The 72,089-nt window shown below is 41.1% G+C and overlaps 1 protein-coding gene across 1 annotated transcript; it reads right to left on the bottom strand.

The window, feature by feature from the left end:
* Positions 1-28,005: 28,005 nt before the first annotated feature.
* Positions 28,006-60,786, bottom strand: LOC147421672 (uncharacterized). Its single transcript, XM_086503319.1, has 6 exons — positions 60,350-60,786; positions 59,528-59,652; positions 59,324-59,451; positions 59,079-59,182; positions 28,965-29,092; positions 28,006-28,889 (listed from the first exon to the last, which is right to left on the bottom strand). Exons 1-6 carry the CDS (start codon positions 60,588-60,590, stop codon positions 28,341-28,343), a joined length of 1,275 nt encoding a protein of 424 aa, XP_086359445.1. The 5' UTR covers positions 60,591-60,786; the 3' UTR covers positions 28,006-28,340.
* Positions 60,787-72,089: the final 11,303 nt, after the last annotated feature.

Raw genomic sequence — 72,089 nt, 5'->3', positions numbered from 1 at the left:
TGACTCCTATAGTCTCACCCATGCCCACTTACTCTTATTCTTATCCCAAGGAAAGCAATGAACGGGTCCTGCGCATATATGAAAAAGAGCTTTTAGCTGTTCTACATGCCCTAGACACATGGAAGCACTATCTATTGGGGACTTTACTTATTTTAAGAACGGACCACCAAAGTCTCAAGTACTTCATGATGCAAACCAAGCTTTTCAACAAACAAATGAGGTGGACAAATTTTCTTTCACAATTTTATTTTCATATTGCTCACATTGCTGGTAAGCATGATCAAGTTGCCAATGCACTTTCACGATGACCAAGAGTCAATGCGGTGTCTATAGCAACTCACAATGATCTATCTTCTATGATAGATGAGTATGCTACTGACCCTCAATTTAAAGACATAATGACATCCCTTGCATTGGGGAAGAAAGAAGAACCATTTACCTTGCATGATGGTTATCTTCTCCATGGCTATAGGCTATGTGTTACCCACTCCCTTCGTGAGAAAGTCATGTATGAATCCCATGCTCCTCCCTATGCAGGGCATAAAGGCATTCAACCTACTCTTCGAGGAGTAGAGACGTACTTCTATTGGCCTACCATAAAAGTAGACATACAAGAGTATGTTTCAAAATGTGTGGTATGCCAAAAGACCAAGTATGATAGAGGGAAGCAACCTGGATTACTCCAGCCATTTCCAATCCCTAATTCAATGTGGGAGAGTATATCCATGGATTTTATCTTTGGATTGCCCAAGTCTATCCATGAGAATACGAGAATATGGACAATAGTCGGCAGGTTTAGTAAGCAAGCACACTTTATTCCTCTCAAGAAGACTATTAAGGCACACCAAACGGAAATCCTCTTCATATCTTAGATTTTCAAACACCATGGATTGCCAACATCCATTGTGCTAGATAGAGATCTAGAATGACCAATAATTTTTGGAAAGATTTGTTTAAAACTCTAGGTACAAGATTGTATTTCTCTTCGGACTATCACCCACAAACGGATGGCCAAAGTGAGATAGCTAATCTTACGATTCTCGATCTACTAAAGACTTATGTTACAAAAGTAGATCAACGCTCACAATGGGAGAAGTACTTATCCCTTGTAGAGTATGCATACAATAATATTGTCCATACTACTACAAGAAAGGAACCTTCTGAGATCATATAGGGAAGACCTAAAAGTCCCTTGCTACTAAAGTACATGGGAAGATCTTCGCTGGCGATGAGTATAGCCGTGGCCTACAAGAATCTTTCCAAAATATTAAGGAGGCTATATCCATCTCTCAACAAAGGCAAAAATCTATTGTTGCTGATAAGCACAAAAGGGCCTTAATGCTCAAAGAAAATGATTGTGTCTTACTCAAGTTTCCCAAGGCTCGATTAAGACAAACGACGGGCCATAATCCGACGGGCCATCAAAAGTATTATGATAAACTAGCAAAAAGATACTATGGTCCTTTTCAAATCTTGAAGCCAATCAATGAAATGGCTTATCAACTCAAGTTGCCCAACCATTGGCTCATACACGATGCTTTTCATGTGAGCCTAATTAAGACCTACAAAGGAGATCCACCAAGAGAACCAATTATTGAAGACTCCCCATAAATTGAAGACCAAGAAGAGGTGCTACGACCCGAAGCTATCCTTCGACATGAAGACAAGGTGATATGGCATGGTAAGGTTATCCGACGATATCTTATTAAGTTAAAAAATTATCCTTTTGAAGATGCGAGATGGATGCAGAGAGTACAACTTAAGGATAGTATGAACCTTGTCAATGCTTACAATGCTACATTAGAGTAAGAAAATGTACATGTTTCATTTATATGATCAATTTTTTTGTCTTATAAGACTAATTCTCTTTTTATTATGCACAAATTTAAATATTATGCATTCTTAGAATCATGGAGGAATCATGTTTGTGTTCGTCTCTCAAACACCAAGTAGAAACTGTCACTCTACTTTAGAACTATGATATGGATTAAAGAGTAGACATGCTTGCCGCATCTGAGTCTCCCAAGCCCCAAATGGACTAGTCATCCATCTTGGAATGATTTCATAGGGTAAAAAGGGATCATCTACCCGCTAAGAAACTCCGACTACTAATGACTAAGACTTTATCTTCTCTACCTCATAGTCAAGGACGACTATGATGTCAAGAGAGAGGTAATGTCATAAAATCTAATATTTAACTACCAAATGATTTTCTCAAATTAAACTGACCATTTAATGTGGGAGAATAAATGGGAACAAGAGTTAGAATATAGACGTGTGCTTATGGATCTATCTCAGCATGAGACCAAATTCAATGGGTCAAATGGGTCATGGTCTGTCAAAGAGCATTGCTAGCTAATGGAGCTTGAAGACCTTAGGGTTAGGTTCATTAAAGACCTCAAACGGTTAGTGTTAAAATTCCTCAGACCTTAGGTTAACCTAGGCCTATGCTTGATGAGAGATACCCCTCCCCAGGGGTGTATGCACAAAATATACAATTTACACCTTTATACAATTTTCAATATACATCAGAGGTGCGGAAGCATTTGCATAGGGAAGGAGTTCTCAACGCCCTACCTAGCATGGAGTTTAGGCCATGAGCCGGACTGCATCCAGAGGCACCTATCGGCTACTATTGCCCCTGAATGGGTGTGATGGATGAAAGCATACTCAAGAAAAAAATAACATTGTGGAGGGTGAATATATGTGTACACCGCGTTGCAGGAAGAGAGAGAGAGAGAGAGAGAGAGAGAGAGAGAGAGAGAGAGAGAGAGAGAGAGAGAGAGAGAGAGAGAGAGAGAGAGAGAGAGAGAGAATATATAGAGGAGGGTGAAATAGAGTGCACAGAGACACGAGAGGATGACAACAAAGAATCTTTAAATGCCCCATCTAAATGAAACATGCAACCATGTATTAATGCAATAACAAAATCTGCATATACCGTAACATCAAAAGAAGTATAACAAAATAACTAGCAGAGCACTGGACCCTGTGTAGGGATCGATCGGTCCACCCATCCACTTTTTCTCTACTACGGACAGAGAGAAGTTCACTTCGTCGGGAGCAAGCCAGAATACTTCCAACCTACCTGAGCCAGACATAGGTTAAGGCCGCTTCGCCTCCTCCATAAACCCAAGCTCTGAAAGGATCCCAAAGACCAGCAGGTGGTAGGGTATCAACACCAACCATACCAGTTTAGGCGCTACGCTTCTTCAATGCACATCGGGTGTTTAGGCAAAGCCAAGGCAAGATCCCTGACGCATTAGCCATGTAGGTCGTTCAACCCCCGACACACTAACCGTGTAGATGAGCCTAACAAAAAAGAAGACCTAGGCAACACCCCTGATCCAGCAAAGCCCCAAGTCAACGACCCCGCAAGCCAGAGTGATGCCCAACAGAAGCTACTAGCATCCCTCTCAGCCTGGATTAGCTGCAAACTTTTGGGAAATGACTCCAGTCTTTTCTAAAAACATGGCACAACTTTTGGCAGTCAACTCTCCCACTTACCATTCAATTTTTGCAATAAAAGTTGACTAAATGGCTAGTACCCTGCAACTAATGAAAGCGTGACTAGACTATGACGCACTATGATGCCCTGACATAATTATGACTTTCTCGTACTGCCTTGACGTATTTACGGTACTGCCTTTTATAAAAATAATTTCAGTAAAAATCTCGTTTCTTCTCCAAGTGATCATTTTTAAATCTGACGGAGACTAAAATTAATATTTTTATGTTTAGGTCATCCTAAAAGGCACTTCGTCTTTCAAAAACGCCAAAAAGCACGAAAAGCTAAAAATAGCGTTAAAAAAGAGCAAAATTTTCTAAAATTGAACCACGGGTTCTCCTTGTCCACTGGAATAAGAAAGCGGACTTGCTTTTCACTAAAAAGCGCTAAAAATCATGAAAAGCTAAAAATAGCGTGAAAATTGCTCGAAAAATAGATTTTTGCAAAATTGAACCATAGCTTCTCCAGGACTCGTATGTTAAGGATCCAGCCCTGCTTTTTGCAAAAAAGAACCTAAAAGCATAAAAAAGCTAAAAATAGCAAATTTTCCCAAAATTGAACCAAACATCCGTCTGACCCACTGGAACCTGGAAACGACCTTGCTGTTTACTTTAGAACCTTACAGTACTGTCAAACAAGTATCTTAAATCAAAATATGACAAAACAGACATTCGAATCTATTTTTTCTTATTTTTAAAAGAGACCCAAAATTTAGGGATCTTACATCCTCCACACTTGAAAAATTCGAGGTGTCCTCACCTTGACATGAATAATAAGTAAGTTAAAACCTTCTATAAATGTAAGCTAATTCGACTATTCCATTATTCAATTTTTATCTTGTGTTGGAGATATTTCGGTTGCCACAATATAAAATAATGTTGAAGCATTAGCAAGTCCAAAATGCACCAAAATTTCTTCATTTTCTCCTTCATCTGCAATAGTTGCATGGACATGAGCATTTAATGGATTTCCTCCACCTGGAGCATTCTGAGTTCTATTAGATTGGGCTCCTCCTTGAGGCTGTTGTTTTCCTCCTGAAGGAACTGGTCTATTGGATTGTCCATTTCGTGTAAAGATTGGATTCCCAAGTCTGAAATTCCCTTGGTTTTGTGGTGGTCTCTGGTTTGTATTAGGTCCAAAATGTGAATGTCTAAGGTTCTTGTTAGTATCCATACTTCTAGCATCATTTTGTCTTGCAAGTTCATAATTGTCTGGATCATTAAATGGACAATCCCAAGACACACGGTCAGGCTCAAAACAATTGAAGCAAAGGTGATCTCTTATTGCCCTCCTACGTAATATGGCTTCTCGATTCTGAGAATATGAAAATTTAGACTCATCCTCTAGTTGAGGTCTTTTATTACTATTTGATATTTCAAGCTCAATTGGTTTACCCGCATCAAGAATTGCAAAATTTGTAAGGCGTAAGCTTTGAAGTCTAGTCTTCAAAGGATTAAGTAGGCCTAACACGAATTGTGCCACTTTGACTTCTTGAGTCATCCTTGCTTGAGCATATTTGACAAGGATCAATAAATGTTGATAGTATGATTCCAGATCTCTGGTTCCCTAAGTACAATCAAGAAACTCATTCATACGGTTGAATAATATAATTTGTTCTGATAATCTCTTTAATTGAGTCTTGAGATAATCCCAAGTTGTTGCATCAGGGTTGAAATTATTCTCAGTACAATGGTATTTCCACCAACGCTTGGCCGTCTTTTCAAGTTTGAACTTAGCAATGATAGCCTTGTTCTCTGCGGATGAATGAGCTAAATCAAAGTAACCATCCATGCGCTCAATCCAGTTCTCAAGAACCTTGCCTACATCTTTGCCTTATCCACTAAAGTTCCCAGGTTGTGACTTTTGAAGCATGGCATCGATGTCACGACGATCAATGATAGTCTGTTAAGGTGCAATAGGGACATTGGCATTAACAGGCACTCCATTTCCTCTAGGAGGCATGATTGATTATTGCATCATGTAAAATCCAAAACTTTATTAACAATATATTACATTAATCTTTCCGCATTATAAGTAAAAAAGGGTAGGCAGGAGGGAAAAACTTTTAACCATAATTTTCTAAGGAATGGGTAGTCATTTCTACCTAATTGAAAGACAAAATCTAGTTACGAGACATCAGAAGTCAGTTATACTATCATCAAAACCTCCTATTCTTTTTCTAACATAATTAGAAGTCACCTCAAGGGTCATTACTAACTACAAAACAAACATTCAACAAATTTCTTAATACAATTGTAGAACACTTCAACCACTTCATCATATTTCAAGACCACATAATCTCATACAAGAAGACAAGTCAAGCAGATACTACCAATCAATGGCACTCATGGATGCATCGTGAATACAGTATCCTTTACCAAACAGTATGCATGAATGCGTGCATGATGCATAACTCGCCCAACTAGTATAAAGCTTTAGGCTATCCCCATAACCTTAAGCATACCAGGTGAGAGATACCCCTCCCCAGGGGTCTATGCACAAACTATACAATTTTTAATGTACATCGGACTTGCAAAAGCATTTGCATAGGGGAGGAGTTCTCATTGCCCAACCTAGCATGGAGTTTAGGCCATGAGACGGACTACATCCAGAGGCACCTAGCGGCTAGTGTTGCCCCTAAATGGGTGTGATGGATGAAAGTATACTCAAGTAAAAATTAACATTGTGGAGGGTGAATATATGTGTACACCGGATTGCGGAGAGAGAGAGAGAGAGAGAGAGAGAGAGAGAGAGAGAGAGAGAGAGAGAATATAGTGGAGGGTGAAATAGAGTGCACAAAGACACGAGAGGATGACAAAAAAGAATCTTTAAATGCCCCATCTAAATGAAACAGGCAACCATGTATTAATGCAATAACAAAATCTAGGTATACAATAACATCAAAAGAAGTATAACAAAATAACTAGCAGAGCAATAACATCAAAAGAAGTATAACAAAATAACTAGCAGAGCACCAGACCCTGTGTAGGGATCGATCGGCCACCCATCCACTTCCGGTCTACTATGGATATAGAGAATTTCACTTAGCCGGGAGTGAGCCAGAACACCTCCAACCTACTTGAGCCAGACATAGGCTGAGACCGCTTCACCTCCCTCCATGAACTCGAGCTCTGAAAGGATCCCAAATACTAGCAGGTGGTAACCATACCAGTATAGGTGTCATGCCTCTTCGATGCGCACCATCGGGTGTTTAGACAAAACCAAGGCAAGATCCCCAATGTGTTAGCCGTGTAGGCCGTACAACCCCCGACGCACTAATCGTGTAGATGAGCCTTAAAAAAAAATACCTAGACAACACCCCCGATCCAGCAAAGCACCAAGTCAACAACCCTTTTATCTAAGGCTAAGCGATGTAGGTTATTTTAGTCTTATAGCGACAGTGCTATGAGAAACATAACACATAAGTCCGGTCACAATAGCATCTTCCGTATGCACATATAATCTTTTCCAAACAGTTAGATTGTACATGGTCTCTACCCTTACACTCCTAAATCATCCAAATAACTTCATGATCCAATTCCCAAACCATAAACCATAATCCAATCACATCACATAGGTGAGCACTCCACGCAACTCGGGTGAGGCACACCCAATCCTGCATAACCACTTAGAACATAATATGGTTGCAAAAATTTTGGCTGCATAACCATATCCAGAAAAAAAACCAAGAGCCACACCAGCTTCCACCATCAAACTAACAACCATAATCCATGAGGGAATCTCATCCCTTAACCACAAATCAATTCACATTGAACCAACTCCCACACTTGGAGTTTGACATATCCACTACGGTCAATCTGAGTCCACACACATGGCCCTTAAGAGATGAGCCTTTTATGCATAAAATAAGTCCGACCAGCAACTAAACATGATATAAAAAACCAATTTTGAATACATCCAATCATGAAAAATTGATGCATCATATTTGCACTTCACCCCTCTAGTGCATAAAGCTAGTTTTGACCTAAAAAGGTAGGAAGCAGTCATATTCATGCACATGAGGCATCCATATTCATATGTGAGGCTCCATACATCATATGACATCATTTTATCACCATAATCATGATGCAAAACAGCTCCGACACTTAGGTCGACCATAAACCATAACTTCACACATATGCAAAAACTAATTTTTGCCATTTTCGTGAGCATACATAACATGCAAATGAAAGTGTTTTGGCCTCAAACCAATGCATCAAGCTCAGATCCATAATATAGAATAAGACTCCATCATCACTTTGCCCATATAATATTCATACAACAAACGGTAACACAAAAAGAAAGCCAGTTTATTCATATTTGCCTCTGCGATTCGGGTTGACTAACCATATACCCTCACATAAGTTTATGGACATCTGATACTTGAAATCAACTCACCAAAATAAACCATAAATTACATATAAACAGCTCGGTTAACTCATGACGTCATATGGTACTCCCCCTTGGTAGCACCCCTACACGCTTAGGTAAACCCGATTATGGAATGATTAATAACTCGCATACCCAAGGTGATAACCAAGACCTAAATACATTCATCATCAATTTTAATCAATTTTTTCAATTGGCTAAGTGGGTTTGCCCATCCGGTGAATCTATATAGTGGTTCTCCAACGAGCCTGGGTTCCAAAATTTTGACTGCACGCAGTGGGCAACAAGATGTTTTTTGACCATATCTCTTAACGCGTGCGTGATTTTCACATAGCATCCAAGAGAGAAAATGTTCTAAATGATATGTTTTATCTTTGGTTTGAAGGGTTTGGGCTGATTCATAATGGTTTGTGAGTTATGACCAAAACAGTGTTCCTACCGCTTTATGACGTGAAACGAAAAACGCTTTTTATGCATGCACATGATCATAAACACATCATGTACATAAATCAGCGTGTTAAACACGATGAAATTATTATGGGATAACTTTATACGCACTCAGTAAATCCATACATACACTCGTTTATCAAAAAACAACCACCGAGAGGGTATCTACTATGAAAAACGACATAGAGAGAGAGATGATGATGGCTATGGAGTTTAGAGCTTCTCACCGTGCTTTAGAATTGATTAGGGGATGTCAAAAGGCTTCTTGCTTTGCCGCAAGAGAGCGGTGATGAGAGCTACGTAGAGGTTTTCACCACAAGAGCCTTCGGAGAGCCGTACACCGTGAAACGAAAGAGGAGATAGTAAGCAAGGAGGGAGAGAGTATTCTTCTTCTTCTTCTTCTTCTTCTTCTTCTTCTTCTTCTTCCCGTAAACGAGAGAGAAGAGCTTGCACCACTCCGTATAATAGGTACATATTGCCTTGCGGTAGTAGACGCAAGTGACGACAACGAAAATTGAGCACTCCCTGCCAATTCATATGCACTGCAGCAAGCCAAAGTGATGCCCAAGGCAAGCTATGAGCATCCCCTCTCAACCTGGATTAGCTGCAAACTTTTGGGAAAAGGCTCCACTCTTTTCTAAAAACATGGCACAACTTTTCGCAGTCAACTCTCCCACTTACCATTCAATTTTTGCACAATAAAAATTGACTAACTGGCTAGTATCCCTGCAACTATTGAAACCGTGACTAGACTATGCCGCACTGTGATGCTTTGACATAATTATGACTTTCTCGTACTGCCCCGACGTATTTACGATACTGCTTTTTTTTTTAAATCTCGTAAAAATCCCATTCTTCTCCGAGTGATCATTTCTAAATCCGACAAAGACTAAAATTAATATTTTTATGTTTAGGTCATCCTAAAAAGCACTTTGCTTTTCAAAAATGATGCAAAAGCACAAAAAGCTAAAATAGTGTTTAAAAAAACAAAATTTTCTAAAATTGAACCATGGGTTTCCATTGTCCATTGGAATAAGTAAGCGGACTTGCTTTTCACTAAAAGGCGCTAAAAGTCATGAAAAGCTAAAATAGCGTGAAAAGTGCTCAAAAAGCAGATTTTTACAAAATTGAACCATAGCTTCCGCGAAACTCGTATGTTAAGGATCCAGCCCTGATTTTTGCAAAAAAGCACCTAAGAGCATAAAAAGCTAAAAATAGTAGCTTTTTTCCAAGCTGAACCAAACGTCCGTCTGACCTACTGGAACATGGAAATGACCTTTCTTTTTACTTTAGAACCTTACAATACGGTCAAACAAGCATCTTAAAGCAAAATCTAACAAAATGGACATTGGAATCTTTTTTTTTAATTTTTAAAAGAGACCCAAAATTTGGGGATCTTACACTTGAGGTGCTTGATGGTTAAAGTGCATGAGATGCTTGATAGCTAATAAGTATGTTTAAGCTAGGCATGTGCTTGAAAGGTCAAATCCAATCCCTACAAGGAGGGGGCGAGTCCTTGAGACTAGGGGCATGAGAGAGAGAGAGAGAGAGAGAGAGAGAGAGAGAGAGAGAGAGAGAGAGAGAGGCCACACACTTGCTAATCCCATGCTTGATGACTAAGGAGCTTGAGGTGCTTAAGCATGGACGGGGCCAAGGTGCTTGGGGCCTTGAAAGTCAAAACTCATGCCTACAAAGGAGGGGGGCGAGCCATGAGAGTAGGGGGTGGGGTTGAATGACTCCTCCTTCTCCCAAAGGGCACCCCTTGCTCAAAGAGGCAAAAGGGACACATGTCAAGTCCCTAGCTAGGTTGCCCTCAAGGTGTGCCTAAAGCCTATTGGTTGACCCTTAGAGAGGCCCAATGAGGATTTAGCTAATTAAATTAATTGATTAGGCATTTATCAAGCCCTCTCTCTCAAAGGGGAAAGGAGGACACTTATCCAAAGACTACCTCTACTACTTGACTTTTTGACCCAGGCTTATGATTGGCTAGGCTTGAGAGAGCCAATGAGCTTGCATGAGCTAGAAGAGGGGATCTCCCCAAGCAAGGAGAGGGCTAGCTTGCAACATATACTCTCTCTCTCTCTCTCTCTCTCTCTCTCTCTCTCTCTCTCTCTCTCTCTCTCTCTCTCTCTCTCTCTCTCATTGTGTGAAGTGCCAAGTGCAAGAACTCCATCTCCTTCTTCAAGATTGTTGAGAAGTGAGAGCCTACACCAACACTCTTGGCTATGGAATGCAAATGCAACCAAGAGCCATGCTTCAATGCTTAAGCTTGCCAGATTCTGATTCTTCTCCATCTTCATTACTATGTTATTATGCTATGCTAAGCAAGAAGAATGTTTATAAGTGAGGAAATATTTCTTTCTCATATGAATGTTTCTTCTTCCTCTTCCATAACCTCATTCCCTGCTAGCTCGCTTCACCTTCGAAGGTGTTTGAGGTCTTGGGACTGAGGCCGTGATAAGTTAATGCTTTTATCTAGCTAAGTTATGGGAATAATTGTGGTGCATGAAGCTCTCTATCTTCATTGCACCATCAAGGTATCAAGGAACACAAAGCTTGTATTGTATCAAATCTCTCTTTATGGGAGAAATCATAATATAAAAGCCTTTTGGAGGGGGGACCGGCTCCACATAAAATCCGGTCCTCAATTGTTTTCAAGTTCTCTAATTCTCTCTCTTGCAAAAGTATTGTTCATGCCAAGTTAATTAAGTATAATGGTTATGTTGCTACCACCAATTAAGTTCACCCTCAATGTTCTCAAAATAGTCCCATAAAAATGCTCACTATAGTTCTCTTAATTCTGCTATTCTCAATGTTCTTAGGCCATTTCCATTACATGGCAGTCCAAGTGCAGGGCACTTATGCATAAAGAAGACTTATGCATCATATACATGGGCATGTTTAAGATTATGTCTTACAGTGCCAAAAATATCGTTAAGTAAAGCACCTCAAGGTAGGAGGTCTCTTTCATCTTTTGGAGAATCCTAATAGCAAATGAGAAAGTATCTCTATGAACTTTACTGGGAATCTACCAATCACCGTACGAGGTAATGATTTAGTATGGGTGATTATAGTCAAGTTGATTAAACTCTATAAGTTTATTCCAGACAAGTCCACTATTAAAGCTCTCAAATCAGCCATATTATTTGCTAACAATCTTTACAAACTATATGGATTACCTAGCAATATTGTTAGTGATCATGATCCCCAATTTAATAATTACTTTGCTTGCATCATAGTGTCCTCCATTGCTTGGGATTAAAGCAACTGATACAAAACATGCTTGATGCCATGATTGAGACTCATAACTGGTGAAAACTCCATTAGAAAAAGAAATTTCATATCCCTTGGATGTAATAATAACTAGCCGCCACACCCTTTCTTATGCTAGAAGATTTGTGAGATAACCACACACCTAGCATTGTAAGCAATTAAATGCAAATCTTTAGGCTTATTGTCTTGTGGGGTTAATCTATCACCCACATAATATATGTTCACATCATTCACTCTAGGAAGGTTTGTTAATTCTTATGTGTGACTCAAATAATATGCATAGTACACACATACATGGTGATATGTCATTGTTATGGAACACTTGTGTGAGACTTGAACAATATATACATACTTTGCACATATGTGGTAATACATTGTCCTTATGGATACTTGTGTACCGATTTCAACTCACTCTTGTTTATACTACTCATACATCAAGAAGAGAAGAAAAGAAGTTTTCATTTTCATGAAACATGGAATAGCAATTACACTCTACACCTCATGCTCGCACCAGGTCTCTCTCTCTCTCTCTCTCTCTCTCTCTCTCTCTCTCTCTCTATATATATATATATATATATATATATATATATATATATATAAATCTCTCTCTCTCTCTCTCTCTCTCTCTCTATATATATATATATATATATATATATATATATATATATATATTCATTCTCATGAAGGAAAGCCAGTATAAAGCTAAATGATTGTATTGTTGCTTTGTGGACTTCAAGAAAGCCTTTGATGTGATTCCACATAATAATTTGTGTAGAAGGATGGAAGAACTCCTCATCCCAAGTGATTTTATGCTTTCCTCTAATCTATGAGAAGGTGATATGTCAATTGTGCATAGAAGGAAGAAGTCCATAATTTTTTGCAAGAATTATTGGGGTTAAACAAGGATGTCCATTGTCACCAACTCTCTTTGATCTATGCATTGATCAATTGGAATAAATGTTAGTTGATTTTATGCAACAAGAGGCATTGAAGAGGTTCATATTTGCAATGAAATCTTCATGTTTTTGTTCTATGTGGATAATGTAGTGCTTCTAGCACAGAGAGCTTTAAGTACATTGTCATTGAGGTTGTGGCCAAGTGAAAGTGGCATGAATGTGCTATGCATCATTTAGAAGCTAAGAAGAGAGCATAGTATGCATTTGAGGACACATTAATGTGGGGGATATCAAATGTTGGGCTCTCATCAAGTAGTTTTTTGACACATTGGTGACATCAGTCTTTTTTATGGAGTTGAAGTTGGGGGAAGGAGCATCTCAAAGTCTTTTTAGAAAGAGTGAGAGAATGTTCAAAACCATTTTCTTACAAACTTTCTCCAATTTAATACACTGCCATGTATGATCCTACTTCATGAATATTGTTCGATTGCACACTCACAACTACACTCTCAGTTTCCCATACACTCACTCTTGACCCAGTACGCAGGTGAATATTGAAATTTTTGTATTCAAATGATTTAGTTTTGGCAATGTTCACTTCTCCCTAATCCCAATGCTTTCAATATGCAGTGATCTCTAAATATAATCTCTAGTAGATACTCACACTAATGCAAAATCATAAACATACATGCAAGTCTAATTTATATTTTTCTATGTTCCACATTTTCATGTTCAGCATTCAAATTTACTATTTAGTGTATAATTTATATTTGTATTTATTTATATTTCAAATTGTGTACCATCTCATTGCTTTAAGTCTTTTCTTCATGACTTGCTTTAGACCATCGTACTGATCTCACCAGTCTCTATCTTGACTTCACTTCACTTGTAATGAGTCTTTTCTTCACAATTTTCTTTGAACCATCCTACTGATCTCATTAATCTCTATCTTGACTTCACATGTACATGCAAGCTCTTGTTCACTTACATGCTCTCACTATCACTTTGCCCACTTATACATACATAAACTCTCACACTTCTCTGTCAAGTGACTCTCTTACTACTACATTCTTCCTCTTCCTTGCTCTCAACTATACACATAAGCTTTTCTCTCTCTAGAACCTACTTTCTCTCGCTTTTTCTTGCCTACATGGACATATATGCACTATCTTTTACCTCTACTTATTCTCTCTCTCTCTCTCTCTCTCTCTCTCTCTCTCTCTCTCTCTCTCTCTCTCTCTCTCGGTGATTCTTTCTCTAGCTCTCTCTCTTTCTCTTCTCTAACACTATCATTCTCTCTCACATATTTTTACATATCTTCTCATACACACATAGACGTCTCTCTCTCTCTCTCTCTCTCTCTCTCTCTCTCTCTCTCTCTCTCTTGGTTTGCTACAATCTCATCTACACACATGCTAGCATACAAGAAAAAAACCCACTCATCTTCTTGTCAATGCTATCCATCCACCCCTTCTTGCCTCTCTCTCTTAGCCACTACTCTAGGCACTTTGCTTCTCTCTCTACTTGTCAACTACACATGCGTACTCTCAAGCATGTAAGCACATGCACACAAGTATGCAAGAACACATGCACATGCTCCTCTTCAACACACTTTCTCTCTCCCTGGTTCGCACTCTCTCGGCCACCCTTCAATAGGCATTCCTCTCCTCTCTCTCTCTCTAAAGCTACACTTTCTCTGTATCTCCTTTTCTTCTCCTGTGGCATGAGGTAGTCCACTCCTCATGGATTACTATCAATAGTTGGATTATTTACTATTTAAAAATCCTTGATTTATATCCCTATATGTATGTTATCCATCTCTTTTACTACCCCAAAACACTCCCATTGAACTATATTGCACAACCCCCTCTCTTATGTTTAAGTATTGAGGGAGAAATTATTAGGGGCCTACCCCAAACTTACAAAGTTGTCTAAACTCTCAAAGAACCCCCTTCCCTTGTGCTTACATGGTATGATAAATAATTCATGGTGAATCCCCCTAGAAAATGCTTTGTATTTTAATCTAGAATATTGGTAACAATTGCTTATTTCTAAGCTAGAATAAAACTGTGCACTTTAACGAATACTCAGCTCGACACTATCACTCAGAAATTAGGTTGTAATAATATGGAGTCATGGCAAGCTAAGTCCATAAGGCACGATTTAATATTGGCAAAACCTTCAAGTTTTCGCCATTTGACTAGCTAACTTAGGTAATCTAACCAGCACTAACAAATGAACATATATTCTAGCACTCAAACAAATTGACAACAACTTACACTAATGCGTATGATAAGGCAACCGTTTACATGCAAAGGCATTTAACATGCCCATGTACATACCCAAAATATTGTCAAAGTGGTGCAAAGTTCATAAAAATCTAAAGAGTCTTCATTGCCCCCTACTGAAATTTGAAGTTCTCCTTGATGAGCCAAATAGATTTGCTTCATAAACAAGTATACTCTTTATAGAATATTGCAAACCCCCTAGCTTTGCAGCTACATCTAATTGCAAGTTTGAAAAATAACATCCTCCTCTCCTCAAATAAGAACACCAATGCTTGCGGCCTAAAAAATGCCGACAATTGATGGAGTCATACCAATGGATGAAGGAAAAGGGACGCTCTCGCAATTTTTGAATGACGCCGCAATGAAGGAAGCAACTCTGACAAGGAGTTCGACCCAAGAGATTACTAATGCTCTTTCGGAGGACAAGGCCATCCTGGTTAAACAAAAAGGAAAAGAGCTAGTCCAAAATGCTCAAGGACTCAACTTTGAGGTGAAGACCCTCAAGGCAGGTGTGCCCAAAGGCCCATCTATGCTAATGAGATCAAGGGTTCAATAGCTTCTATTGGTATCAGACCAAGTATCTCTTTCGCAAGGATTCTAAAGGGCCCAAACTCCAAGGACTGTGCTAAAGGCACAACTGTGGAAGCAACAAGTGAGGGAGGCCATGAAAAGCTAAAGAATGATAAGTGCGGCTTGAATATGAGCTTAAGGAAGTAAACAGACAGTTGGAATGTGGCCCAAACGGTAACAAAAGAACATGCTCCCAAGAAAAAGGGAGTGGGATGGTTGAAGAAAGGCTGGTGGACCGAGAAAGGTGCTTCAAGGAAAGGAACCCCCAACTGCTAGAGAGCCTCCTGACTCTCCTAGATGTAGGGATGAAGAGATGGGGTAGGGTTTGGATGTTGAGGAATTCGCATCTCTCTCTCCCAATGATGGAATTTCTAGCTATCCAATCATGGAACATGAAAGGGTTGAATACCAGAAAGAAGCATGGCCTTATTTGGGAGTAAGTTAGAAAGGATAAGGAAGTTAATTGTTGGGACATCCGAGAACATCATCTGGATGCTTGCAACAAAAGAAAACAGACATGGGGGAAGAAGATGGTGTTCTATGGAGAGGGAGAGGATGGATTTAGTGGCATCCTCTTTGTCATGGATAAGGACATGGAGCTTAAAGCGATTGTGTAGTTGTGAGTGTGCAATGCAAAAATATTCATGAAGTAGGATCATACATAGTAGTGTATTAAATTGGAGAAAGTATGCTAATAAAAATAGAATCATAGTGAAATATGTGGATTACAATTCTTTCTAGAGAGGATGTGTTGTGCTAGTTAGCGTAAACCACAATGTGACCTCTAATAATACAACCACATGTATGGAATTGCACGTACCATAGAGTCACATTGAGAACTATATTAAATAGCAATATTCCTAGCATATTCCCATAGAGTCTCTATGCTAATCGAAATAGAATCATAGTGAAATATGTGGATTATGATAGTTTATAGAGAGGTTTTGTGGTGCTAGTTAGCGGAGAGTCACAATGTGACCTTGATAATACAACCACATGTATGGAATGTCACATAGTTAGCCTAGAGTCACAAAGGATGCTATTTAATACATCAAGACATATGCAATATGCAAATTATAGAGCAGATTATGGTAGTTATTACTAATTGAGTGTGAGTTGAGTACATGAGGCTCCTCAAGACGATGAATAGGGTATGTACATAAGTCCTTTTTTCATTGTTTTTTTGGGACAAACATCTTTTTTGCTAGTTGATACATGTGTCTCGTCTCTCCAAAATGCGTAAACTTGCTCTCTCAATTCCTCTGTTATTGGACTTTGATGATGTTGCTTATGACATGCAGCTAAGGAGAACAACCAGTACTTGGATCAACACTCATTGGTGATTTTGCCTTGTGCAAGAAAAAATAGCTAACATGTAGAACTCATGATCCTTTTGCAATAGGGAGTTGCTGTTGTAAACTCATCATCATTGTCAATGCTGCATTTTTCACAAATAACTCCTCATTAGATTTTGGCTTCTTGACAATGGTCAATGTGCTGCAAACATTAGAAAGTAGACCGCATTGAAACAACAGACTTCTCATTTGTGTGGGCCTCTTGCATTGTCTACAAAGTAGGATGTTCAACAACTAGGGTCCTTTGACATTTTTATTAAACCCTACATTCCTCCTCTTGAAAATCTCCACAATTTGTGAAGCAATCTTCTTTTTCAAAGGACTATCAGGAGCATGCACTATATTCTCCTCCTTTGAGTGCTTCTACACCTGCCAAAGTTTTCTCTTCCTTTCTCTCTCGTACTTTCTAATGATGCCATCACTATGTTCCTGTGGGTATTGTGCATTTGGATTCGGCCCTATTAAGGGAGTTTGTGTATTTCCAACTGATGCTGATGACTACAAATAAAAACAAGCCCTATCAAGGGAGTTCTTCTATTGCCAAGTGGTTTTGATGACCACAAATAAAAACACAAAACAAGCTTCAATCACAAAAAAAAACATGGGCAGTAACGTTGAGATATGTTGTGAGTTCCATTCCATTACCTCCATCGACACTCCACTTGCCATGCCCAATTCGATTGCCATAGTAAGTTTGTTGTGATGGCAAGTCTTCAACCGGTAGAAAATTTTTCTCCATAGCTCAACCAAATCTTACAAGATCAAAGAGGAAAAATAGGTGGAATACAAAGCTCAATCTATAGAGAAAGATAGAGGCAAAGCTTGCCACTATAGGTGATTTTCATTATTCCCTGGCACCACATTCACACACACAGCTTTCAAAATAGAAGGCGCGACTCTCTTTTTACTTTCATTGAAATTTAATACAAAACCATCTTCAAAACATACATCCTTCCCAATATTACCACTATTAGATAGCATTGTCTCGAAAATGTTATTTTTGTGTCACGTTAATGTGCTTACACCATGATAGCCTCTAATGCAAGCTATGAGATGTGCTTGACAGTATTTGATCATGCTTAATCAGGCTTACGGACTTCATCAGAAATCAATGTATTGATGGGTTAGTTGAGGTTCTTGTTGATTTGTAGCCAAATTTGGTATTTGGGTTGTGGCCTTGAGATTGAGCCTTGATTGGGCTTTTCTTGGATGGGTCTTGGCTCTAGGAGAGTAAGTTATGGCCTTTGGAGTCTTTACTGCCACCAACATCACCTTAATGGGGATCAGAAGAGGACTCTGAGGCTTGATTGAGATTTTCTTAGATCGGTCTCGGTTTTGGGAGAGTAAGTTATGGCCTTTGGAGTCTTTGATTAGGCCATCAGCATCACCTCAACAAGCATTGAAAGAGGACTCCAAAGTCAAATGATATTATTGATATGCTTTGGTGGGAGTTCTTGGGAAAATTTTGGTCAATGTCAATGATGTTGAGTGGTGAATGGCATTGCCTATGGCTAGACGATGGCAATGTTGAATGGTCAAATAAGGGAGAATTCACATGTGGGCTCCGTCCATGTGAAAAGTGGCCAAAATTTTGTGAGAAAGTTTTGATTGAGAAGAAAACAAGGGAAAGGAAACAACGATGACATTGTTTCTTCTTCCCCCTTGCCTTGAAGCTAAAGCAAAAGAGCTATTTTTACAAAAGTAAGCATGTGATGAACTTTGGCAAAATTGGGTGATCTAAAGAATGCAATGATGGGAGGAGGTGAAGGAGAAGAAAAGAAGAAGAGAAAGAAGAAAGAAAATAAGGAAAGGAAGAAGAACAGAAAGAAAAAGAAGAAGTACGAAGGAAGCGGGGTGAGGAGGGGTGACCCTAGCTTGCTTGCTCAATCTTACTCTTCATCTCTTTATTGATGAAGAAGAACAAAGGAGGAGGTTATTTATCTCTTGCTCTTGATATCTTTATTGGCAAAGGAGAAGAAGAAGAGCAAGGTGTGTTGTGACAAAGAGAAGGGGAAAAATAAGCTAGATGGAGGAAGAACACTCTCTCTCTCTCTCTTGCTCTCTCGCGGGACTCAGTCTTGTAGGAGTGTATGAAGAAGGTAAAGGAGCTAAAGAGAGACAAGGATTGTTATTTTTGAAAAGAGCCCTAGGAAAAGGAAGGGTTGATCGAGGGTAGGCAAGGTTTTAATTCAAGGTCAGTCTATGTTCACTGAGGGGCTCGAATGTGCAACTACAAGGACTTGCACATGCATCAAGTAAAATCCAAGATTATGATTGATTGAAAATCAAGCGACATTTTTTGATTGATTTTTAGAGATGGAGTTTATGTTAAGACCTTTACCCAAAGTTTTATATTGTCTTGATTGATTGTTAGGAATTTATTTAACCATACCTTTTACAAATTTTCTCAATTTTAATAATTCTACTGTTTACTTTGGTTTTAGACATTCATCTCTTTGTTTATGCCATGTTCCCACTCTCATATCTCTCATAGCCAGCCTTGATGCTTTCATGGCTCACCTCTCAAAAAAAATTATTCCCCGACATCTTTGGTGAACTCAGCTTGAAATTAGCCAGGTGAGCGGTGCAAATGGAGAATCCAAAGTAGTTGATGGATTTGATTGAAGAGTTAACTATATAAGGTGTTGTTGGTAATTTGGTAGTTCTAGATTTTTCAAAGATGCTCTAATTGGTTCATAGATGTCTATTTAAAGTAAAATCTGTGAGGTGAAGAAGCAGATAGGTGATGTGGTGGAAATGTTACTTAATATCGTGTGTGATCAATGTGGTGTTTTCCAAGGACATGATCTAGAAGGCTTCCTTGCATGCTATGAAGCATAGGTGAAGATTCAAGGGGTTCCAAAGATCGAATGGTTACAACTTTTGAATAAATTGTAAGTTCTAAATTCGGAGAACAAGTTCAGAAGCTAGCAAGAACTTATTCCAAACAATGGGGTTGTTTTGCATATGGTTTCATGAAAGCTAAAAAATTATGGACTTAAGAAGATAGCAAAATTACTGAGAAGAAATGTAGAACTTTCACTAAAGTGATGGATTCCAGTTGCAGGTACTAAGCTATGATGAATTTTGGGAACAAATTTGTTGCAAGACGTAAAGCTAAGAATGGTGCAAAAGAAAAGGAAGATATAGCATTGGGAATAGCAAACCTAATCTCAGAAGAATATGTTTTGGGAAAACTAATACACAAAGATAATGAATCTAAAATTCAAAATGAAGTTGATAGCCGTTTTTTGAGCTATTTTAGAAAAGTTAGCATGTGATGAGCTTTGGAAAATTGGGTGGTAAAGAAGGCAACAATAGGAGGAGGTGAAGGAGAAGAAACAAGAAGAAAGAAATGAAGAAGAAGAGAAAAAAGAAAAACAAGTGGAAAGGAAGAAGGGTAAGGATGGGTTTCCCCCCCTCCTCATTGTCACTCTCAATCTCTTTATTAACGAAGAAAAACAAAGCAATAGGGCATCTACCTCTTGCTCTCAATCTCTTTATTGGCAAAGGAGAAGAAGCAGAGCAAGGTGCCGGGTGACAAAGAGAAAGGAAAAAATAAGCTAGAGGGAGGGAAAGCACTACATTTCTCTCGCACTTCGTTTTGGGGGTCCACTCTCACGGGGAGTGTATGATGAAGGTAAACAAGCTTGAGGGAGACAAAAGGGTTGTTATGTGTGGAAGGGCTTTGGGAAAGGAAGGGTTGAGCTCGATAGAAAGTGCACAATTGGTGAGGTTTGAAGCCAAGGCCAATCTATGCTCATTGAGAGGCTTGGGTGTGCAGCTACAAGGTCTTTGCATGCATCACAAAGACTCCAAAATTATGATTGCTAGAAGTCAAGCGTCAAATTTTAATTGATTACCAGTGCTAGAGTTTATGTTAATACCTTTACCCAAAGTTTCTAATTATCTTGGGTGACTGTTAGTAGAGACTCGTTTAACCATACCTTGTACAATTTATCTCAATTTCATCAACTAAAGGGTTCTTGTTTCCGTTCATCTCCCTATTTCTACTTTGCTTCTCTCTCATAACTTCCATAGCCAGCAACCCATGGCTCACCTCCCAAAGAAATTATCTCACATCAACAATGATTTAGGTTTGGAAAGACATTTACATTTTGCGTTTTCCAATTTAGGTTATGGTTTGTATTTTGCAACAAAGTTTGAGATTAACTTTATGTTTAGGGTTGTGTCCACAAGGATTATGAGTAGTGGACGACAATGTGACCATTGTCCGATCAAGATGCTTATCTCTCAATCAGGGTTTCATGCTTTTGTAATCAATGCAAATGAGCTGTGCATCAAATATCACGTGTTGCCGAGCAACATATCCATGAATATGGAGAGTTTGATTTATCAGTTATAGATTGAGTTAATGGCAATTGTAATTCATTGGTACATGTGAATGGCAGTAGGTAAAATACGTCTTTCTTAATTATTGGACTGACCTTATCTTGAGAATTGTAAGTGCTCAATTCATTAGAACTCCAATGGTGACAGCTTGGAGAACCACCTTTACCAAGAGACGTTTGAGCCAAAGATCAACGGTAAGATTGAGATAATCATGGACTCAAAGAGGCTTTCCATGACGACATGAAATGTAAGGCCGACACACCAATCTTTGAGAGAGCTAGTGTGTTTAAATTGAAAAAACTCTTAGTCCTTTTCAATATGCAAGCAAAGTTTGGACAGAGTGATAACAGCATCACAAAACATTTCAGGTGTCTATGTACACTCTGTTAACTTCAATTATGCAATGGCCATTTTTGGAAGGTACTTTAATGATTTTTTGTATGTAGAGTGCTTAATGAGCACATATTGCCAGCTAATAATATGCGATGCCAACCTCGAGAGATGATACAAGATTTTTTTTAAAAAAAATAGAGATAGATTGTAATTCCATTCATGATTGCTCTAATGATTTCATTCTATATAAAGCAGAGTATGTAGACTTGGAGAAGTGTTTGAAGTGTGAAGCAGATAGATTTCCAAGGACAAATAGTGTCTTAGAAGGCTTTAAGACATTTTTCTCTTTTACCTTGTATCAAACATGTCTTATCATGTAAATCAATGGCTACTCTAGCATCATGTCACAATGAGAATCAATCTTCAGATGGTGTGCTAAGGATTCCTACGGGCAGTGTGGTTTGGAAGCACATCGATGAAATGTGACCAAATTTTGCACAAGTTCCAAGGAATTTGCACCTCCTCTTGACTATGGATGGCATAATCCATTTGACGCCATCCATTTGAGCAGTGCTCAATGTCTTTTAATATATGGCGAGTTCCCATTGTCAAGTATAATATTCCATCATGGCTAGCAACTAAGAAAGGACACTTATTCTTAAGTCTGATTATGCTGAGTCGATATAAACTGAAGAATATAGATGCATATCTTCCTCCCCTACTTGAAAGTTACAACAACTGTGGACAAGCATAGAAGTAGTAGACATGAGCAAAAATGGAAGTCAATGCAACACCTCCATTAGAGGTATTTTAATGTGCATGATGCATGACTATCTTAGCTTTGGAGATGCTCAAATAAGGATAATGCTAAGTGATAATTTATGGTTTGTCATGTTTGTTCATGTTGTGTAAAGGAAGAAAAAGTAATTTGTGATGTGTGTAGGACCTAAACGTAGTAGCTTCAATATATGGCCCAAGGTTGATCGACAACATTGAAGAAGCAGATTTATGAGTTCATCGAGCACACCTTTGAGACAACCATGAGCTACGAGAGCATTTCTTGGGGAGATAGCCACCAAGGATGTTCCTTGAGAATGGTTAGAGCAAAAAGAGATATGAAGGGTGTCTTCCACCAGGGATGAAGAGATTCTCAATATGGTATGAGTTACCATGTTGGAAAAGATTAAGAATCAATCACTTGGTGTATTTGATGCACATACTCAAGAATGTGGATAGCTTATTGTAGGGCAATCTCACTTAAAAGAAAGATAGGGCAATCTCACTTAAAAGAAAGATAGACTTAGTGCTAGGGTTGACTTGAGGGATATATTGGTCGTATGAAGTAGTACTGACTGCAAATAGCAAACAACAGGTCAATAAAGCTACCCAAAGTGCCTTGGATTTTGACAGTAAAACAAAAGCGCAAGGTGAAAGACATCATGTATTTCATGTGAATGTCCACGTGCATAATGCACTCACTCAGTACGGTGTTCACAAAGGAAGGTAGCGTCACTCGTCTGGAGTCACACAATCGGCATAAGGTGTGTCAGGTTGCTTCAAATTAAAATGTGAATACCATACTAAGATGCATGCTTTATAATTGTAAGAAAGTGAACTTGTTTTACAATTTATTTTGTCGATGGCTATTGAGGGTTTTTTGTCCTCTACCGTTTGTGCCACAATTTACAAACTTGCTACATTAGTTCATTGGATTTTTCAAAAAGAGATTGACATTGTCTCTATATCCTCCACAAAGTAGAACACTACAAAGATGGTTTGCATATTTGGAAAACACTTCTCCACCACTTTGCTTACCATTTGTTATCTCCTTGTGCACATATTTGATGAAGTGGAAATAGCAGGCACCATACATTCTAGATGAGTATTCTTCTTAGAGAAATTCATGAACACACTTAAGGGATATATGAAGAGGGTTGGTTGGTTTTAGAGTCACTAGTGTACATTGGAGAGTAGATCTCTGGGGTTGATTGTGCAGATGACATGCTTTGGTGCACAATTGATGACAAATACTTAACTAGGATTGTGATGGTGGATCCCAACAAGAAAAGAAAATGAGCATGGACTTGGAGACAAAGATCAATCAATATTGCATGCTTCACAAGCCAATGATATAGAAGTAGCTTTCCTAACAACAAGGTGACACGATGATGAAATAGGAGGGAGAGTATTCACGCGGTCGTAGCCTTAAGGTAAATATGTAATCTTTGATGTATGGCGTGGTTTTCTTTTTAACATTCATTTTGTGTTTTGTCATAGTACAATTCGTACAACGACAGCATGGTGTAAAGGATACAACTTCATAGTAGAGTGGTTTGACACAAGGAAATGCATGTCTGATTGCATGGTTATGGAAAATGTTGAGCAATTTAGTCAACTACAATCATCCCAAAGATTTGAAAATGGGAAAAATCATGTATTTCGAAACACTGCAAAAATGTTTTTTATGCTACTTTCTTGCATCAATGTTGTGAATAGTTTCCAAAAATGGAGATACCCACTCTGAAAACCATGGCATATGTTGTTTAGATTGCTAACATGTTTTTCTATCATGTAAACAAGTGGTAAGTATCGTTCTCTTTTTGGGACGAGAAAATCCTAGGACTAGAGCATTGGGCAACGAAAAAGTTACAACATTAAAAATGTGTGTTCACACACATTTTTTATTTCTAATTGGACATAAAGAACTTAAATTTAAGCCTTTTAGACCCAATTCAGTCTTTTGTCATGTGGCAATAGTTTGCAAGTTTGAGCTTCACAGGTATTGTCAGGAAACTGAAAGGTCGGATTTTGCAGCATTCTTCTACCTTTTGAAGCTTTCCACTATCATATCCAACCTTGGAAGGTCTCTTTTCATCACCCTACACCACTTTTCTCGCTGTTTTTCATCAAAACATTCCATCAACTTGTTGAATTCTCTATTTTTTATCTTTTTCTCTCCATTTCAACCACCCCTCTTTCATCTAAATCATGGATCTCTCATCAACTTATGTCTACAACCAAAGACTTTTTGTCAAGTGCAGTGGAATTGAAATGGTGACAAGATCTAGACTATGCACTTCCAAAAATATTCAATTCTTTCCTTGCCTGAATGTGTGCTACTTAACACGAATGATGGTTCCTTATATATATATATATATATATATATATATATATATATATATATATATATATATAGAGAGAGAGAGAGAGAGAGAGAGAGAGAGAGAGAGAGAGAGAAAGGAAAGGTAGAGATGTGTAGAGGGAGAGATGTCATAGGTGGCAGCAAAAGATGAAATAAAGACAAAAACTAGCTCGTGATCCGATGGGCACCTCGACTCTGATCTAGAACACTTGCAATGCCAAACACATGAACAAGGCACCCCTGTGGAGAAGAGAGATCACTAAGTTAGAGAGAGACATGACATCTGAGAATGAGAGAGAGAGAGAGAGAGAGAGAGAGAGAGATCTAGAAAGGCTCTCCATGCTGAAAAGGCCTATGAAAAGTTTTCGTGAGGAAACACTACACCGTAGAGATGATCCACAAGCACTACATAAGTTGCCCATGAAAAACGTTGGGGTTGTCCTGTTGAGAGCAAAAACGTTGGGTTGATCCAAGCCAAAAATGATGGTTGCCGTACATCTGTACCAAGTACCTTTGGGGCGCCTCCCTCTGGGCTACAGTGCAATGCTGTAAGAGGTGACCCTCCCTCTGCATATAAAGGCCAAACCTCAGCTTCCCGGCACAACCCTATACCTCCACGACCTTGGAAAAAGGGAGAGAAATAGGAGATGGGCACTAGATGTCTGGGGGAATATGTGGGGAGCCTCGGATAAAATATCACAGGCCTCAAGGAGCCAACTGGACATGGAACCCAGCCTAAAACCCAAGGCTAAACATGGCTACTAGCTAGACACAACCAGACATGAGAAACCTACCTCACATTGGCCGAGCACAACTCGAGTTCTGTAGCACAACCGCAGTAGGAGGCTCCACACACAAAATCCCCATGCAAAGGGTGACTTTTCCAAACCTGGCGAGAATCTGCAGCACACTGAATTCTCTCTTTTTTCTCAAAAAATGCACTAGATTACATGTACAGTGATCCCCTAGCTTCCCCGAAGCTCCTGGGGGTATTAGGGATCAATTAGGATCAAAACCCTAAACCTATAAAAATACACAATATATTGTAATTTGTTTTGAGCTCCTTTCACGTGTCGATCGCATCTGTAGCAAGCCCTCGAGCTCCCGTACTTGTAGGGCCACTTGCCCTTTGAATCGGACGATATTTCTCGTTAAAATGTCTCTGAGCTCACTTGTACCCTCGGGGGATAACCAATTAGCTAATCATGTACTTATGCAAGAGTCTCTTGCCTCGGCAAACATGCATGAACCCACACAATTGTACATACAAATGAAAAGCCCTCGAGCAGAGCAGCACGATTCTGTATTCAAAAGGGGAGAGATGTGCACGAGAGCAGAATCATCATGCTACATAAGACAAGGAGGCAGGCAAGCTTTCCATTACAATTGTTATCATGTGCACCCACTACTCACACACACAATGTAGTTCACAATGAAGAAGAAACACTCCAAATCGGTCTTCTCTATCAAAATTGGGCGCCCCCCCTTCATGTTGAGTCTGGCAATTTAATTTGGAGCCGCCAAGTGTCCCCTATGCCCATTTGAGTTGAATTCCTAGTACCCATCAACTTATGAAGTGTAGCGTGGAGCCTAAATGACTTTGAACTCAGCCTAGACACCCGTTTACTTCTCGGATTTCAATGCCAACTGGCCTGACCATCTCGTGTTGAAACTCTCGACTGTCGACCAGTTCACACTGGTCATACAATGTCCACCCATTTGTGACTTCAAAAAGAGGGTCCCAAAAATTAAATAAAAATGAAAGAAGGAAAGAAATCAACAGCTAAGGTTAGTGGTTGCCACATCCTTGTGACATACCCCCCTGTTGAATTCGCAAACGTCCTCGATTGCATGCCAAATATACATGCCATAGATTCTTTAGTGTGATTAGCACCCTTTTATCATCACATATATCTGCAGAAAAGGTCATGGAACATAGATACAAATGACTTAATGAAACCTTCATACTTTTGTCATTTCTATCTATGATAGAAGTGAACATTATACTTTTATCATTTGTAGAGCAGTATACACTATTGCATTGAATCCGTATGTACATTGACGTGCTAACTCCATTATGACCCCTCTTTTGGGCACGTTGAGTTGAGGCATACGTAGGTTGTAACCCAAAGGCCTCAAGGTAAAGCCTACAATACATTCGGTGACTCTACCAATTCACATTCTTCCATCCACTTTGCATCCATAGGTGGATAGTTCCTAAACTTCACAAAATACTGTCATACAGCTTTTCCTCTAGCCTCCAGATGAAAGGCTTTGCTAGGTACAACACATTCTTGTGCACCATTGCATGTTTGCGTTTGGTCTTCTACAAGAGGTTGTAGAGGAGAAGAGAGAAAGGCGTGCGTGTCATATTTCTATGTTTGTTTTGTTCACATCTTTAATGGATTCATGTGAATCTATTGAAAGTTTCATTCTTTAGGGGGGTCAGCTCTTCTCCATATGCCACTACTTTTGTGAAACCAAGCATGATGGCTCGAGTGTACTTGGACATGGACTAAGAAAGTGTTCAATGGCTCCTCTAATAACAAAGATGCAAGCATTGCATGTCAATGGGCCAGCATTGTAAAACCAATCTCCTTAGTATTTCTAGTCAGAATTCAATTCAAATAGTGCATAGCATTTCGGTCATCAGTGATGTTGATGTTGATGTCGATGTTGAAGTTGATGTTATCAATGGTTTCGATTTTGATGTTGATGTTGATATTGTAGATGTTGCTTTCCCATGATTTTGGCAGCTTTCAAATTTTTATGTTTTATTTTTTGGAAAGAGGGGGAAAGAGAGGTCAAGATCATGGTTTTGACACGACCATCAACTTCCACTTAGTTTTAAGTTTTGACCATGTCAAAAGATATTATCAATAAGAGTGTTTTCCCTGCACTTTTCAGCCTGAATATATTAATATTAGCCCATCATCTTATTCTTTGAGGGAGTGTTTAGTAAATCACATGAGAGCCTCTTCTCTTCCTCCAAGACTCAAGCCGTGGAATTCTTGTCGATGTTCATTCAATAGCACAGCTAGGCTTCGAAGTAAAGAGATTGATCTGAAATTCCTAACCACATGGAACTGTTTTCTCATGTTGCATACCTTGTCTTATATTCTTAGAGACTACAAGGCACAAATCTTCACACCCCCAAGTCCTTAGCATAAACTCTTTACATGCCTAGGAATCTTAATGATTGCAGGCTACCAATGATTAGAGAGAAGTGCACTAACACATTCATGCTTAATTACACCTAATAATTAGTAAGTCTCCAAGAGAATCCAACCTGAAGCAAATCTTCACATGTCACTACATAGGCCATGTATCAAACAGTGTTTCATCATGGGAATATCATGAAATTTCCCTGACTGAGTCTCCTATTGTGCAAATTTTCTTTCCTGATTGATGGGTAACTAATGTATGAAAATATGTCACCAGACACGGAAACTTCTCCGATGGTGTAATGGATATTAACAATCCAGACCATGAAAATAAATCACTAGTAGGTGACAAGTCTTATATACAACATAAGTAGCCTTCAATGAAGTCCGTCCGGTTAGGCTCACAACCTCAAAATCTTCATCAAGGCCAAATACCAACCATGGTATCATTACATATGTATGTGGAGAATACAGTGGAGATGAAAAAATCATTGGCTCTTGTAAGTCCATCATAAGATATTTATCAGCAGGTGAGCTCATCCATAGCAAAATCACCCACAAAGTGCAATGGCAGCTGAGGGTGTCACACGACGTCAGCTCACGATGCTTCATGACTTCACGTTCAATGGAGGCGTTCCAAGACATACTCTACCATCCCTTCCAAAGAGGTTCTCATGGGTCCCCTCTGCAAACAGGAAAGACAACTTAGTGCCAACTTCCCCTTGTCCCAAGCAAGGTCACGAGCCTTCTCAATGCCACCACTTTGATGGACTAGGTTAATGGCAGCTTCCAAGTCATCTGCATCAACAAACTCTGTTTGAATCAATCTCTTAAGGCCCGGCTGCTTTCCTAAAGCGTATAGGACGGGCGCTGTGACATTCCCTTTCCTGAGATCACTCCCGGCTGGCTTGCCAAGCTGTTGACTGGAGCGCGTAAAATCCAAAATGTCGTCCACAATCTGAAAAGCCAAACCCAAGTTTTTCCCATAGTCATACATTTTCTCTTGCACCTCACCGCTTGCACCGCTGAAGATAGCAGCACCCTTTGTACTTGCGGCCACAAGAGATGCAGTTTTACAATAGCTCTTCCGCAAATAGTCTTGCATTGTGATGTCACAATCATATAAACTAGTTGCCTGCTTTATCTCACCACTTGCAAAGTCCTTGATAACCTGAACCCAGGAGGATAACAATAGGAGATCTCTCCACACAGGTTAGAAAATAGAGCAGCAGTAGTCTTGAATTACCTGGCTTATCAGCTTGATCACTTCCAGGTTCTCCAAGTTGGCGAGAAGCCATGATGTTTGAGCAAAAATGAAATCTCCAGCTAGCACTGCCACTCTTGTTCCGAACATCTGATTAACTGTTTCTTGCCCTATAGACAAACAATCCATGCATCATTGAACATTAGAAGCCAGTTTGATCAACCTAAAAATGACAGTTTGCTTGTTGCCAGACAGCAAGCCCCAACATTTCCTCCTGCAGCTCCAAGCAGCTAAGTTCAATGGAGAACTTAGAAGCATAGTTACCATGAACGAAAAATTGGAACGCGGAGAGGGGAACTGAAATGGGTATGAATTGCCATTTCTTGTTACGGATACTCGTGTCTAAAACACAGAATGGGGATTCGAAACGGGAAGTTGGAATGGGAGGGGAAACAGAAGCCAGAAAATGGCCATTCCCTGAAACTATGCATAGAAGGCACCTTGCCACATGTTGTCCATAGGTATTACCAATGTGCCCCCACGCACATGCATGCACGTACAGAGCACAGCACAGCCCATTCACACAATGACTGTTACTATCCTTCCAAATTGCTTTTTCTGATTTTATCAAGCAGCTAACCTAAAGATAAAAACTAGCCTCAATTTCTGTCAGACATGCAAATATGGATGGGAACCACTGGCAAAGCTCTAGCTTAACTAACACTCCTCCCTTTTGCTCCGTACGGGCATGCCACGTTATCACTGTATGAAATAATACTTCTTTTGGCCAAGTTTGCAGCAAGATAGTGATGCATAACTACGTGCCTATGTTACTTGTCAAAAGATCTAGCTCAACAGACACAAGCCACCTGGTTTACTTCAGCCTTAACCTATTCTCTGAAAACCATAGAAAAGCATTGCAATATACTTGCCAAGGACTCAAAATGGCAATGATGCTATTTAGACAATTGTGGGCAGATTGAGCGAGCAAGCCCACTTTATATCAGAACCTCTAAATATGAGCATATGGCTAAAATTTTCCGTGCATAGGTGTTACAACATTATAGAATGGCAAAATCCATTGTAGTAGATAGAGATCCGAGAAGTACAACTCTCTTTTGGGGAGCATTGTTTGATAACGTGGCAACCAAACTTCAATTTTCATCACCTTATCATCCTAAAAACAGATGGGCAAAGTGAAGCTGCAAATTTTAGTGGTATTGGATATCTTGAAATGCTAGCCTATGGATCAAAAAACTTTGTGGGAGGGGAGAAATACCTACCACAGTCGCTTGTGGAGTTTGCTTTCAATAGTACATTTCATGCATCTACATGACAAGCTCCTTCTGAAATTGTGTAAGGCAAAGTAATTTTACTGCCTACTTTACACACTCATAATAAAATCTTTGCAGCTGATGAGTATGTGAGAGGCTTGAATGTTAGTTTTTCTCAAATAAGCACAGCCATTGCAAGGTTGCAAGAAAAACATAAAAAAAGCTGTTGATAAGCATAGGTGATAAATGGATATCAAAGAAAATGACTAGGTAATGCTAGAATTTGAGAAAGCTAGACTTAGAATGCAGCCAAGTGATGACAATTTGACTTCTAAACACAAAAGAAAGAGCCCTCAAAGTGATAGAATGTATAATGAGCCTGTCACCACGCACTTTCCTCCTCTTATGGAGTGGCTTTCATACTTGCTTTTCCCAGTCATTAGCGAATACATGATGAGATTTCTTCCACCATAAGTCGATGAGCTGGAACAAATTTTGCAACTTGCACAAATTCATATAGAATGCAAAGCAGCAAATAAAAAGATTCACACACGGTATCTTGTAAATATCAAACTATCTCCTAGTGAAGTAAAGTGGGTTGATGAAGAGTTGTTTAAAGATACGCTCCACTTCTTCATGAATATTTAGACGGTTTTCAACTGCCAGCAATTCCTTCGAAACGGGGGAGAGGATGTCACCCTTTGACTGCTTCCAAAGCCATTGGGATAATTGCATTGAAGAAATACAATGAAGACACCTCCTAACTTAAAACCTCTTTTCAGGTGTTCTTAGGCTTCGTTTCGTTGGATCGTGGACCTTGAGTTCATGCGTGGAGAAATGGACTTGTGTTCCACCAAGATTCGTGCTCGCATGTACATGTCTCGAAATGTCATGTGTGCTACTTTCTACCGGCTTTGGTACCATCATGTACTTGCACCGGAACATCCTCTAATCATAGGGTCACGAACAGGGACAGTCTTTATCAATGTTGCATTGCATAGCCTATGTATGTGCTTACTTTTTTTTAATGCTACTTTCTTGCATCAATGTTGTGAAAAGTTTCCAAAAATGGAGATACCTACTCTGAAAACCATGGCATATGTTGTTTGGAGTGCTAACATGTTTTTCTAGCATGTAAACAAGTGGTAACTATCGCTGTCATTTTGGGACTAGAACATTGGGCGACAAAAAAGTTACAACATTAAAAATGTGTGTTCACACACATTTTTAATTTCTAAGTGGACAAAAAGAATTTAAATTTAAGTCTTTTGACCAAATCCAGTCTTTTGACAAGTGGCCAAAGAATTTGCAAGTTTGAACTTCAAAGGTGTTGTCAGGAAACTGAAAGCTCAGATTTTGCAACATTCTTCTGCATTTTGAAGCTTTCCACAATCATATCCAACCTTGGAAGGTCTCTTTTTCATCACCCTACACCACTTTTGTCACGTGACACATCCAACCCTATGTGTCCGTGGACAAGCTACAGCACGACAAGGGTTCAGTCAGTCCAGTCAATCTAGCTTAGAAGTGATCTGGCACTTTTGTGAGTCTATTCGTAGACCGTGCATGCCCAGTCACTTAGTGTAGATGCATATCCTCTCGTTGCACACAGCATGATCATCAGTATTCCCATCAGATTCCATCAGGAGAATTTTCCAGTGCATTTAGCCTATTTTACCTATTTTTGGCATTTTTCACTTATTAATTTAAGTGACTTTCCAACAAAAGTAGGTAGGGCAATTTGGGTAAGAAAACATATAAGCAACCCAAAGTTAGCACTAAATGGCAGAAGAGGCAACAGGAGCCAAGCTCAGCAGGCAACTTCTCACAAGAACCTTGGTGGACTTTCCCCTCCAAGCAGCAGATTCCCTCTCCTAGCGTTTTTACACAGCATCCCCAGCCTGGCGTTTTGGCATCAAATCTGCATCGCCAACAGTACCCAGCACCTAGCATTTTTGCAAGGATCAACCACTGCTAGCGTTTTTGGTCATCAGCTCCATTGGCGTTTTTGGATTTCAGCAACAGATTAAGACCGGCAATTTTCACCTAAAGTGTGGCAGATTCAGCCGGGTAAAGACCTCAGTTTTCAGCCATGAAGAACCTCAGTTTTCAGCCCTAAAACTGCAAATTTTCAGCGTCAAAGACCCACGGAAAACAGCCCCAAAATCAGCGTTTTTGACTTAGCAACAGATTTCAGCCCATAGCGTTTTTGGACAGCAGTAGCAAGATTGCAGATTTCAGTCCTTAGGTCGTCTTCGTCATCATCGTCGTCATCGTCCACATAACCTAGACTTGCATCAGTCTCATGCATACCATTTGTACCACTTTGTGCAATCATAAGTAGACCACTTTTGCCGACGAGAGTGGGGCCTTCGGAGGAGGGTTTTACAACGTCTCTGGTGTCGTATCTCTCTTCTCTCTCTATCTCTCAGTCTCATACACTTGCACGCACAATGTCCATTCACTTTGTTTGTGATCATAGCATTCTCTCATTAAGAACAGAAGGCTCTACCTTCCATAAGAACAAAAGAAACCTTGAGCACAGTTCGTGTCACGAGGACGTGTCAACTGCTAACCTTAGTTGTTGGTTTCTTTCCAATGATTTTTGTTTAATTTTTGAGACCCTCTTTTTGAAGTTGCATATGGTCGAACATTGTATGGCCAATGCGAACGGTCGCAGACGGAAAGTTGGTTTGCACTGGAACTCGTAAAGTAAAAGGATGTCTAAGCTCAGTTCAAGATCATGTAGGTCCCCCCGTCGCACTTAGCAAGTTGGTGGATACTAGAAAGTGAACTCAATAAAGGCATAAAGTCAAGGTGGGATCACCAACAGAAAGTAGCCAACAGTTGGGCCACATTGCACTTTTGGATGCGGTCCCAATGAGGATAGATGGTCAGATGACCAATGGGAGCCCAACGGAAGCATCTCCTAAAAATTAGGGAACTGCTATTTTGGGCCATGAAATGTGTTCGCGTCATTACCTTCGGAATGACAAGAGGAACATTTTATTACTCTGCTGCAAAGTCAACTGATGCACCAATTGAGAGATTTTTAAGCGAGAAGTCCAATGCAGGGAAATTGTATGTATGAGTGCCAAGTGGCACTTTTTGGTCAATTTACCAAGTTTGGGAGAACAAGAACTCGTAACTGACTTTTTGGAGCAGTTTTGGAGGCTGTTAACGCTGATTTTCAGCCATTTCTCTCCATTTTTGAGCTTCCCATGACTTTGCCTAGGTCCAAGGAGCTCATTTTCAGCATTGGAAGGCATCAGATGCGTGTTTGCAGGGCTGTTTTGCTGCATTTTCAGCGATACGCAGGTTTTGACAGCCATGGAAATCTTCCCCTTTTTGCATCTATTTGTTCACAGATACATTACAGGTCAAGGGCAGAAGAGGGGACGCTTGATTTATGCTGAGGGGATGTTTCATTGAGAACCTGTCACAGGTTAAGAGCTATGGAGTGCTTTCTTTCCCTCCCATGTGTGGTGCTAGGAGTGATGCCCTGCACACTACACACTGCTCTCTCTCTCCCCTACGTGCAGTTATGTGATGCCCCACAAGAGGGCTCTTCATTTGACTGATGTACAACTGTGTGGTTTCATGCTTTTGTGCTGAGGCAAGAGCCTCCTTGAGCAGGAACAAGGGTAGCTAGCTGCTACTCCAAAGCAGGCACCGGTGAGGGTCATAACCTCACCGTACAGGTGCAAATTCAGCATTGTGTACGCGCAGAAGATTAACTGTTTTTCAGCCATACGGACGCTAGGACCATTGGGAATCGTGCCCCGCTGGCAGAGGACAGTTAGGGGACTGTTTGGGGCTGAAAACAGGGCAAAAACCAATAAATACAGCGTGCTGAATTTACTGTTTTTGGGCAGGAATCAGAGGGTTTATGCCAGTGGAAGTGAGTTCCAGCAAGAAAATTGGTTTCGCGCAAGTTTTGGGGTTGTTATGCTGCCGAAATTTGGCCAAATCAAGTGGTATCTAGTTAGATATAGACAAAGGATTCCCAGGACTCTACTTTGTACTTTACCCTCTCCTCTCAAAGTAAAAAGAAATACCGAAAGGAGCGCCAATTTTGGGGCCTACAGGTTGTCGATGTCTGCTCGGAGCATTCTAGCTTCCGAGCCGTGTGTGTACTTAGGTGTTAATCCCCGTTACAGGTTACCTCTGCAAAGTGCTCTGTGTGTGTCTAAAGTAAAGAATTTCGGGTGAAAGCCAACATCTACCGCCCTACCGGCCGGTTTCAATTCGGAGCACTCATCTTGAGCAAAGTGCAAACAATCATTCCGTTGCACCTAACATTGGTATCAGAGCTTTGGCAGTGTTCTGTATCACTCAAGGAAAGAACCACAAGAATCACAAGAATTTTTTTTTTGCTTGTTGCGGTCGCACGAACCCAAGTTCGCTTGGGCGTGTCGATTCCTAATCGTGTTTTTCAAGAGTAATAGGAATCCCAGGAAAGAAGGGCTTGTCCAACCTCCCCTTGTGTCTCTTTTCACTCATTGAGAGCGGACCGTGCACTTAGCGGCCGGCCAATCGACGTGAGGTGGGAAAAAGCAACCTTGGTGTGAGCGCAAGGCTACCAAGGGGTGCGCCCGCAGAAAGGAGTAGAACTCGGGTGAAAAGAAGATCCTTCTCAAACACGATTTGCAAGCGAAAGAAAACCTCAAGAACCCAAGTTCCTCGTGAACTTAAGAACCCAAGACCACAAGAACCCATGACTTCAGAATGGTCATCACTCGAAGCGGAATGGCTACTTCGCTTGGAGGTGATGAGCATGAGAGAGGCGAAGAAGAATTCTCCCCACCATAAGGTTTTTCCGACCCTCCCCCTTCCCCATCTACGTCAAGGATTGCACTAACTCCTATGGAGACTTTGAACCATATGTTTATGGAAAGGAAGTTAGAACGCGAAGGAAGAAATGCAGGAAGAAAAGCAGAAATGGATCGCAGAAATGCAGAAAGAATCGCAGAAATGGAACGCAGACGTGCAGAAAGAAGAGCAGCAAGGAAGGAAGCCAAAGCAATACAAGAACAGAGCAACTGACAAAACAAAGAGTTCTGTCGACTCTATTCTCAAGTTCAGGCACAGATGCAAGAGATTTGGGGAAAGGAGACTCTCTCAGTCTCTTCTTCTCTCAAGCACGACACACAAGATTTGCATGATTTTGAGAAGCATGATGATTTGAATGACAATGATTTGCATGATGATTTGATTGACAATGATGAGCATGATGATTTGGATGATAAAGACAAGCATGATGATTTGCATGATCAAGATGTGATTTCTCACAAGCATGATGAGTTGCATGAAGATGATATGATTGTTCACAAGGATGATGTGTTAGTGGATGCTTTTTCTAGCGAAGCTAACCTCGTTGTAGATTCGATAAATCACAAAGAACCGATCTTGGCTTTCGAGTCCAGGTCCAAAGAACCCCCACAGGACGATTCGATCATTCACGAAGAACCGATCTTGGCTCTCGAGCCTAGGTCCAAAGAACCCTCACAGGAAGTATTATGTGTTCGCATGATTGATACGCACGCATTGTTCGAGTGTTCCATTCGTGATCGTTTCTTGTATTTTAGTCAGCGTCTTTATGTGATCCCTTTTCCTAGACATGACATATGGCACGTTGAGCACGTTTCACTCATAAATGAGCACGGATGTATGCGGATTTTTCAGGAACAGGCTGAAAAGTATGCATTCAAGGAAGTCACATTCCATGTCTCTTCCTTGGCATGACACATTTGTAGAACGAGCACATGAAAGTATGAGCACCACGCATGGGCATTTCCACTGTGAATTGCCTCGGTTGATTCTTCTAGATCATAAGAGAAAGATTCGATCTCATTGTTTGCATATGTTTAGTGAACGGTTTATCACTCCGTCTCTATGTTTATCTACATTGCATACACGGTCTTTAGAGAAGACGAGATTTTTTCCATTCACTTTACATAGAATAGGTATGTTCATGGTTTTGTGTTGGGCACTTTTGTGGTTCTATTCGTAGACCGTGCATGCCCAGTCACTTAGTGTAGATGCATATCCTCTGGTTGCACACAACATGATCATCAATATTCCCATCAGAATCCATCAGGGGAATTTTCCAGTGCATTTAGCCTATTTTACCTATTTTTGGCATTTTTTACTTAATAATTTAAGTGACTTTCCAACAAAAGTAGGTAGAGCAATTTGGGTGAGAAAATATATAAGCAAACCAAAGTTAGCACTAAATGCCAGAAGAGGCAACAGGAGCCAAGCTCAGCAGGCAACTTCTCACAAGAACCTTGGTGGACTTTCCCCTCCAAGCAGCAGATTCCCTCTCCTAGCGTTTTTGCACAGCATCCCCAGCCTGGCGTTTTGGCATCAAATCTGCATCGCCAACAGTACCCAGCACCTAGCGTTTTTGCAAGGATCAACCACTGGAAGAATTTTTGGTCGTCAGCTCCATTGGCGTTTTTGGATTTCAGCAGCAGATTAAGACCGGCAATTTTCACCTAAAGTGTGGCAGATTCAGCCCGGTAAAGACCTCAGTTTTCAGCCATGAAGAACCTCAGTTTTCAGCCCTAAAAGTGCAAAGTTTCAGCGTCAAAGACCCACGGAAAACAGCCCCAGAATCAGCATTTTTGACCTAGCAACAGCTTTCAGTCCCATAGCGTTTTTGGACAGCAGTAGCAAGATTGCAGATTTCAGCCCTTAGGTCGACTTCGTCATCACCGTCATCATCGTCGACATAGCATAGACTTGCATCAGTCTCATGCATACCATTTGTACCAGATTGTGCAATCAATAGTAGACCATTCTCGCCAACGAGAGTGGGGCCTTCGGAGGAGAGTTTTACGTCTCTGGTGTCGTATCTCTCTATCTCTCAGTCTCATACACTTGCACGCACAATGTCCATTCACTTTGTTTGTGATCATAGCATTCTCTCATTAAGAACGGATTGTGCAATCAATAGTAGACCATTCTCGCCAACGAGAGTGGGGCCTTCGGAGGAGAGTTTTACGTCTCTGGTGTCGTATCTCTCTATCTCTATCTCTGTTGTACCAGATTGTGCAATCAATAGTAGACCATTCTCGCCAACGAGAGTGGGGCCTTCGGAGGAGAGTTTTACGTCTCTGGTGTCGTATCTCTCTATCTCTCAGTCTCATACACTTGCACGCACAGTGTCCATTCACTTTGTTTGTGATCATAGCATTCTCTCATTAAGAACGGAAGGCTCTACCTTCCATAAGAACAAAAGGAACCTTGAGCACAGTTCGGAGCACTCATCTTGAGCAAAGCGCAAACAATCATTCCGCTGCACCTAACAACTTTTCTCATTACAGATCACTGTTTTTCATCAAAACATTCCATCAACTAGCTGAATTCTCAACATTTTCTCTCCATTTTAGCCACCCCTCTTTCGTCTAAATCATGGGGAAGCAAGCTCTCTCATCAACTTATGTCTACAACCGAAGACTTTTTGTCAAAGTGCAGCGGAATTGAAAGGGTGACAAGATCTAGACGATACACTTCCACAAATCTTCACTTCTTTCCTTGCATGAATATTTGCTACTTAGCACGAATGATGGTTCCTTTTAAAGAAAGAATGAGAGAGGTAGAGATGTGTTGAGGGAGAGATGTCATAGGTAGCAGCAGAAGATGCAATGAAGACGAACTGGCTTGTGATCTGGTGGGCACCTCGACTCCGAAATAGAACACTTGCAATGCCAAATACATGAACAAGACACACATGTGGAGAAGAACAATCACTAAGGTAGAGAGAGACTGGACATCTGAGAATGAGAGAGAGAGAGGGAGAGGGAGAGAGAGAGAGATCTGGGAAAGGCTCCCCACAGTAATAACAAGCTGCTCATACAAGTGACCAAGGGTGGTCCGGCATAGAAGTGACAATGGACATGCCAACTGGATAGACCTGAGGTACACACAACTACGATTGCTACTGACACTTCCAACTGCTCCTGCGCACGAGACCACTAACACGGTCTCCACATGGACATCACCTCCAACATGCTCAGAGAGCATAGATCTGGTGCATCTCCTCCTGGCACTGCATAGTCACAAGGCCTATGAAAGGTTGCAGTGAGGAAACACTACACCGTAGAGATGATCTATGTTGGCTGCCCTGCATCTGCACCAAGTCCCCTTGGGGCACGCAAGGGAGGGTGTCCCCCTCTGGGCTACACTGCAATGCTGTAAGAGGTGACCCTCCCCCTGCATATATAGGTCAAACCTCAGCCTGCCCGACCCAGCCCTATACCTCCACAACCTTGGAAAGAGGGAGAGAAATAGAAGATGGGCACTAGATGCCTGGTGAAAAATAGGGGGAGCCAGGGATAAAATATCCCAAGCCTCAAGGAGCCAACTAGGCATGGAACCCGGCTAAACATGGCTACTAGTTAGACACAACCCGACATGAGAAACCTACCTCACACTGGTCGGACACAACCACAAAACAGTCCCCGCTCCCTAACACCTGTGCTTGGAAGAAACTCGGACCCGACTGGATGAACCAAGAGAGATGCTTGAACTCTAACACCCCCTCTCAGCTCCTAGAAAATAAGTCGGACCAGGAAGCTTGAGTGAGAAATCTGCAACTGGAAAGAGAGGGTTTTGTGGACGAGGATATCTACTACAAACTCCGCAGTGGAAAAGTATCCTACATATACAATCCAATTGCTACCCCCCAAAGACGTCCAAGAAATCAAATGTTGTTGAAAGTAAATCCAGCTCTACCAAGAATTTCCTCAAGCCAACCAACTCACTAGTCGCACAACAAGCATCTGCAAAAGGTACTGATGTTGACCCCTCCAAGAGAATGCATCAAAACTGAGTATAAAGGCATAAAATATTGGTATCCGGATCATTTCCCAACTCTGAAGTGCTCCACCCTCGAGGAAAGAGTCGGAAACCTGCACCTCCGATCATATACCACATGCCAGAATCTCTGAGCTGCTACAAGAAGTCCAGAGAATGGGACAACTACGGCTACAAAGAAATTATATGTCCGATGACTAAGAACCAAATCTTTGCACCAACCACCATATACAATGATGAACTGCAAAACTGTATCTGAAGGAACTTCATCGGAATCGAGAGTGAAATTGTAACTGATCTTCAACTGTCTGGAACACATCCCAAGGAAGTATCACCCCACTCTCAAAGTGAATCGATAACAACCATCCAGCACAAAGAACACACCTCAATACTGAGACTGCAGCTAACACAGCAAGATCAAGAGAAGATCCTGCTTCGAAGCTTTGCAAGAGAAGAAGGTGTTATAGAAAGCCACCAAATAGACTGTCAATCCTCTCCGTTGCACATGAAACCACATGAATTGTATCAAAGTAGTCCTGAAAACTGACTCCCAAGCTGGCTGCATATCCCCCTCTGAAGGGAGAACACTCGAACCACAGAGAATTTTCATAACGCTCCAACAGTCTCTGCCTGTGTAATTGGATCACCCAAGGTAGGTGAATCAAAAAGAAAATATACCTGTGGAACATAGAACCAAACTCTCGGAGAACCAAGAAAACTATTTCCCCTCTTTGAAGAATGCCATGGCTAACTCTGATTGGTTCCTAGTCCGAGAAGGACCACTATCTGCCGGTCTAAGGATAAGGTAAGTAGGTGTGTCCTGTATGGTACAGTCTCCAGAGATCAATCTCGAATACAAGGCATGGGAACTACTACTCAGATGCAATGGGAAGAGCAACCGTCAGACCACAAATCCGAAAGATGAAGCAACCAACGACACGGCTAAAGAAAATATCCGCCAAGATACTAACTGCACTGTGGATTCCAACACACCATCCAAAACAGCAAGAAATGGGCAAGGGAAACCAAGGACTCGAAGTCACCATGCATGGATTGACATCTCCCCTTCCTGAAAGAGAGTAATCCTCCGCGATTACAGCATATCTACAAAACAACTGAAGTTAGCTCAAAAAATTTCGAGGGACATTCCGAGGGAAAATCAATTTGCTCTTTTTTAAGGAGTTAGCTTCTCCTTTCGGCTCTTTTGATCAAGGAGTTAGCTTCTCCTTTCGTCCAAATCGGGACTCTCGATATTCCGGCGTAGTAAAATTAGCCATCACACCCAAACCATACTAATCTTCCACGGGTGTCTTGATGCACTAGAATTACATACCCAGGCGATCTCATCCAATAAGGAATATTCAGTGGTTGGCACATTACAATGCAACACAAATGCTCACATGTGCATGTTACAAGACATAGAAACATAAAGCCGCCGATAAAAACTCCTCTCGCATAACCTTAGAAGTCCGGGCCGGGAGATATTCAACGACTCCCTCAAAGGTCCGGGCCGGGAGTCACAACAACAATACTCCCCCCGTAAAATAACCACAAGGATCCGGACCATGAATAAAAACAACACTTTTCAATCATTCAATACTCCCCCCGCAAATAACCACAAGGGTCCAGGCCATGAGTATGAACAAAGATTCTCAAACATCATTTCTCACTAATCAATGAAACCAGTATTAAAACCAGAGTCAATTATTTCAAATCGGCACCAAAACAGGTTCAAAACAGATACCATCCATTTCAAACAAATTCCAACAGGATCACCAAACAAGTTCTCAACAGATTTCAAACTTAAAAAGCAATCTCCATATCAGTCAAGCTCGAAAAGTCGACCGACTCTCCGTCCTAAAACCTGCACCAAAAAAATTAGGGTTAGGTTCATTCCATAGGGTCGTAGCTGAGCATAGCATGGTCAGTCAGCTCTTGGATAAACAGTGTTGCTTTGGCAGCGATGGTAGTCCAAAGATAGCAATCGCACTAAACCTCCAAGGTCATCTGCTCGTGAAGAGACATCTACTAGGAGATGTCGAGAAATTTCAAATTATAATCTGCTAGGGTTCCATGGCAAGCATTTCAGGATACCCCACTCTGCTAGAAGTTGCACTCCAAAGGAAAATGTCAGAAACCATATAACTTCAGGCAAATTTTTTCTTGAAAGCTTGCCAAGTACTTAGAGTATGCTGCTTGGTAGCTATCAACATCTGCATGGTATCGTCTGAGAGAAAAACAGCAGCTCGAAACAAACCTTGGATCCTTCTCTTGCAAGTAATCTTAATGGCTTATGCCCTGTAAGACATGAGCGGTGAAGACGGGAGCGCGCCCGATGCGCGATGAAGTAAGGGTGGGAGTGGCTAATAAGTCCGGATTGGAGGGCGAAGATACCTCAAATAAAGCTCTGCCTGCTCTTTTGTGGGACCAGTATGCTTTCAGAAAAGCACACGCCTGATGCTCTACACCACTGTCACAAGAGCGGGCACCACGTGCCAATAGAAAAGAACAGACTGAACAAACTTTTAGCACTTCAATAACAACTCAACTGAAAGAGAGAGAGAGAGAGAGAGAGAGACGACACGCGACACGGAGTGGCGGAATTCCACCCCAAAGAATATTGGCCCCAAACCTTGGCGCCCCTTTTGGTATTTCTTTATATTGCATCAACACAGTACAAGCCGGAACTCCACCCTCTGCACCTTCACCAAGAAGCATGCCAAAGAATGAGCCCTAACCTCATATTTAAAGGCCCTTGGCCTGAAAAGCAGTTATAGTGAAAAGCCTTCAAAACTCAAAAGCTTCTGGTCCAAAAAGCAATGCCAAAAGTTGCCTGTGTAATTTACGAAAATCCGTACAGCCTGCCACATCATCAGCCAACGCAAAACGCGGAATTCCATACAACATGTCACGTCACCAGCCAGCGTGATTTTTGAAAATCTGCCACGTCATCAGCTAGCTTTGCAATTTCTTGTGTATGTGTGTGTCTTGCTTTGTTTTAATTCTTTATGTCACTTGGGGCCCCATCGAACGGGGTCCCCGTAAGTTGGTAGGACTTCTTCTTCTGATACTTGTTCTTCTTAGGTTTTAGGCCCCCTCGGCCGGCATCTGCAAGTTGACTCCATTCTTTATGGCTTTGACACGTCAGCAGTTCGTGACAGCCTAAATGACTTTAAACTAAGCCTAGACACCCTTTTACTGCTCGGATTCCAGTGCCGATCGGCCCGACCATCTCGTGGCGACCTCTCCTCCCCGATTACAGGTGAAACTCTCGACCATCGGCTGTTTCACACTAGCAATAAAATGTCCGACCATTTGCGACTTCAAAAAGAGGGTACCAAAAATTAAATAAAAATCATTGGAAAAAAACCAACAACTAAGGTTAGCAGTTGCCATGTCCTCGTGACAATAATTAGTCATTGCCACGTCCTCGTGACATACCCCCCTCTTGAAATCGCAAACGTCCTCGATTACATGCCATATATACATGCCATTCATGATCTTGTGTTGTTAGCACTCTTTTATCATCGCATGTACCCGCAAGAAAGGTCATAACACATAGATACAAATGACTTAATGAGACCTTCATACTTTTGTCATTTCCATCTATGATAGAAGTGAACATTATACGTTTAACACTTAAAGACCGATGCACACTTCTATTACACTGAATCCATATGTATATTTGATATACTAGCTCTGTCTCATTACCCCTCCTTTGAACATGTTGAGTTGGGGCATACATAGGTTGTAACCCAAAGGCCTCAAGGTAAAGCTGCAATACATTTGGTAACTCTGACACCTCATGCTCTTCCATCCACTTTGCATCCATAGGTGGATAGTTCTGAACTTCACCAAATAGCGTCTTGCAACCTGTCCCATAACTTTTCTTTCTTTATGTGCCAAAATCTGCTCAGAAACCAAAATTTCATCAAGTTCCTCAACTTCTAGTTGGTCCTCTTCTAGCATATCTTCTGGCACATCACCCACGAAGGGTCTTAGAAGACTCACGTGAAACGCATTATGAATCCTCCAAGCGTCAGGCAAATTCAACTTATATATACCTAGATGAATCCAGGATATACCCAAATTCACCCTTGAAGGAAAGTGCAAGGTATAGACTCATGGTAGTCACCCACGAGACAATATAACCATCAGCTCCATCATGCATAGTATTGACTAAATACCACGACATCCCCACTAACGTCGTCAGTGCCCAATAGTGGGTGTAGAACTAGGTACAAACATATGCTCCCAAACACAACACACACCACACGCACACACACATGAGCATACATCAACACAAAGTTCAGCGTGCTGAGTTTCTGTCATGACTCCGGAGATCAAGGGCAGACTCAGCCATAATGAAGCCTAGCACTAAGAGAAGCGTTAAATTGGAAAAATTAGCACAAAAGAAAAGGTAGTTGATAGGGCATACCCACCACAAAAGATAGAAAGAATTATCACAATATCAACTGGTCGTAACTCGGACGAAAACTTCACAATGTGAGGTCTGCATGTCCGCTATACGACTAAAAAATATACCTAGATGAATCCAGGATATACCCAGATTCACCCTTTAAGGAAAGTGCAAGGTATAGACTCATGGTAGTCACCCACGAGACAATATAACCATCAGCTCCATCATGCATAGTATTGACTAAATACCACGACATCCCCACTAACGTCGTCAGTGCCCAATAGTGGGTGTAGAACTAGGTACAAACATATGCTCCCAAACACAACACACACCACAACTTATCAATTTCAGCCTGTAAGCAACGTCACTAATCTTATCAAGCACTTGAAAAGGCCCATAGTAATGCACGCTGAGCTTTGGAATAACCTTGCCCCTCGTCTTCCTTAACCTTGCCTTTTCAAACCGTAAAAGTACCTATCACTAGGTGAAAACAATCATTCACGACGGTGACGATCAACAGCCCTTTTCTGCTTTGCTTGAGTCTTCTCCAAGACAACTTTGATTTTCTTATACATTTCATCCATGTTCTCAACATATCGATCTACCTCAAAGATCTTATCCTTTGTATGCAAAATGGGAGGAACCTTTTTGCCACCTTCAACAATCTCAAAAGGTGCCTTGCCTGTGGACGAATGCACCGTATTGTTGTACGCATACTCAAGCATAGGCAAATATTGTTCCCACTTGGCCTTATTATCTAACACATAGCATTTCAATAGATCCAAGACAGTAGAATTAGCCTCTTCTGACTATCCATCACTATGTGGATGGAACGAAGACAAGAACTTGAACGTAGTGCCCATATCCTCTCCAAAATAAACTTGTCATGCGAAGATCACGACCACTGACAATCGATTGTGGCATACCATGGTACTTGAACACATTGTACATAAATAGCCTTGCCATCTGATCAGATTCTATTGAGTTAATTACTAGTACCCACTGACTTATAAGTGTAGCGAGGGGGCCTGAATGACTTTGAACTGAGCCTAGACACCCTTTTACTGCTCGAATTCTAGTGTGGGTCAGCCCGATCATCTCGTGACGACCTGCCCTTCCTGATTGCGGGTGAAACTCTCGATCGTCGGCCATTTCACATTGGCCATACAATGTCTTGCCATTTGCAACTTCAAAAGGAAGGTCCCAAAAATTAAACAAAAATCATTGGAAAGAGATCAACAACTAAGGTTAGCAGTTGCCACGTCCTAGTGACAGTAATTAGCCATTGCCACGTCCTCTTGACATATGCCCGTACTAATTTGCCAATACTAATCCTTCTAGGATTCTAGACACTCCTATCTAGAGATGTATACAAAATTGACTCTGGAAGTCAATGAAGCATCTTCACATGGCACAAAGACCCATGTGCACGCGACATCCCTCCCGCTTAAGGTGAGGTACAGGTAGTGTCAAGTACCAAGTTGCATGGCCTCCTTATATGAAACTAGCAAATCAAAATACTCGATGAAAAATTTTTCGTTCACCCAAGCAGCTTCATGTGTCCCTCGATTCTTGAACTTCAGGAAGTATTGTCTTGCTTGTTTCTTTGTTCCATGCTTGAATCGAGCAAAAGGATCTGTTTCGACTCCATAACTTCGACTTCCTCAACTAGCTCCGGTTGCTCCTTATTTGGAATACTCTTTGGAGGATCACCATGAAAATATTTTAAGCCAAGAAACGTGAAAAAACATTAACATCATTTACTTTTTTTATGATAGAAAATGGACGATAAATATGAAACGAAAGTTTCGGACACCTCTTACCAACTTGCTTGAGACGTTGCTTCATGATCCTTAAAAAACACCCAGTCACCTTCCTTGAATGAGACACCTTATCGATGCTTATTAGCATGCCTTGAATTAGGACTCTCGAGTCTTGCTAAGCCAAACCTTAATACTCTCGAATACCTCCGCATAGGTTTGACGAAGAAAATTAGCATCATGAACTTTGAAAATAGACCTAGCCAACAAAGGCTGAAATGGTCGGCCAAAAGCCACCTCGTATGGAATTCGACCGATTGCACTAGAAAATAAATAATTTAGGACAACATGAACCAACGGTAAATATTGTTCCCACTTAGATTGTTTATCATAGAAAAATGCTTTTAATACATCAAATGCAAATTGGTTGTATATTTTGATTTGCCCATCAAATAAAAATGAAATGCAGGGAAAAAAATTTAATTAAATGTCAAAATTCTCAAACAAAGCACATCAAAAATTGAATGTGAGCTTGTATCACGATCCGACACAATTAATGTAGGTAGACCACACAATGGATACCAATGCTTTATGAACAATCGTGCAACATCTTGTACAGAAGCATTGGCCTTGCAAGAGGTAAATTTGCAAAATTTGCAAATTCTATCAACGATAATTAGACATTGTGTGTTGCATACAGATGAGGAGGGAGATAAATTAATTACAAAATCCAACCGTCGAGAAAAAGCAATGGCAAAAGTAGCCCTTGTTGCTTACCATCGAGAACCAGCTTTTTAACATACCGCACATTTAGTAACATAGTTGTACGCATCTTTGGCCAATAGAAATATCGTTTAATCTTTTCTAATGTAGCATTTATACCTCTGTAACCACCCGTTAATGCATCATTTGCGTCATGCAAAATTGGTACTATGTGAGAAGACAATACACAAATGGCTCCTAAAGAAAATCCAACCATCACGAATGACATGATTGCACACACATAGTGCACTACCAATGCTTTTTTAATTCTCAATCTGTGATTATTTTTGAGATCATCAAAACCAACATCTTGAATCGAGAAAAAAAAATGTAGGTTTAACGAGAGAATCTGCCCTTTCCTTTTTGTACATTTTTATACTTTGTTCATGGACACATTTTTTAAAGGTCACTTATAATAAAAGTGGGAAAACCCAAAACTCACTTATTGAGTTTTCCCCAAAAACGTGTGCCCTCTCTCTTCTGCTAGCGCTTCCTCTCCTGCTGCTCTTCACCTCCCCTCTCTGCACACACTGCACTTCCTCGCGTGCTCTTTCACTTGCACACACCGCCGCGCGCTCATCAACTGGTATTGGAGCCCGATTAGGGTTTGCCCCCAAACCTGCAAACGCTGAATTTCAGCCAAGAAGGTCAACTTTATCACAAGATTTTGCAATTTCGTCGCCAAAGGACTCGTCCCTGGACACTAGAGAGCTCCCGGCAACCCAAATTGACCTAAAACAGGCTGAAATTAGGTCAAAAACAAGAAATTACAGGTTATAACAGCGAAAATACCGGTTTTGCAAATGATGTATTAAGGTGTGGGAATACTTTTGCTAAGTTCCCTCTACCCGAAAACCCTGAAATTGCCGAAAAACAAGCCCTAAAACAGGTGTTTTAAGCAAATTTCAGATTTACACAGGTTTATGCAAGTGTTTTTTATGGTGCGATTACATTAGGGAAAGTGCAGATTGACGCAATCTACGCACATTTGACAAATTTTGTCGATGTATGACCATTTGTGGCTCAATTTCATGCAATTTTGATGATACAAATTGGGGCTTTTGTGCTTACATGCTTCTAAAGGCTATGCATTAGCCTTATATATGTCTTCTGAGGCTAAAAACAACTAAATTTGTTGTTTTCGAGCACAAATTCGCTCGCTGGAATTTCTTACGCATAAATTTCAGAAATTGAATTTTGTGCGCAAATCATCTTATTTTGCCCCAAATTGCTCCTGTGACCATTTGGAGTTGTAGTGCACATCTCTATGAGGCTATACTCCGATTTTTGCGCATTTTGCCCAAAAATCAGCGTATTACCCCTCTTATTTCGTGCAACTATGGCCTCATCTTCTTCGGATGTGAAGAACCTCTTCGAGATTAGGAGGTTCGATGAAACAGGTTTTGATTTTTGGAAAGACAGGATTCAAGGAATCCTATTTCTTAAAGATTGCGAAGGGGCACTTGAACAGGTGAAGCCGCAGAATATGACGGATGAAGCATGGGTTAGCATGAACAGGAAGGCCGTTACATACATTAAAATGGCCATGACCGATGAGACCGTCATTGATGTGAAAGGTCTCACGACTGCTTTTGATGTGGGGGAGAAGTTAAAGGGAATGTATGAAAATACAACGCCTGTCAACCAAGTGCACTTGATGCGAAAGCTTGTTGGCATGCAACTAGATGAGTCCAAGAGCGCGGCAGAGCACTTGTCATTGTTCGCAGGTACTTTGTCGCAATTACAAAATTCAGGCTTGCCCCCTTTTGATGATAAGCTGAAAGCTATCTTCTTGCTTATGACCTTGCCTGAGTCATGGGAAACTTAGGTGGTTTCGTTGTCCAATAACCCCAATTTGACCTTTGATGGTGTTAGGGGTTCTATCTTGAATGAAGAAATCAAGAGCAAAGCAAGTGGAGAGGGAGGCAGCTCTGCCAACATGGTTAGAGGCAGGGAAGAAAAGAAGAATGCTTATGCACAAAGGAGTAAGAGTAAGAGTAAAGAAAGGGGAAATGCAAGCAAAGGCAAGGGTGATGTGACTTGCTATCAATGTGGCAGGAAAGGTCACAAGAAACCCGATTGCAGGTACTATAAAGCTGAGTTAGAAAGAAAAAAGAATGGCGGAGACAAAAAGAAAGAGAAGAAGGAAGTCAAGGCAGATGCACAGGATAGCTCAAAGGACAAAGAGAAGGCCAATGTGGCTTCTAGTGTCGTGATTGAGGAGTTGTCAGATGTAGAGGACATCTTGTGTGCCACTTTGTCAGATGATGATGCTTATGACTTTGAAGCCTCTCTAAATGTTCATTCACAGGACATGCAGATCACCAAGAGTGATCTTATTGATGCTTTATTTCTGTCAATGATGCATTGTCCCAGACTTGGATTGTTGATTCCGGTGCTTCATTTTATGTGACTCCTATCAAGGAGTGTTACTCTACTTTTGATGCGGACAAGCGTGGCCATGTATACCTTGGAAACAATCATGCATGTTCCATTGAGGGTAATGGCACTGTGCATCTCTCCATAGATGGCACAAATGAGCTTGTCTTGCATGATGTTCGATATGTGCCAGGAATCAAGAAGAGTCTGCTTTCTGTTGGCCAGATGGATATGCATGGTTACAGCATCTTGTTTGAGAGAGGGTCATGGAAAATGACTAAAGGCTCAAGGCTGATTGTAAAGGGCACAAAGAAAGGGACACTTTACTGCATGCATGGAAAGACCGTGTTGGGCAAGTTTATTGCATTGGCTGAAATTAACTCTCGCATGGAGTTGTGGCACAAGAGGCTTTGCCATATGAGCCAAAAGGGTCTTTCTAAGCTTTGTACTTTGAACAAGCTTGATGCTAAAGGCACAAAGCTTGACTTTTGTAATGAATGTCAATATGGCAAGCAAGTAAAGCGTTCTTATTACTTTGGTGTCTCTCGTAAATCTTGTGTGCTTGTTCTTGTACATTCTGATGTATGTAGCATGCCTACTAAGTCTATGGGTAGTGCATGTTATTTTGTCTCCTTTGTTGATGATCATTCTAGGAAAATTTGGGTTTATTTGCTTAAATCTTAAAGATGAAGCCTTTGCTGCGTTTAAGAAATTTCATGCATTTGTGACCACCCAAACAGGTAGAAAGCTAAAATGCTTACGTACAGACAATGGAGCGGAGTACACAAGTGCTGAATTTAACAAGTTTTGTGAAAATTTGGGCATTAAGAGGGAGCTTATTGTGTCATACAACCCCTCTTCTAATGGTGTGGCTGAAAGATTCAATAGGACACTTTGTGAGAGGATAAGATGCATGTTGTCCACAGCTAATCTCTCTCATGGATTTTGGGGAGAAGCTTTGAAAACTGCAGTGCATATATGCAATCGATCCCCTCACATGTCTTTGAAAGGTGACATCCCTAAAGAGGTTTGGTCTGGCAAGCCTGCTTCATATTTTTGGTTGCGAAGCTTTTGTGCATGTAAGACCGGAGTTGAGGAGTAAACTAGATGCGAAGTCCATTAAAGGCCTCTTCATGGGATATGGTGAAGAAGGCGAAATGGGTTACAAGATTTGGTTACCTCAGCTCAAAAGGGTTGTACGCAACCAAGATGTTGTTTTTAATGAGGCAAGGCTGCTTCAAAACAATTGTGCCTCAAAGCATGACCATAAAAGGGTGAAATTTCAGCATGACCAGCCACCTGTTAGGCCTATTTTTACCCTCAGGATGCACCACAAATGGCTGAAAATGTAGATGATCCAGTGGTGTTTGAGCCAGATGATGTTGGACAGCAAATTGAGGCTTCTGAAGGGCATTTGCAGCCAAGAAACAATGCTGAAAATGGTGCTGAAAATGATGTACAGCAGCCCATTGTTGATGATTTTGTAGTGCCACCTGATGTAAACCCATTGCCGGATAATGTGGATCATTGGGTGAGGCGGTCTACTCGTCAAAGACGGCCTGTGAGTCGATACGACTCCTCTTTGCATTACATTATGTTGACACATGAGGGAGAGCCTCTTACGTATAAAGAGGCAAAGACATGTGAGCACAGCGACAAGTGGGAGCTTGCTATGCAGGAAGAGATTAAAGCTTTGCATGCTAATCATACTTGTGATTTGGTTGAATTGCCCAAAGGAAGGAAGGCTATTCCTAACAAATGGGTGTATAAAATCAAAACTGTTGATGCAAAACTGAAGTATAAGGCAAGGCTTGTGGCAAAGGGATATGTTCAAACCGAGGGCATAGACTTTCAGGAAGTGTTCTCTCCTGTTGTGAAGATGACCACTTTGCATGTATTGTTTGCCATTGTGGCTACTCTTGATTTAAAAATGGACCAAATGGATGTACATACAACTTTCTTGCATGGTGATGTGGAAGAAGAGCTTTACATGAAGCAACCCGAGGGTTTTGTCAACCCTGGCAAGGAACATTTGGTATGTATGCTCAATAGAAGCTTGTATGGGCTGAAACAATCATGTAGACAGTGGTACAAGAAGTTTGATCCATGGTTACAAAAGAAGCCATGCAGACCATTGTTTGTATACCAAACATGATGAGGATGGCAGCCCTATCATTCTTGTGCTCTATGTAGACGATAGATATGTTGATAGCTGCAAAGAAAAGAAGCATTGTTGATGCTCTTAAAGGGCAGCTGAAATCTGCGTTTTCAATGAAAGACCTTGGGGCAGCTGAACATATACTTGGAGTGCGTGTTACACGGCAAAGAGACAAGCACCTATTGTATTTGTCGCAAGAAAAGTACATTGAAAAGGTGCTGGACAGATTTAACATGGCTGAAGCAAAGCCTCTTGGTGTGCCATTACAACCATATGTTAAAATCTCCGGATGATTGTCCCAAGTCAAAGGAAGAAGCCAATGACATGCAAAGTGTGCCTTATGCTTCAACTTGTGGTTCACTTATGTATGCTATGGTTGCTACTAGGCTTGACATAGCCCATGCAGTGGGAGTTGTGAGCCGGTTTATGGCTAATCCAGGCAGGTTAAAATTGGGATGCAGTGAAGTCCATTATGAGGTACTTGAAAGGGACTAAAAACAAATGCCTCTGCTATGGTAAAGGACCAATGGAGTTGAAGGGATTTTGTGACTCTGACATGGCTGGTGATGTGGATACACGGAAATCCACAAGTGGCTATGTATTTACTCTTGCGGGAGGTGCTGTTTCATGGTGTTCTAGATTGCAAAAGATTGTTCATTGTCTACGACAGAGGCTAAATATATTTCAGCCACTGAGGCTTCCAAAGAAGCTATTTGGTTAGCACGCCTATGCATTGAGTTTGGCTTGCCTCCCAAGGCACCTATGCTTGGTTGTGATAGCCAGAGTGCTATATGTCTGGCAAAGAACGCCATGTTTCATGCACACACAAAGAATATTGATGTGCGGTATCACTTCATACGAGAAGTGCTTGAGGATGGCCTTATTACATTGGTTAAGGTCCATACATCACAAAATCCAGCAGATACTCTCACTAAGTGCTTTGCCAAAGCACAACATCATCTATGCATAGAGATGGTGGGAGTCACGTAGCTTAAAGGCGCCATTTATGCCTTTAAGTGGGAGGTTGTTGGGTTAAAGGCCTAAATAATCCCTTTTTGTACATTTTTATACTTTGTCCAGCTTCATATTGAACCTGGACACATTTTTTAAAGGTCACTTATAATAAAAGTGGGAAAACCCAAAACTCACTTATTGAGTTTTCCCCAAAAACGTGAGCCCTCTCTCTTCTGCTAGCGCTTCCTCTCCTACTGCTCTTCGCCTCTCCTCTCTGCAAACACACTGCACTTCCTCGCATTCTCTTTCACTTGCACACACCGCCGCGCGCTCATCATTTCCTACTCAATGCATCAGCAACACGGTTAGCTTTGCCAAGTACATAATCATACCATCAAATTGCTTAAAAATTTGAGACCATCGTTCTTGTTTGTCACCCCAATGTGCAGCAGCCATAGATTGAAGCCACTAAAGTGCTTAGTGATCTGTGCGAACGACAAACTCACGCTCATAAACGAAATGCGTCTCATGCTTCAATGCATGAATAACAGAGAGAAGTTCTTTATCCTAAACATAACAATTCTTCTCAAGGCTATTTAGTTTACTAGAGGGAAATGCCACGAAATAATTATTTTGTTAGAACACAGCACCTATGGCAATGTTGTTAGCATCAGTCCAAACCTCAAAAGGCTCCTCCCAAGAGGCAAGGACGAGACATGCTCTGTGACTGCTACTTTGAGCGCTTAAAAGCCCCGGTCATGACTATGTGTTGATAGCAAGTCTTAACACCTTCTATAACAAATCAAACAATGGTGCGGCAGTGTGTACAAAGTGTCTACTATGCGAACTGTTTGCTTGATACAAACCCAAAAATGTTGTCTCAAGCATAGGCCACTCTTTTACCTCACTTATCTTCGTGAGCTCAAGCCAAATACCGACCGAAGAGATGTAGCCCAAATAGCAAACAATAGTTAGAAAAAAAATTGACTTCCTTGCTGCAATATGAAGACAGGTAAGCATCCAAGTGGGCTGAAACCTTCTCTACATCTATAGCATGTTGTTCCCAAGAAGCGAAGAAAATGAAAATGTCATCGATAAAAATAAACACGCAATTATCAAGATACGCATCATTATACGATTAAACATACCACGCACACCTGTCAGATAAAACAGCATAACAATGAACTCGCAATGCCCGCGCTCAGTCCTAAAGGGGGTCTTGTAGATATCTCGCTTTGGGATTCTTACTTCGTGGTAGCCACTCTTCCAGTCAATCTTCAAAAACATGATAGCGCATTGAGACGCTCCAAAATATACTCGATATACGGCATAGGAGACTTTTCTTGACCGTCATCTTATTGAGGGCCCTGTAATCCACACATAGACGCGATGAGCCTTTCTTTCTTACAAATCAACAGAATTAGTGCAGCAAAAGAACTTCCACGGGGACAAAAAAAAACCCTATCCAACAACTCATCTAGTTGACACTCTAGCTCCTCTTCATTAGCATTGTTCAAACGATATGGAAACTTACTTATAGGTTCTGATTCATCCACTACATCAATGACATGATCCTCAAGTCACTCAGCAGGAAGTGTACAAAGAACACAGGGGAGAAACAAGTGCTCAAACTTGGCAAAGAACTCGCTATAACTTTCAAAAATACCCAAGTTCCTTGATGTGGGGTTAACGTAGATAATTATCGCTTCGGCTCCTCGACGTAGCTCTCTTTTAGCCTGGACGTGAGAGATGAGAGGGAGAGAGAGAATACCAGCCTCGCCTCCAATGAGGACGGGTTGCAACACATTCTTGGCTTATAACATACCAGTCGAGTTAATGAGGATCCACGATAAGTCGATGAGCTGAAACAAATTTTGCAACTTGCACAAATTCATATAGAATGCGAAGCACCAAATAACAAGACTATCACGTGGTATCTTGTAAAGTTCAAACTATCGCCTAGTGAAGTAAAGTTTGTTGATGAAGAGTTGTTTAAAGACATGCTCCACACCCTGCAAGATTAGAGATTACAAAACGACGAGTGAATTGTGTTTGTTGAATGACCAATATGACATCATTACATTCTTGAGAGAACGAAGCGTCCATGCCTTCAGAAAACCCCTACACCGGAACGGTGAGAATAGGAAGTCTGACATTTCACAAGAGACTCACTAATGACATCTTGAGAACTTCCAGAAGGAAAGAACACAATGACCCTTTGACCATTAACATGTCCATAGCTTTTTATGAGTTCCTTATCATTAAAAGTCCCCTCTTGCTAACCTACGATTCCTTGAGCAACTTTCTCATCAGGTGTGAGTTTAGGTTTGTCAGGTTTTCCTTTTCCCTTATCCTTACTCTTAGATTGAGATGTAAATGGAGAATTAGATTGAGAAGAAAATTTTGGGAAATTCTTTTTTTTGTTTATCATTCCGGCTAAAATTTTTGTCTTGGTCTTTAGAAGAGTCATGAGAGAAAGAGTTACCATTATCGTAGGCCGTCTTGAGCTTACCCTTGTTGTGCTTCATGTCTTGAAGTTGAGCCAAGCATATCGCCTCTTGTAATGTCTTTGGATCACCAGCTTGCATGTCAAACTTGATCGAGTGGTCCAATCCAGAGAGAAAGGCCTTCAACCGTTTCTTATCCAATTTCCTATATTGCCCACCTAGCTAGGATACACGGTTAGCATGGGACATCACAGTTTTACCTTGTTGAGACAAAGGTTGAAAATCCTCCTTCAATCACTTCAAGTACTATGGAGGCAAAGAACGAAACATAGATCCTCCTTCCTCCTCGAACTCCTCCCAACTAAGCTCGAGAGGGGAACGAGGAAAGACTCGGCAAGGGCCGCCTTATGGGCGTCCTCCTCCATCGACTCATCCTTCCAGGTGATAGCGTCACCCGTGAGATGCATCGAAGCCGAGAGAACTTTTGTTATTACCAAACTTTTTAACAATAGCAAAATAAAATGTAAATTGATGCAACCACGAATAGATGACAATTGCATCCATCTTACCGGCCTACTTACTGAACGTAATCTTCTCGGGAATTGATTCGTTGATGGTTCGTGTACCATTGATCGCCTCCACGATGCTCTTGGCAAGCTTTTTCATAATCCAGGTCCAAGCATGAGGAATCGGATCGAGCCGCAAGAGAGGTAATGAGATCACGCATGGCTGCCCTTTCCTGCCATCTTGCCTCGCACTCCCGTCTACCAGTCTCGGCCTCGGTCGCCACTCAGCGTTCCTCTCACTCCACCACTTCCACACGCTCTTGTCGTCGTGCCTCCTGCGCTTCCACACGCTCTTGTCGACGTGCCTCTTCTTGCAACATCATCATCCGCATCATGAATCCATGGGATTGGGTGGCAAGGATGGTGGGGTAGGGGAATACTTGGAGGATCCAAAGCAAGAACTTGCTTGCCTTCTAAATTGAAAGGTTCTCTATATTGCTACGAATCTTGACCATGCAAGAATTTCCGCTCTTGTGCTCAAAGAAGGTTCCAGACTTATCTTCATGCTAGCTATCTACCCCCTCATCAGCGCACCCGGCATGCAATACACGCCATACAATTGGTTGCTTTTTTTTCGACGCTCAAGGCAGGCATGTTGTTCCAAGAGCGGGAGGAGCGTCCCGAAACACTACAAAAACACAACCTCAAATACAAGAGAGAGAAAAACTTTTTGAAGATTAGCAAATACGCTGCAGGCACACACCTCGTCAAGCATCGACAAGCACACAAAGAGCGAGAGAAAAGGAGGGGGATGGAGAGAAGCAACACGAGAAAGTGGGGCAAAGGCTTAGTAGTATTGCATATGGAGATAATGCAACCAAGTCAGCAAGCTTCCGATACACAAGCTTGCAGGTCTTCAAAAAAATCTCTCTGGTAAAAAAACCCTTAAAAATTCACTTCTATTCCCTTTATAGGGCTTGGCTAAGGCTAAAAAAGAAAAAAAAGGGAGCTATCCAGCTCGTGTAATCAACTGAAGCCCATATTAGTATTTTTGTTGCATTGTTAGCACTTGGTATACTTCATTTTTGGCAGCTATTGCATGGTGCATATCTCTTGGTCCTTTTTCTACTCGGCTTGGCCACCCACTCACCCCTTGAGCTCGCTTCTCTCTACCTCTTTCACTGCCCTTTGTGGCGGGTGGGACTGCCCCTTGGATGGCCTTTGTGACTCTCTCTCTCTCTCTCTCTCTCTCTCTCTCTCTCTCTCTCTCTCTCTCTCTCTCTCTCTCTCTCTCTCTCTCTCTCTTAGTGCAAAATCTTCAAAGCTCTGCTACCAATATCAGGTGTAGTGGAATTGAAATGGTGGCAAGATCTAGACTTTACACTTCAACAAATCTTTACTTCTTTCCTTGGTTGAATGTGTGCTACTTAGCACGAATGATGGTTCCTTTAAGAAAGAGAATGAGGTAGAGATGTGTAGAGAGGGAGAGAGAGAGAGAAGGAGAATGATACCCAATGGGGTCCACACCAACCCTCTCAAGGGCCCCCTACATCGTTGCCAATGTGGTATTTGCTTTCAATTGCGTAGATGGAATGTACGCACATATAATACCTCAAGTGCAGATTCTACTGACTCGAATGGGAATGTCACCGTGATAACTCTTCAAAATGAAGCATCTCCGGGGCTGATTTGATGCACCTTTGGATCCGTCTCGATGAGGGGTTACTGATGACCACCAAGGGTAGATCTGGGGCTGATTTGCGCTCCCGTTGTGAGAGGAATGAAGGGCTAAAGACTGGCTGCAAAAATGTAGATCTGGCTACAAAAATGCAACCGATCTGAGCGCAAAGCAAGGCTGGAAACGCAGTTGATGATGAAGCAAATGATGGACAGCAATGGGAGCACTCAATGCAGCGAGGGAATGGCAGAGAAGAGGCTCAATGGGCTGCAAAAATTCCACGCTATAGCGAAGAGTTCGCATTAGCAAACGAAAGGAGTTCCACCAAGGAAGATGGGCCGAGAACTGAAAACGCTGGCTATAGGGCTGATCCGGAGCTGAGGGTGCTCGCTATGGGAAGCCAAAACGCCAAGGCTGCAGATGCAAAAACGCTCGGGCTGATCTGGCACTAGCTGATTTGATGAAAAACGCTAGGGCTGATGCTTCTTTTATATTGAATTTTTAGTGCCAAGTCGGGAAAATGCGCAAATGTGCACACGTGGTAGTTTTCAAGCGATAACTCACTATAATGTGAACCATTTGACAAAAGAATTGGACCTGTCATGTCAAATGTCCACTGAAGTGTAATAACATCTGTCAAAACACGTGTATGAACCATTTATGCAAGAGGGTTCCAAAACAGGAAAACCTAATCTAATAGACTCGTCCGAACATGCATGTCCTACAAAGCAGACTCACAAAATTGCCGATACTAATCCTCCTAGGATTCTAGACACTCCTATCTAGAGATATGTACAGAATTGGCTCTGGAAGTTAATGAAGCATGTCCACGTGGCACACAGAACCATGTGCACATGGCACTTTTGTGGCGAAAAATTGCATGAAAATAAGCCATCCAAGAGTTCTCACGACAGAGGCTTTGGTTAATCTACCCGTGTAGAATCTCTGGTCCTATGTGCTTGCATGGATTGTGGCTTCCTTGCTTGCAGAAAATTGCAAAGAGAATGTGGACACTTGAAGGAGTGGGGAAAAGTGACAAAGAGCTTGAAGGCTCACCATCATCATTCACTTGTTTACAATGCTGATTTTCACTTGCATTGGTATAGAAAATTGGTATCGTATTGCCTATGATAAAGACAAGTTTTGAAGGAGGGGTCGACCATTCGGGCTCATTGTGAGATTGTTAACAAAACGAAGGTTATGGAGCCAAAGTAGAATCTCTTATGGAAATTGAAGCACGCATCATGAGCAAGCAAGGTAATTCCACGTTCGACGATCCCCGTACGCATGAAGTGGCACAGGTGGCCAAGAACTTATTCACCAGCTACCCCGATTTGCTATATTGAGGCCATGCAACTCCACACCAGTCTCACCTTAAGCATGGACATGCTACACATTCTTGCAAAGTCAAACGATGTCCATGGAGCCCTAAGCAAGTCCATGAGATTAGAGGTTTTCGTTGGTCCCTGCAACCCCCTTTGCATAGATGGTTTGTACAAGCTATTTGGCGGGCGTTTTTGCAGTTTGATGGGCATCTGACAAGATAACATGTATAATGGGATAGAACCGTGCCATCACCCAAGTCGCACTTCGAATGAGCTAGCCATCTAGGAGATATCAATCACTTACTATCCTAAAACCATGTGTGCACATTGCACATTTTACCGAACTTCTAGAGGATTCAAAACTTGAGGTACTTGCAGAGCCACCTCAGCAACTTCATAAAGACCTCTAACGCTATCTTTTGATGAGCACTCACTGGTATCTTTGAAAGAATCCCATCTTGGCGCTTTTAGATCCATCACCCCACACGAATAGCAGCCATCCCTCACGATCTTCAGCCTATGAGTTGGCGGGCCCCGGTCATAAAGAGGATCTTTCTGAAATGGGTTCCCTGCCCAAAAGGAGGACTCTCTCCAATGGCGTTACTAAGAGCGTTTCAGCAGCGATATGCTCAATTATCAGTAACAAAGCAAGGTACCTTGGATGCATAGAAGACTAAACTATTTCTACAAGCTCCACGCAAGCTTCGCGAGAAGTTGAAACTACTTTTGTAAGACAAGAACAATGAACAAGGTTTGAAGCCTAGGTGGAAGGAGGCAGAGGATGCAGTTTCACATCTTGCAAAGAGACTACGCCGCAAAGATAAGATGGTGAACAAACCTAAAACAATGCTACTGCTATCTCTAGTATACCTGAGAATGCAATGAAGTCACCCATCATGATCGTCACCACATTTTGGGAATTATGTCTTGGCAGCCCTCCCCATTGATATCAGAGAATATTCTTCCTAGGAAACGTGTTGAACCCTAGATACAGATCATTTATGCAGCCTCCATGCTAATAGTCATTTTCTCTTCATACCTGCCAGTAACTACAGCCAATGTGAATGTCCCTCCCCCATGATTTGATATACTCACTCATTGCGAGAAAAATAGAGGGGGACCAGAAAAGATAGCTCGAGAGACATGAGAGGGAGAGAGGATGGAAGCTAAAGCTTGAAGTAAAGACATATAGAGGGCCAGAAAAAAGAGGCTGGCACTTAACTTTAAAAAAGGGACAAATTACAAGTTGTGTGAGATGGAAGCAGTGTTCGAGAAAAATGTGTCTCAGCTTAATATCGTGCCGTTTTCAATTTCAAAAATGCTGGTTGAGGGCAAGGGGAAAAGGAGATATTCCACCCCAACTTAAACAAGGCCATCACAAAGCAGACAAAGGCACTGTATAAACAACTGGTATTGGTTGAGATCAACCTGGCAAGCCCCTTTTTGGCAGTGCCTGTCTGAAGGGAGGTAATATTAAAGGCGTAGTTTCAATTGTAGCTGAACACTTAGTTTAGTTTAGAAATAGGTGACGTGACACTTAGATAGTTTAGAAAGTTCCCTTCTTGATTTTATAGTATTGCCTACTATAGACATGAGTGCAAGACAATTATTCAATTCTTCAGCATACATGAAGCACTCTAGTAAACGTAGGAACATTAAACGCAATTTACCTCTACGCTTGTCACTTTCATCCAGCACATCATCATGAATTAAACTTGCTGTGTGAATCATTTCAATAATCTCAGCTAACTTTCGATGTTGTGGTGTGATGTCCCTGCAAACAAGAGTTAAGAAGACCAATTTAAAAGAATCTTGCAATTGACGAGTTTAGCTATAGCCGTCTAGAGCATAACCTGTATATACTGTAATTTGAAAAGGCATTATTACAATTATCATCAGTGGTGTTGGCTCTAACCTGAGACCGGTGAGCTGTGCAGTCGCGTATGATACAAGGAAAACAAGGGCGGGACGTATTTTTTTACCACTAACTCCAAATATCTGATCAGCGGCAGCCATAAGCAGGGGGTTCTCCTCACTTATAAGCTGAAAGATTTGCAAGCAGAGCATTAAGATGACATATCTGCCCAAAATCCAATATCACCAGGAACTTAGAGCACACCCTTCTCAGATTTTCATCGAGTTGTTGAAGATCTTGTTCAACTGGCTTGAGCAGCATAGTTGTGGACATGCTCCCTTGAGGGGAGAGAGGTGCAACCATCGGGGATGTAGGTGCCCCATTCGTACCTGTATACACGCGCAAGAAACTCATTCAGAGAGATGTTTTCTCAAACGCTTACCTAGAGAAATGCACAATCCTCTTCTACATCACTTTCCAATGGCCACTCTATGCATCCACAAGACAGTTGATGCAAATCTGATCACGTGCACTCGCACCCATATCATCCAAATAGGTTATTCTATATTAACACATATGTTTCACCCTGTAGGCTCTCTTCTCTTAAACACTCACATGACTAAAGTGGCCCTTCAATCTCTTTTGTCAATCTAACACATAGAAAACCTCTGCAACTTCCTCTCTACACAATGATCCCTCGTTTTTTTATTACAACATTATGGAAGCATTTTGGAGAATCGACTTGTACCCGCAAACCCTCATATCATAAATATCCTGAGCTGGATTACCACCATAGAAAAAAACGTGGGCTCTTTCAAACCATCCCCATCCCCACCCATTTGCAGAAGTCTCGTGACAGGGGTGGAAACCATCTCTTCCTTCAATTCACATGTAGATTGCTCTTAACTTACCGATTCATCACCAATGTAGTGCACCCCATTCAGGATGCATATGACTCAATTCCTTGAGCACAAACGAGACAGTGTGCAGGAGAAAGGAGCACCTTATGTTGGAAGCGCAAATACAACAAAAAGATATGCTCTCTCTCTCTCTCTCTCTCTCTCTCTCTCTCTCTCTCTCTCTTACCCAGGCTTCTCGGAGACTCCACCGAGCTTCCTGCTGGCTCGGTGTGAGCTTCAAGAAAAGATGGAACGGCCTGATGAAGGCATGTACATTGGACTCGCTTGTGCTGAGGAATCAAAAGCTCGGGGGGCCATCCCAGCTTGCCTGAGATGAGCGAACGAGTTTGAAGGTATCCCTCGCAGAAGGAGGTGGGTCTCCATTGCACGGCTTTCCATGTGGCCAGCTGCAGGCTGGAAGTGGTCATCAAGAATGGGGGCACACTCGTTTACCAGCAGTGAAGGGTGCCCTCAACACTCACTCGCTCTCTCTCTCTCTCTCTCTCTCTCTCTCTCTCTCAAACACGCGCGCGCACACACAACTGAGAAGTGCGTGTAACCACAGCCGAGCGTACGCTTGTGTGCCGCGCGGTTGTGCGTATGAGTAAAGTGTGTGCGTGTGTGGGAGTGAGCAAGCGGAAGACGAGTTCTCAATTTCTGATGTGGGAAACCATGTGGATCTGCCACGTGGCCGATTGGTGGGCTGGATATATGGAAAATTGAGAGTCCTTGGTGTAAGTGAAGCTTGACTGCAGAGCCAAGCTTCTTTGAAGTTTGCGCACACTATCTTGGCTCACTAGAAAGCCACCTCAATTTTAGACCCCCAAAATCAGACTGTGTATGGAAGACCCACATTTATGCATACTAGTGTATAAAGCCATCTAGCCATCTAGCATATACATTTTATAAACCCCTCTTCCAGGATCGGATGGAAGAAGAAACATTTATTTATACTAGTGTATAAACCAGTCTCCATCTATATTATTGGTTTACACTAGTGTATAAACCAGTCTTCATCTAACTTCTATACTGTGTGTAATGGAGCTTGAGGAAGGAGGGCATGTGTCACACTCTGCTCCATTTATGCATACTAGTGTATAAACCAATCTCCATATATACTTCTATACTATGTGTAATGGAGCTTCAGGAAGGAGGGCATGTGTCACACACTCTACTTCATCTCAAAGAGAATCTTAATTCAAAATGCAAAAGTAAAAGAGTAAGTACTAAGGTGATAGACACTGATGAGAAGACTTCTGAGTCCTACTAAGATGGTAGAAAATGGAAAAACTTTTGATTTCTAAATTCTACCGGTGTTAAGTCAAAGAAATTAGTACACTATTATATTTATAAAGTTTATAGTCTTTGGGAACTTGGGAAGGCCATTGAGTTTCACTCCAACCCAATAATTTAACCAGGTGAAGTATTCACAGGGGGCTTCAAAAGGCAAAAAGGTCACTATTGAGGGGTCGTGAGAGTTAAAGATCTATTTTTAAAAAGATAAAATCTCATAATGATCTAAGAGAGAGAGAGAGAGAGAGAGAGAGAGAGAGGGGGGGGGGGGGGGGGGGGGGGGGGGGTATTGTTAAAAGAAACCTTTTGTTTAGTCTTTAATGTAAAGTTGTGGAATTTAGTTTACTTCTTAAGCAATGTTTTTAAAAAACGGAGTTTAGTGCATTTTTAACCGGCTAGATTTGCAAAATCTTGGCTAGATTATGGATGGCCTTGACAAACACTGATAGGTAGGCGGGACTATGGTGGGTGCCACCGGAGATCTGTGGCAGTTGTTGGAGGAGAAGGAAGATGATTGAGAGAGAAGAGATCCAATACTAATACAAAAAGAACACACTATGTAAAGTTGTGGAATTTAGTTTACTTCTTAAGCAATGTTTTTAAAAGACGGAGTTTAGTGCATTTTTAACCGGCTAGATTTGCAAAATCTTGGCTAGATTATGGATGGCCTTGACAAACACTGATAGGTAGGCGGGACTATGGTGGGTGCCACCGGAGATCTGTGGCAGTTGTTGGAGGAGAAGGAAGATGATTGAGAGAGAAGAGATCCAATACTACTACAAAAAGAACACACTATGCTTTAATTAACAAGGTAAAGATTTACGATGGCCTACAGAAGGAAGAAAGAGAGAGAGAGAGAGAGAGAGAGAGAGAGAGAGATACCTCGACTCCAACGAAGTGAACGAGTGGGGGGGGCACTCCCATATGCACACATAAAAATCCAAAAACGTCCCACTGCCACATGGAGAACATCTAACAATTCAATTCAACGATAGAGAATTGCATCAAAAATCTTCGCTTTTCTTTATGCCCTTATGTATGACTGTTATGTAAATTGACCTTATGAAAACATAAAGCATATAAAATATTAGTGAGAGTTAGGAATTAATCTAATTCTTGTATAAATATATCAATAAAACAAATTACACAATAAAATGATGCATGCTATTAAATGAAATAAATACATAATATCTTTAGGATAAAAATGCATATTGAAAATGTCTAAACTTAATCCCTAATAATAATACATGCACTAAAGTAACAAGGTGACATTTACATATCAAAAAGTTGAAAAAAAAATCTTATTTGTGATTTTTTTAAAAAGCTAATCCCTAATAAAAATACATGCACTAAAGTAATAAGGAGACATTTGCATATCAAAACCAAAAGCTGAAAAAAAATCTTAGTGGTATTTTTTTTTCATTTAAGGACAATTTATAAAATTTTAATTAGAAATTATACGTAAATGAAAAGAAAATTTACAAAAAAGAAGTATGTTTAAAATCAAAAAGCTGACAAAAAAGTAATTAGATCTTTAAATGAAGAGACCCATTTATAAACTAAACAAAGATTTAAAAATAGTCAAGTGAGCATTAAATAAAGGGACCAAATTACAATGATGAAAAGAGACATTATAAAAAATATATATAACCTTTATAAAACTTATAAACTAAACAAAGATTTTAAAAACAAAAAAAGTAAAGTGAGCATTAAATAAAGGGACCAAATTACAATGATGGAATGACCTATTTATATCATGAAAAGAACATATAACCTTTATTAAACAAAGAAGTCAATTGAGCATTAAAAGAAAGGACCAAGTTAAAATGATGGAAAAACCCATATATATTATAAAACAAGCTCATTTAACATGTGTCGCCAATCCGTGATTCTTAATCAACAGTCCAAAAAGTGTACCAATTCTCCATACACTCTCCTATGGCCTTCCGAAGGCCAAAAATCACATTATACATATATAGAGAAATCTTGCCATGCAAAAGACTCCATCAAACTGACTCTGATTGCATGCTATAGAGATGTATTCCCATGGGTAGACAATTGATGACAAAAGCGCTTGGAAAACCCAACAAACACTTGTAAATAATTACAAGCTTTAATGTAAAAACTAACAAATCTTTAATATTTTGACTTTAAAAGCGACAAACTTTCAAGTGCATCCTTAATTTCTTTGGTTAGGAAAACAAGCTTTTGGCAAGCCCTCTTCTTAAGTTTAAAATGATTTGTGGTTTTTTTTAAAATCAAAAGATTTTAAAAAATTATTATGTTCAAACTTCAAATCATTTGTTGCACCCTTTCCAAAATAAAGTAAATGTAGCGTTGAGAAAGATCATGTGAAAGGCTTTCTCTTCAATGCTCTTCAAAGCTCTCAAGAATTTTAAGGCTCCTTTGAGGGACACTTGTCAATTGGACGACCTTCATTGATATGGATACCAAGGCCTTTAGAGGCCAAAAAGTGACCACTTACTATTTTTTGTATGAAAGCCATTTAAAAAGTGACCACTCACTACTTTTTTGTATGAAATCCATTTAAAGGGTGGCTTTACTTTGCATTTTAAGGTCATAAAGAACTTCCCAATGTGTGTCGCCCACCAATGAACCTCCCTTTGTAGGCATGCACGGATCTTCCATGAATGATCTTCGATCTTAGCGCCTGAAACTTAGTAGTTGTAGGTGTGTGTGTGTGTTTGTGTTTTTGTCTGTGTGTGTGTGTGTGTGTGAGTGAGTGAGAGAGAGAGAGAGAGAGAGAGAGAGACCCGTTGCCTCTCTCTGTGTGTGTATGAGAGACAGAGTCGACATGCCATTTGCTTGGGTGTTCGACTGTTACACGAAGGCCTTCTATATTTGCAGTGCATTAAGGAAGTACAACGAGCTCGATGGTTCATCGATGAAAGTCCATCAATTTGTTGTGGATGTCCCGTACGCATTTTGTGTGTGTGTGTGTGTGTGTGTGTGTGAGAGAGAGAGAGAGAGAGAGAGAGGGCGGGGGGAGGGGGGAACGCCTATGTGAGTGAGCAAGAGAGAGAGAGCCATTAGCTATAGCGCGCATGAGTGAGTGAGTGTGTGTGTGTGTGTGTGTGTGTGTGTGTGTGTGTGTGTCTCTTTGGGGGGGGGACAACGCATATGTGAGTGAGTAAGAGAGAGAGCCATTCGCTATAGCCCGCATGAGTGTGCGTGTATGTCTCGGGGGGGGGGGGGGGAGAGAGAGAGAGAGAGAGAGAGAGAGAGAGGGCTATCACACCCGCACTAGAGAGAGCGGGGAGGGAGAATAAGCATTGGTCTTACAATCAGTAATCGACAAAGCAACGGTCGACGAAATTTGCAATCGAGAATCAAGAATCGAAAATTGACATAATTGGGAAAGTTTGATTCGACGAATCCAAGGTAGAAGGCGTGCAAGCCCAAGGCAAGAGCGACGAACCTCAACAAAGAGTAAAGGCAAACGAGAGACAACTTTTGAAACTCTGGGCTATTTTTGAAGGATTTCTTTGAGCTTTGCGGGTGTTCTTGCCTTCAAAGTTGACTTGGAATTCAAAGATTAATCTCAAAATTTGTAGGTTGGATTGATCTAAACCTAGGTTTTTTAGAGTGCTCAAAGGAAAATTAGAATTTTTGAGACAAATCTCAAAATTTTGTAAGGGTGGTTACAGTAAATCGAGTTGAGGCAAAGTGCTTTCTCCCAAAAACTTGAAAAACTTACGGATGATAAATTTTAGGGGAAACTTTATTATATTTGAAAGCTTTTACATTCAATTTATCTATACTTTGTAGGTTTCTCACCTTCAAATCTAGATTTTCGAGATAAATTTTAAAATATGTAGGTGGGATTACACTAAACTGAGGATTTTTTGAGCATTCCGCTATACTCTGCTTTTTTCCAAGAAAATTAGAGGTTTTTTTTTTCCAAACTCACAATAGTGAGTGTTTATATTAAGAAACCAAAAAGTAATAGTGAAAGCCATGTGCCCTCCGAGCCATGGCCTTAAAGAACAACCACGTCACATATAGCCAAATACATCAGGTGATAAAGGGTACCACCATGTACTCATATATCCTCGGTAAGGTAGACACAAATGGGCTTGAGGTTGCCACCAAGGAGAGAGTCTTGCCACAACAGACTCCTTGATCATGAATCCACTGTAAAACATAATGCTAAACGAAAGAAATCACCTTTTTTTTCTTCATCCTTTTTAACAGATTGATAGTGTTGATCATAGAACTCAAGACCTTAACAATATGACTGATGAGGTTTAATTTTTAGACCCTGCTCCACCTGTAGGATTGTCGGGTTGATGAGTGGAGACATCGGGTGCCCGAGTCTCACCGAAAAAATTAGTAGGTGACTCTGGTTTCTCTTGCATTATCATTGACTTGCACTCCATCTTTTTGCTTACTATATTTGAAGATTTTTTCACTAAACTATTGTGCAATTGTAGATTCTCTAAACTTAATTTCTTTGAACTTTGTAGTTCCTTTGAACTTTGGATTTGGAAGTATTCTCACCTTCAATTTCAAATTTAAGGATGCAAAGGTAAGTTGTTATTCTTTTGCATCCATGGCTCTTTTGGAGCATGTGGATGTTGGATTTTTTATGTTTCTAATTCATTACAGGTCGCTCTGATGAGTAAGTGCTGATAAAAAATATAATGAGATGTAAATATCAAAATTTATAGGTGGGATTATACTAAATTTGGGTTTTTTCCTCCAATTGTTGTGGGTTTCTTAACCTTCAAATTAAAACTTACGAGTGTGTGGCCCATCTTATGCACACGGGGGGAGAGAGAGAGAGAGAGAGAGAGAGAGAGAGAGAGAGACCCTTTTCTTGGGATCTAGTCCACTCTCTTTCTTTCTTTGCCTTGGTCTCCAACTCCCCTTCCCCCTCTATTCCTCCAAGCCCTTTCCTTATGTCACATGGAAGAGGTCTCCAAGTTGCATTAGATATAGTTGAGAAATTTTGTAGGTGGTATAACACTAAACTTAGGTTTTTCTTAAGCAATAGGGTACACAATAGTTTTTTTCTATTATTCAATAGTCCACGTATCACTTTCTGGTTGATTTACATGGCTTGCTGGATCAATGCCGAAATTGAGTTGTTGATTCCTCGTTGGGTCCTCCTCCTTGCCGTAGGTGCATTAAAGAGCCTTCAAAAATTGCATCAATTAGTCCAGATTCTATGCAACTCCATCCTTTCCCAATGATGTGCAGTAGTCAAAATCGAGCGCTTGACAACCTCTTTGTGTGTGTCAAATCACAACCAACAAGAAAAAATTCCATTAGTCAGTGAAAAACAGGTGTCACAAAGAAAAACCCACGTGTTATAGATGTCAACCCTGTAGGGTCTGCCTGATCAATCTCCCCAATTTTTCTTTTTCAAAACCATTTCTACAAAAAGTAGCTACTAGCTGGTGGATGTCCATAGAGGCGTTTAGGGTATCCGAGTTGTAGAAAAGAATAGGTTTTAGCTGTGATAGGATGACTTTGTGTGCCCAATTGCTAGTTCCAGTGCTAGCTGTGTGGATGTATTTTATGGGAGTAATTTGGAGGGATGTATGCTTTTTAGGTAGAGCTTTCTGAACTTTGCCATCAATTATGGAGAGGGAAAGATTTAGGAATGTAGTTTCTAAATTTTTATTTCCTTCAATGGTGAGCTCTGGTGGGTAAATGCCTTCTTTAGCAATGAACCATTTTGGTTTTTGACAATCTATCCAAAGGATATCATCAAAATATCTAAACGGGATAGCTAGCTCAGTTAACATTTCCCTAGAGGTTGGAGATAGTATCATTTTTTCATAGTAATTATACTCCTAAGCGTGTAGATAAAGATTACACCATATTGGTGAACATGCAAGCCCCATGGGGATCCCATGAGCTTGCTGGTAGAACTTTTGGTAGCATTGAATGTACATATGGTTAATCAACCAAGTATTGATATTAATTAGATCATCAAGGGAGAAGGAGAGTCTATTCTTATATTTGGTTCTTGACCATGTCCCCTCCTGACAGGAAGTTGAGAATATTTGGAAAGAAATGAAGGGGTGTTTTGCTATTTGGAAAGCACAAGTAATGAGGTTATTAATGAGAGAAATTAGACCCATATCTCCATTATGGGGGATATTCTCATAACATTTCTTAGTCTGCTGAGAAGAATAAGCTAGCACCTTTTGGTAGGTTAAATACACAGTTATAGATTGATTCAATAATCCACCAGGACTGTATCCTTAAGTTATGGTAGAGAAAAGTGTGTGTGTGTGTGTGTGTGTGTGTGTGTGTGTGTGTGTGAGAGAGAGAGAGAGAGAGAGAGAGAGAGAGAGAGAGTGGGAGAGAGGACCCTATAGATTGTGCAAAATTACATGCTTGACAATTTATGTGTGTGTGTGTGTGTGAGAGAGAGAGAGAGAGAGAGAGAGAGAGAGAGAGAGAGAGAGACCCTATAGACTATGCAAACCTAGCTTTTTTCAAGAACATACAAACTATAACAATTAAAATAGTGCACCAGACAACTTACATGTGTGTGTGTGTGTGTGTTTATGTCACACACACACACACACACAACTCTACCACTAGCAAGTAGACAAAGAAAGAGAAAGAGTGAGGTGAGTCACCATGATCAAGACCAAGACCTTGATTAGGGTATCTATTGGTGATCACGTATAAGTACGGTAAGCCAAGAGGTGGCGTGCAGCGTTTAACAACAATAACTCGGTTGTGAAGTGGTATGTAAACAAGGGACAAGCACCATCCGTTGGTGGAGAGTGCTTGGTAGTAGCAAAGAGGTGCTGAAGGAAATGGGTGCACATGGATTTGATTGAGCCATTAAGTGTTGGGGCTGGTAAAGAGATAATGGCTTAGGTAGAAGAATCTCCAACTGCGATTCAGCAGAATGTGTGTGTGTGCATGTGTGTGTGTGTGTGTGTGTGTGTGTGTGTGTGTGAGAGAGAGAGAGAGAGAGAGAGAGAGCCCATTTGGCAATCCAAACTTGGGATGCATTTTTCTCTGTGCAATCTCCCACCCTCCCATCATTAGCAATGGCACTTCCCTGTACATTAGAGCTTTGGGGGGGCTGACGTGCCGATAGATATTTATCTACACATTATAGTGGTGATGTAATAATTGAAGTGAAAAGTCAACATGGATCCTTTTCTTGCAATTGTGAATATGAAAAGACTTTAATTGGTGGAGAGCGTCCTAGCATTGGATGCATTTGGGCTTTTTCTATGGCTAGCGGTGTTGTTGGCTTTCTAAAAGAAACCCTTAGTGTTGGGCTGGGTTAGGGAGACTTTCATAGTTTTCAGTGCATGATGGAGACTTACCTTTCATTTCACATCCTGTCTTTACTTTTCTTCCATTCTATTGTTTAGAATGCTAAAGTGAAGTTTCACCTTACATAATTTTAGTAAATTGTACACACACACACACACAACATACATGTTTTTTTTTGTATTCTATTGTATTGTTTTAGAATGCTAAAGTGAAGCTTCACCTTGCATAATTCTAATAAATTCTACACACACATATATATTAACTAGTTCTTTTATTTCACCTTACATTTCACAACTTCACATGGCTTTACATTTTTTGCATTTTATAGCTTGATTCCAATTAGTGTTAACATACAAGAAAATCTCTTTTATTAAGCGGTCGCTGATCGAGTTTCCTCCTCACAAAGAAAAAAACCAAAAATACTAGCAGAAATTTTGAGATTTGCAAAATGTTTGGACGACTTTCTCACATATTTCATCTGTTTTTTGTTTACCATGGTTTGCAGCTAGCTAGTCTCGATTTTCAATCCGGCTCAAGACTAAGCTGATGCAATCCTTCCCTAAACATTGATACCAGTTTAAACAATTTTATCACTTTCTTATTGTTTTTGAAAGCCGTTGTGACCCTTTCACTTGTTTTATCTTTTGGGAGCCACTAGCTATGACTACTTCAGTTCCACATATTTGGAGAAGTGTAGATGTTTTACATCTATCCCAAGGCATGTGTGTGTGTGTGTGTGTGTGTGTGAGAGAGAGAGTTTCCTTGGCAACTTGGTGGCCCTCCAAGAGTGACCATAGAGCATGACACCAACCAAAACCTGTCTTGCTCCATTTAATTGATGGTCATGAGAAGCCCGTACATTGGCAAGTCATGGTTTTGATAGCATGGTGCAATAATAGTAAGCTGGTAGAAATTTGGCAATTGGTTGACAAGCAAGGAGATATGGGTAGTTCAAATTTATTAGAAGTCGTGTGAAGGATGAGTTGGTCGCAATCGATCGGCTAAAAGCACTCCATGTGCTCATTATGAGAGAGAGAGAGAGAGAGAGAGAGAGAGCACTATATATAATTGAGCTTAAAATTTTTAAGGAAGGAGAGGGCATCCATGTGTCACTCTCTCCATCATTTCAAGAACTTAAGTGTAAAAGTGAAGGGTAAGCCGGAAATCATTTGGTTTTGAAATGTAAAAGTAAAGAGTAAGTAGCAAGTGCAGTGATGGTAAAAAATGAAAGGACTTAGTTTTGACTCTAAAATCTGTTAAAAAGTTACAATACTTAGTACTATATAGATTTATTTATATTATTTAAACTCTTTAGCAAGGCCATGAGTTTCACTCCAACCTTCAATTTTGAAGGGTGATTACTTTTGTTTTTGTAAAGGGTGGCTCTACTTCACACCTTGGAAAATAACGAGCAACGAGTTGTGCCACACGTTGATAAGTTGGTTTGCCTTCAATGTGCACGCGCGTGTATGTGTGTGTGTGTGTGTGAGAGAGAGAGAGAGAGAGAGAGAGAGACAGAGAAAGATATGCAGCACATCGCAGGTCTAAGAGAGAGAGATCATGTTTCATTTTCTATTGCACCATCGTGTGTCATAGAGAGAGAGAGAGAGAGAGAGAGAGAGAGAGAGAGAGAGAGATATGCAGCACATCGCAGGTCTAAGAGAGAGAGATCATGTTTCATTTTCTATTGCACCGTCGTGTGTCATAGGGGGAGAGAGAGAGAGAGAGAGAGAGAGAGAGAGAGAGAGAGAGCTAGAGGGACAATCCCATTTAGTCCTACTGAGGAGTGTGTATGTCTATTTCTGTTGGAAAGAGAGAGAGAGAGAGAGAGAGAGAGAGAGAGAGAGAGAGAGAGAGAGAGAGAGAGCCATTGATTGGCCTTGGCGCTTGACAAAGAATGCTCCCCCCCCCCCAAAAAAAATAAAAAAATAAAATTGGATCATGAACACAACCCACCACTTACTTCATGTACAACTTCTCAAATGTTGCCACAATAGGCCTCATGTAGTCTCCTCTATCACCACCCCTAGCTGCCAACAACTAATCCACCACAAGCCCCATATCCTTATACAACCTCACTCCTCTGTTGGCCAGGACGCCAAGACTCTGGATCCAATACATGTCCCACTCGCCACAAGCGCTTGCTGAGCCGCCTACTCCTCTACCGCTGCCGATCCGCCACCCTTGATCCTGACTAGCTCCATTTTTGCCTAGCTACAACCCTCCACACCAGGGGGGAGAGAGAGAGAGAGAGAGAGAGAGAGAGAGAGAGAGAGAGAGAGAGAGAGAGAGAGAGAGAGAGAGAGAGATCTTTGTTATTTGATGCAGCTCTATGTGTGTGTGTGTGTGTGTGAGAGAGAGAGAGAGAGAGAGAGAGAGAGAGAGAGAGAGCTAGAGGGACAATCCCATTTAGTCCTACTGAGGAGTGTGTATGTCTATTTCTGTTGGAAAGAGAGAGAGAGAGAGTGCCATTGATTGGCCTTGGCGCTTGACAAAGTATGCTCCCCCCCCCTCCAAAAAAAATTAAAAAAAAAAGATCATGAACACAACCCACCACTTACTTCATGTACAACTTCTCAAATGTTGCCACAATAGGCCTCATGTAGTCTCCTCTATCACCACCCCTAGCTGCCAACAACTAATCCACCACAAGCCCCATACCCTTATACAACCTCACTCCTCTGTTGGCCAGGACGCCAAGACTCTGGATCCAATACATGTCCCACTCGCCACAAGCACTTGCTGAGCCGCCTACTCCTCTACCGCTGCCGATCCGCCACCCTTGATCCTGACCAGCTCTATTTTTGCCTAGCTACGACCCTCCACACCAGAGGAGAGAGAGAGAGAGAGAGAGAGAGAGAGAGAGAGAGAGAGAGAGTCCCACATCCATCTCCACACTTTCTTCATCTTTTTTTGGTCAGTCTATGGATGCTACAATGTTGAGAGCTCTAACGTGATCATCCAAGCTTTTTAGCTTTCCCAAGTTTTCACATCTCAAACTCCAGAGAGTGCCATTGATTGGCCTTGGCGCTTGACAAAGAATGCTCCCCCCCCCCCCCCCCCCCCCCCCCCCCCCCCCAAACCCGATCATGAACACAACCCACCACTTACTTCATGTACAACTTCTCAAATGTTTCTGCAACATGCGTGATGTAGTCTCCTCTATCAACACCCTTGGCTGTCAACACCTGATCCACCACGAGGCCCACACCCTTATACAACCTCAATCCTCTGCTACCCAGGACGCCAAGACTCTGGATCCAATACATGTCCCACTCACCACAAGCGATTACTGAGCCACCTACTCCTCTATCGTTGCATGTCTGCCACCCTTGATCCTGACCAGCTCCATTTTT

The sequence above is a fragment of the Adiantum capillus-veneris genome, chromosome 27 (assembly GCF_014529385.1).
Source record: "Adiantum capillus-veneris isolate H3 chromosome 27, ASM1452938v2, whole genome shotgun sequence".
NCBI lineage: Eukaryota > Viridiplantae > Streptophyta > Polypodiopsida > Polypodiales > Pteridaceae > Adiantum > Adiantum capillus-veneris.
Note: the sequence above shows the minus strand (reverse complement) of the source record. Positions and strands in the feature narration are given on the sequence as shown.

Bases quoted from the DNA above. Each gene is read 5' to 3' on its own strand.
- LOC147421672 (XM_086503319.1), bottom strand. From the start codon at position 60,590: ATGACCACTTCCAGCCTGCAGCTGGCCACATGGAAAGCCGTGCAATGG. The intron at 59,653-60,349 runs GTAAGAGAGAGA...GCGTGTATACAG, and splicing joins GGAGTCTCCGAGAAGCCTGG to GTACGAATGGGGCACCTACA. The intron at 28,890-28,964 runs GTAATTCAAGAC...TCCTGGGTTCAG, and splicing joins TGATCAAGCTGATAAGCCAG to GTTATCAAGGACTTTGCAAG.